Below are 60,948 nucleotides of genomic sequence, written 5' to 3'. Positions count from 1 at the left end.
TCGCTAACGGTTATTTAAAATGATTTCAGGTACAGATTAGTCAGTACAAGAGCGCGCTAGTTGGAGCTTACGATCTAGACTTAGCAACCTTTCTTCATAGTACTTAGTTGTTTGGCCTGTGAGCCTTTATGGATGTTTTATGACGTTTGGATATTTATTTCTAGTTTTCGTCTGTGCATCTAGTTTTGATGGACTAGATGTGGCATGACATCCCTAGACTTTGTTATTAAGCTTCCGTATTACATTTTTACTTATACCAGTTAGACTCTTTTATCTAAATCTCTTAAGTTTTAATTGCTTAAAAGTATGCCTAATTTTTTGGGGTGTTACAATTTTGAATTTTGATGGAGAGGGTTGCTCTGTTTGCTTAAAAGTTTATTATTAAAAATGCCAACTCAGCTGCCACATAAACAGGTAAGCTGCTAAAATTGGTGGTAACCTGCTATCAGGTAGAATTGTATACATTTTGAGTTTTCAGTGCCTAATTACACTTTCTTTTCGTCCAGTGACCTAATTGCATTTTAGGTTATGTTCAGTGGGCAATTTGAACCTTATTCCTTTTTAATAATAGTATTGATTCTTATACACTAGACCACTACCTTGGAAAATGAATGATTTGTCCCCATACATGAACGCCGCCGTGGTGCCGATTTATATTCGCAGGAATGGGAAGCTAACGTCATAGGTATGACCTCACTGGTGACGTCCGACAAGGATATGCCACGTAGCTCCAAGGACGGAAGCAACGTCGTCCTGTGCTCCTGGAAAGCATCTACGAAGCCGGTAATTTTAAATTTTTTTTCTAAAAAAAAAAATATTAAAAAGACGACAAAAACAGCAGAAAATTAAAGGCAATAACAATTAACGATAAATAGAGAGAGAGCCATACACGTACAGTCCCGGGAGATAAGTATAATCATCATAGCGTCTCATCGACGCACTGTCCTGGTGTGCTTGATCGCTCCAGAAATATAATGGAGAATTCTCAATTTCAAAACCCTGATAACGCCGGAGTATTATTCGTCGATGCGCCGGAATACTATCTGTCCGATTATCTCCTGCCGGAAAATATCTCGCCGGCGGCGGAGCAACACTGTTGGCCGAAAACTATGGTGCCGACGGAATCTGTCGGCAGTGGATCTTCCAACCCGATTCCAACCTCTAGTAACATGCAAGTGCTATTTATTTATTTATTTATTTATTTATTTTGGCATATTAATTAATTTAAACTTTTTTTTGGATAGTATATATTTATAATGGTAGTGGATGGTTTTAAGAAAGAAATAAATCAAGATATAAGAAATATATAAATAACGATATTTGAATATATATATATATATATATATATATATATATATATATATATATATAGAGAGAGAGAGAGAGAGAATAGGGTCCCAATGAGAATACTTGCTTAGGTGAGAACGTGTGAACAAATCGTGTGCATCCATCTAATTGTTTAGATTAGATTAAGTGTCTGTGAACGCAAATTAAATTTGTGCAAATGCACTTAATCACGTTTGCACACACTTAATCTAATCTAGATCATTAAAAATATTATATAGATGCACACGATTTGTTCTCACGTTCTTACATAAACAAGTGTTCTTATATGATCCTATATATATATATGCAAAAAATACAACTGTATGTTTGTGTTTGATTAGTTGATAGCATTAATTAGCTTATTGTAGAAAGATGTTTGATAAATTAGTTGTTAGCTATTTATCGAAAAAATTACTTTGAGCAGTTTTTTGAATTTTAGCATTTGGAACAATAAGCTATTACAGAAAACTAATTAATCAAGCATTTATATTAAGTGTTATTCAAGCTAAGTTAAACAATAAATAATGGTCAAATAATTTAAAATTGTTTGAACTATGTTATCAAATAGGGCCAATAATGGGACCAAGAAGAAAGTGCAGCGGGCAAAGTGTAGGATTGCATTTAGAATTAAAACTGAACTAGAGACTCTGGATGATGGATTCAAATGGAGAAAGTACGGCAAGAAGATGGTTAAGACCAGTCCAAATCCCAGGTATTTATTATATATAATAATTTATTCACCTCTAATTAATTTCCACTTTTTACACACACCTATATATGCACCTATCTGATATTCCAGAAAAGAGTATATTAGATATCTCGCGAATATATACCACACAAATTATATAATATTTATTTAAAGCAAAATTAATTTATAATGAGAGAGAACGATCGATCAAATTGTTGATTATATATATTAATTATGAATGAACGAAAATAAGAATAAGGTAACAAATTATGAATAAAAAATATTATTTAACTCCATCATACCTACAATAGAGAGTAATATATAATTGAGAAATTAAATTTAAACAATATACTCGATCAGTATATATGATTTTAAGAACCAGAAGTGTGGCTAATTAATCAGTTTGTGTAATTTTTGTAGAAATATATATTTTATAAGATGAATGATGATATGATGGCCATCATTAATATTACATGCGCATAGCGAAGTGCAAATTAAATATATCTAATTAATATTCATCTTAATCATGATTAACGGTGATCCACTTCAACCTTTTGCTTTTGAAACAACTTCAATTTAACCTTATGGGTAATCGCACTTTTGGTCCCTCAATTAGTGCTCATTCTGCAATGTCATCCTTAGTTCCCAATTTGAACACATTTGGCCCCTCAATTGTTCAACCATTAAGCAGATTTGGTCCTTCTGTCTATATGGACGTTTAACACCGTTTAAAGCATGGGTAAAAGTGGAATTTCACATAGCATTATTTATAATAAGTAGGGGAAATCGCACTTTTGGTCCCTCAATTAGTGCTCAATCTGCAATGTCATCCTTAGTTCCCAATTTGAACACAATTGGTCCCTCAATCATTTGACCATTAAGCAGATTTGGTCCTTCTGTGAGACCATCAGTTTAACTTCGTTTAAATCAGGGGTATAATTGAAATTTCACATGAGTAAGAATTGAAAGTAGTCTAGCCATCAACATAGCTGTGATTTCCGGTGATGATGGTCTGGTAAATGTTGTCACCGATCATCATCAAGTATTTCTTGTTCTTAGCAATGGAGACGTATTCCTCGTACACGCCGGAAATCACGTATACGAAGAAGTAGACGCCGTCGGACAGAGTGTTGTTGGGAGCAGCGACGACGTCGTCATTAATGGTGGCAAAATTTCCACTCCCATCTTAACTCACAACCACAATGTCAGTCACCAGAACCTGGTCATCTTCCTGAGTTTGCAAGAGCTTTCTCCGGCTAACTCGCTCGAAAATCGCCTTCGTCCGTTCCGCCATCTTCAGAAGCAAACGCCCGTTCCGGAACCCAAGCTGTTTCTTGGTCGGACGCCAAGCTGCAGCGCCGGCGCCGGCGGCCTTCTTCTTCCTCGGCACCGGATAAGGATTTGCAGATGGAGAGTCGGCCATAGTCGTAGACATTGGAAGAAGAGTTGTTGCTGGGGAGAACAATTTGGCAGTAAGATGGGTAGGGAGTGGACTTGTAAATGGTGGATGCCGAGACACTTCTCGACGGTGGCGGAGCATCTGCGGCGGTGAAAATAACAACCGGGCAGAGAAATGGGAAAAATTCGCTTATTATATTCAAGGCTACGTGAAATTTCAATTATACTCCTGATTTAAACGGAGTTAAACTGATGGTCTCACAGAAGAACCAAACCTGCTTAATGGTCAAATAATTGAGGGACCAATTGTGTTCAAATTGGAAACTAAGGATGACATTGCAGATTGGGCACTAATTGAGGGACCAAAAGTGCGATTTTCCCTACTTATTATAAATAATGCTATGTGAAATTCCACTTTTACCCATGCTTTAAACGGTGTTAAACGGTCATATAGACAGAAGGACCAAATCTGCTTAATGGTTGAATAATTGAGGGACCAAATGTGTTCAAATTCTGAACTAAGGATGACATTGCTAAATGGGCACTAATTGAGGGACCAAAAGTGAGATTAGCCCTTAACCTTATTTTAATCTTTATATTATTTGATTTACGAGAAAATTAATTTACAATTATTACCTAAAGAATTTCTTTTATATATATATATATATATATATATATATATATATATATATATATATATATTGTGTTTGCGCTAGAGTAAATTGTTGCCTAGTCATAGGAAGAAATGCATACTCTTCAATTCCAAAATAAGTCTTTGAGTTAGAGTCTTATAAATGGACTAATAGATAATGCTACAAATTTCTTCTAAATAATTGACGTTCGTCAATGATTTAATTTAACATTAATCAAAAATCAAAATTATTATCGAGTATTGAAAATCATAATGCCAAAAAAAAGAAAACAATAAATTTAAAATTTTGTTCTAATATAATGGATACAGGTGATAAATGATCGAGATCGTTCAGTGTTCTAATACCTCTAGCAGCCTTTGGCTTTGCATGCCCTACATACACTAACTAGTACCTACCCATCATTAGCCGTAATCACCATAATCACTACAAGCGGAACTTCTACTGCTGCCGTGGGGGGAGCACTAGCGGAGCTTCTACTACTAGTACTGCGTATCAAGTTCCTCCAATTGCCCTCAATTTCAAGAAAGAAAATCGCAGGTCCAAGGTTAGACGCTAAATAGGAGGAACCCAGATTCGCGGCACAATCGGGTAAGAATCCTCTGATTTCTCCTTCAAATGAGAGTGAAGGCGTCGGTGATGCAATTTCTGGAGAGTGAGCAACCGGTGTCAAAGCTCTTGAACTCGGAGGAGGCGTCGTAGAGGTGGTCATCGGTGACGTCAGGGTGGAGGTCGCCGACGTATAAGGACGCCGGAGGCAACGACTTGGAGAAAACGACGGCGTTACTCCAACGAAGCACAGATGAGAGAGAGAGGCGTTTGGGTTTGGGAAAATAAAATAATAAAAATACAAGAGATAAGCTTCCCTTTGGTCAGCTCAGTAATCCCTCTTTGGATTTGTAGTGTGAAAATTATCTCTGTTTTCCGAATTCCGGCATGACATCTGCTCAGGAGGAAAGAAAACCAGCGAAAAGCTTAACTTGGGGAAGAGAAAAGAGTTTTTTTGCGATTTTGGTCCCATGACTATAGTGTCACTAAAAATTTTGATCCACGACTTTTAAAATTTACAGAATTGGTACACGATTATTACTTTCTTAATAAAAATAGTCCTTCCGGCAAACTCTCCGTCAATTGTTCACGGGTAATTTTTTTTCTCCTTTTTCACAAGAGTATAATGATTTTTCATTTACCTAAACTAATAATAATAATAATAATAATAATATTATTATTATTATTATTATTATTATTATTATTATTATTATTTAGGTCATTAGTTTAGGTAAATGAAAAGACCATTATACCCTTGTGAAAAAGGAGAAAAAAAAAATTTTCCGGTGAACAATTGACGGAGAATTCGCCAGAAGGACTATTTTTGCTAAGAAAGTAATAATCGTGGACAAATTCTGCAAGTTTTAAAAGTCGTGGATCAAAGTTGTTAGTGACACTATAGTCGTGGGATCAAAACTGCAAAAAATCGAAGAGAAAACATAGAAAGGCAGAAATATCTTTGGATTACACGGTAAATTGACGAAATTCTTAACGGTGGACTAAAAGTGGAACGCATTTAATAATATGGGGCGCAATGTGATATAAAAAATAAAAAAAAAATAAAAAAAAAAAACTATAAGGAACTACAATTAAAAAGACCCCTATAAAAATAGGACCAAAAATGGAATTCACTCCCCTACCAATATATTAAGTTGATGATGGCCGCAGCCAATTAATCTTTGTACTATACGTCTATACGTTGCATTTATCTTTGGTTCCCTGGTAAAATAAATAAATAAAAAAAATAAAAATAAATTAAAAAAAAAGTAAGAATATCAATTGTATCCAATTATCTTGAGGGACCTAATTTTCTCCCACCATGAATGAGGGGACGAGAATAGATTTTAAGGAATATGAAAATGAAAGGGGGGTTTGGAAATTTTCATTGTCTAATTAACGAGAATAGTTATATATATATATATATATATATATATATATATATATATATATATATACACACATATGAAGGTTCAAGTGCGGCGGTGCGGCGTCACCAATAGTTCATCAAATATACACCATCAACGTTAGGAAAATACACCACAAAAACACACAAGAATTAGGTATGCATCACCAAAAACACAGCATTAGGTGTGAGTAAAAACACCATACAGTGTTCGAAAATACATCATTAGGGGTGGTGAGTTATATGGTTTTTTTTTTTTTTTTTGGGTCTGTTGTGCATTTTTTTGGTGTTTTTTTGCATTTCATTGTGGTGCGTTTCTCTTACACTGTTGGTGCATGTTGTTAACACTGTTGGTGTATTCTGAAATTTCGCCGCATTTGAACTTTCTTCTATATATATATATATATATATATATATATATATATAGAGTAAATACCCAAAATGGTCCCTCGACTATAGCTAAATTTACAAATTGGTCCTTAACTTTCAATTTTAACCAAGAGTAAATACTCAAAATGGTCCCTCGACTATAGCTAAATTCACAAATTGGTCCTCGAGTTTCAATTTCAACCAATTAAGTCCTTAACTTTGTAATTTTGACACGATTTGGTCCTCCATCTATTTGACCGTTTCTTGACCGTGATCGACGATCTCCAGAAGAACCTTCAGCTCTCGTCGGAGCACGTGAAGGCCTCCAGGATGACGTTGCACTGGTTCAGAAACATGTCGTCTTCTTCGCTCTGGTACGAACTCAACTACATTGAATCCAAAGGGAGGATGAAGAAAGGCGGCCGGATTTGGTAGATTGCTTTCGACAGTGGATTCAAATGTAACAGTGCGGTTTGGAAATGCAACTAGAACCTCAAAAAACCGACAATAAACCATGAAATACATATATATCCTCATACTCAGGTGCTACAGGTACTTTTAATATTCTAGTCACATCTGTGGGGATAAAAATATCTGTTAGAATATTTGGATCCCAAGTTCCAGTTTCCTAATCAATCAAACCCTTTACCGGCGCCTAAGCCAAATAGGGGACTTTTTCTGTCTGTATCATTGGATCATGCTCATCTAAGAGCCACGGGTGCTCCCAAATGAGGGTTGTTCCTCCATCTTCAATTCTGCGCCTGACTCCACTACAGACCAGGTCCTGAGCTGCCATAATACTACGCCAACAGAAGCTCGGATTATTTCCTAGATTTGCATTGAAAAAAGTTCCCTTAGGATAATATCTGGCCTTATACACTCTTGAGACCAATGAATTTGGCTTAGTAAGAAAACGTCATGCTTGCTTGCCTAACATTGCTATGTTAAACGCACGTAGTTCCTTAAACCCTAAGCCCCCATGTTTTTTTGGTATGCACAATTTATCCCAGGCTTTCCAGTGAATACCACAGTCATTCCCAGATCCCCACCAGTACCGATTCATGGCTCGTTCAATAGCTATGCAGGTTCCCACAGGCAATAAAAATACACTCATTGAGAAAGTAGGCATAGCATGAGCCACACTTTTCAATAAAACTTCCTTACCAACCTGTGATAACAACTTTTTATTCCATGAACCAATTCTTTGCCTGATCTTATCCTCAATATATGAAAAGACTGCTTTTCTATTTCTTCGTATAAAAGATGGTAGGCCCAAATATTTTCCAAAGTTAGGAGCCTGTACCACCCCCAAAATTTGTGCCACATCATCTCTGTCCTCTCCCCGTGTATTCTTACTATAACATATACTAGACTTATGGAAATTCACCACTTGTCAAGACAACTTCTCATACCGTGTCAAGCATTGCTTAATTACTCCCGCCTCCTGAGTATTAGCTTTAAAAAATAACAGACTGTCATCAGCAAAAAACAAATGAGAAATAGGTGGCGCCCACCTTGCGACCCTGCAACCATGTATTGTTCCACGAATCTGTTCTTGTTGTAGCAATAGAGAAAGCACTTCAGCACAAAGAATGAAGAGATAAGGGGAGAGAGGATCTCCCTGCCTTAAACCGCATGTTGGGGTAATAGGTAGACTACGAGAGCCATCAAACAAAATATTATATGATACCGTATAGCTGGTGCTCTCTTAGCGTATAGCTGGTGCTCTCTTAGAGTTTGTAAGGTTATGCGGAGGTGCCTTTCATGTCCTTCCTTGTTTCGGGAGTAGCCTAGGATGTCGTCAATGAATACAATGACGAAGTCATCCAGGTGGGGTCGGAATACTCGGTTCATGAGGTCCATGAGTATGGCGGGTGCGGGGTGGAGTCGTCCTTGTAGCCGTGCCCCTAGGTACTCTTAGTTGAACCCCCGGTTGTTGCCCATAAGTTCTTTGTGGATCTATCAAAGATCAACCTCGTGTCTTGAAGTAGAACGAGGCTATCTCTACGTGGCGTTCCTCTGGGCATTCTCCTAACCCGAGGATTTTGTTGAAGGTTCGGATTCAGTCTTCGAGGAGTGTGGGATCCTTGACTGTCTTCTTATTGGCGCCATGTTGCTGGTTTTCAGGGTCAATATTTATTGTAATGATGAGTCAGTGTGCTGCACCCTTACCTTGGTGTGGTAAGCGTAGGGAGAGTTCTTTTAGAGAGAGATAAAGTGAGGGGAGGTTATGTGTAGGTTTCACAATCTCACCGCGCGTCCTAAGATTCCTGAATCCCATGTTCCTTAATACCTAGAGTTCAAGCCTAATGTCCTAAAGTCGGGTCTTAAGAGTCTTATCTTAGGGTCAAACTTAGGCTCTGATACCAACTGTAACACCCCGAAATTTTGAAACTTTTAAAACTTATATAATAAAGGTAAATCTTCATTAAATCCCGAAATCAAACATAAGAGTATGGGGTGCTATGCCACACCTGAGCTAGAGAACTCAGGTGCACAGGCTAACTAACTAAAATCCTCAAATAACGTCAATACATAAGCATGGCACGCAGGCCGAAAGGGAAACTAGCTACTCTACGCCTCGAATCTCTAGCGCGCTCTGGGATCTACTCATCTATGCCTGAAAGCCAAATATATCTGTTCAGCGAGAGATGCTGGTAACCCACTCCAACGCGTTGAAATACAATATAGGTATATATTTAGATATAGATATAGGAAAACCATTTTGAAGCAGGAAGATATATACTTAGGAGACTCTAGCTTTAAAATCAGGGATAGACTCAGCAAATAGGGACAAGCACATTAATCAATGATAAACAATTAAGTAGAGATAACATCATAAGGAATACGCATCTAAGGTCACAGATTCAAAAACACATCATCATTCAAGTATCATCCATATCACATAATCATTGATGGCGCCACGTGACCAATCGCATGCCCCGAACATGAGGGTTAATGCCTATAGCATTAACACGGCCCCGCAGCACCCTACCTCAGTACCGCGGTACGAGGGGAGTTGATCGCAACCAACCCTTTGAGAACCGCTGACGAACTCAACGTCGGACCACGATCCAACACACCGTTGACGCGCCCAGTCGGTGGACCGCGATCCCCTTTACAAGGGGGGGCTTACGACCCTACACACCGTTGATGCGCACAATCGGCGGGCCGTAGCGGATCAAGCCCGACACACCGCTGAGCTAAACTCAGTCGGTGGGCAAAGATCCTCGGAGACTACGGTCCTACATACCGATGTCCCACCACTCGGTGGGTCGCAGCCAGTCGTAGCCCTACACACCGCCTGATTACTCAGGTCGGTGGACTACAACCTTCCTCGGCTTGTTGGCCCCATACCGCCTGGCGCATCCCGGTCGGTGGGTCATATCACCGAGGCCCATGTGGACCTTCAGTCCTATACATAATCTTTATATACCTGACAGGTCTCTACCAGCCTGGTTAACAGTTGAGATGGTTCTCAACCCATTCAACTGCCCGTATAGTGGACCTCAATCCTATATCATATCAATATCCCTGACCGATCTTAACCGGCCTGGTTAACAGTTGGGATGGTTCTCAGCCCATTCAACTGCCCGTATAGCCCAATTGGTCTTAACCAAGTTGGGGTCATGCATCACGTAACACACAATAGCACATAATAACACATAATTCACATAGGGAAGGGGGAGACATATAATTAAGCTTACATGTGATCATTCACACACTAAGAATAGTTCTTAAGGGCTCATATAACTTCCACCTAGGTCCACGGGTTACCAATTCAACTAGCATGCAATTCCTAAGACTCGTTTAACCTACGAATGGTACCCGAAATTCCAAACTAGACTCAGGCACGACAAACGGGGTCCGTTGGGACACCATGGGAGACGGGGAACCCGGGGACCCGGGGTGGGGTGTGGACCAGCGGGTAGCCGGTGGGTGGGGGTCACCCGCCGGCTGCCCGCCGGTGGGCGCTGTTCCGGGCAGCGGGTAGCCGGCTGCCCGGTGGCTGCCCGCTGCCGGGCAGCGCCTCTTTGGGCAACGGGTAGGTGGTGGGTTCCCCCACCCCCACCTACCCCCCACTGACTCTTTTCTCATATATTCGTCCCGGGGACCTTTGTGGAACCCGAAACCATGCTTAGACACTTTTAAACGCAAATAACGACTCCACGTAAGCAATTAACGGATCAAAAGCAAGGATCATGTAGGACTTATCCTATTATGACTTCTAAATGTAAACAACACCCGAACATGCGAATTCCCACCCAAATACAAATCGAGAACATCATAATACAAATTCCCAATCCAACCTAGGGCTCTAATCCCACCCAGATCATCAAGAACATATTTAATCTTTAACATCAAGAAAATATCAAGATTCGTCAAGAATCATCATATCATAATCAAGAACTTCTTCTTAACATTAAGATCATCAAGATTATCAAGAAAGCATATAAATCATCTTATCAATCATCAAGAACATAACATAATTATCGTAGAAGAATTCAATCAAGACACAAGAATATAGAGGGAGGCCAAGGAAGGAGATTATAGCGAAGAAAATAGGTTTTGTTGAGACATGGGTTACCTCTTAGCCTTAATTAATTCCTTGGCTATGAAGGGTCTTTCTTTAAGCTTTCTTCTTTCTTGATTTCTCCTAAGGGGATTCTTGGAACTTCTTGTGTGGTGAGAGATTATTGTGGTGAAAGATCTAGGTGCCTTCTATATCCCTATTTATATATTTAAGACTCCTAATTAGGGCCTGAATGGTATGGGTTTACTAATTCTATTCCTTATAGGACTAAGGACTTGTTTTAGGGATAAGGGTCCATAGTGGACCATATTAATTAATTAAAGAGAAGCCTAATCATAATCTGAATAGTAAAAGGCCTACTTCCTTTATTCCTAATAGGCCTAAGACTCTCATTTAGGCAAGGGTCCACGGTTCATGGTGGACCTCATTAATTAATTAAAGGGAAACCTAACCAAATTAAATCATATTTAATTATTATTAACGGGATTAATTAAATAATTAATCCGGGATTGAAGGCCGTAACACGGGGTGTTACACTGGTGCTTTATCCGGGAACATGGCAGATAACGCCACTTTCACCTCTGCCACCTCAAACGGGCGCAAAAACTCATCATTCTGTGTCTGTGTTACTCGGGCAAAACATTCTCAAAAAAAATTTCATCATTCCCAGACTGGCCAGAACTAAAAATATTACGATAATAGTCCAGAATAACAGTTCTCATAGCCTCCCCTTCCACCCAATCCCCTTCATTATTCATAATTTTAGACATAGTATTCTTCTTTTTACGATGAGAAGCATACCTGTGATAGAATGGGTGTTTGCATCTGCACCCTTGGGCTAGTGTTGCTTAGCTCTCTGCCTCCAGTATGTATCCTCCTGGGCCTCAATACGAGTGAGGCACTCTTCCAGTCGCTGGAACTCAACTAATGATGCCTGATCTATGCATCCTCGCAACCGTAGTTGTTTTTTCCGGAGATTCATAGCCTGCTCACCAAATTTATGGAAATGGTCGCATCCCCATCGTTTTAAGTTATTTCCACATAAATCAATACACTCGTGCAACCCCCTATGCCTTTCTTGGTCCCACGTTTTTTCCACCACCCCCTTGCATCCCTCATCATGAAGCCAAGCCATCTCAAAGCGGAACCCTCTTTTTCGTCCATCCCTCCTCCCCCGAGGATTCAGAATCCCAAGGAAAAGAGCAGAATGATCCGACTTTCGGGTTAAAATATTCAAAACACTTGCTTCTCTTACCATATCATGCCACCCCTGAGTAACTAACACCTTATCCAACCTCTCTTCAATCCAGTTCGCCGTCCCTGGCCCTATTTCCCATGTATACGGATAACCCACTATAGGCAACTGAAATAATCCACAATCATCAATCGTTTCTCCAAAGCCACGCAAGAGTGCATCTGGATGTGGGTTCCCTCCTCGTTTCTCATGCTGAAATAGAAGATCATTAAAATCACCTATGAGAACCCAGGGCAGATCGGACCTGTGAGATAATGATTTGATGAGATCCCACGAGTCATTCCGCCTTGTTCGCTGAGGAAAACCATAATATCCTGTCATTCTCCACTTATCAAAACCAGGCATAGTTACCTCCACATATACATGATTGTTTGAGTAACTCAACAACCGAGCCGTATTATTTATTTTCCATAATAATGCCAATCCGCCACCTAATCCAGTATTGTCAACATAAAAAAAACCATCAAAACCAAGTTTGATCCGGAGTCGTTCTGCGTGATCCTGACCAACCTTGGTTTCCATTAAAAATACAAAAAATGGGTTTCTTACGGGACACCATGTCCTCAACTTCTCGAAACTGTTCGTGGATTACCTAAGCCACGACAGTTCCAACTTAAGGTACTCATGATGACGGGCGGGCCTGGGAACCAGCACCCGCCATAAACAAGTTTTTTGACAAATTAACCATAGTAACATCATCATTCGTCTCCTCACGACGTCGTTTAGCGACCGCCTCCACCACCATCTCGGCCTCACAGTGTACCTCTTGTGTTTTTCGTACCACATGCGGCAGATAACCAGATCCACCGTGCCCAACACCAACCTCCGCCACCCCTCCCTCCCCCGGCACAAGCCAACCCTCCCCCACCGCCCTCGGACCACGGCGTGAACCCGCCCTCATCTCCGCCAAAAAAGGATACTCCGCAACCGGGATAGTTGCATTCCTGGCATGTATACAGAACTTATAGAGATGCCCAAGTAGTCCACAATAAAAGCAGAAATTATGGAGACCGCTCATATTTAAACAATACCCAACATGTTGACTTATCTCGCTTAACAAACTTCATACGCCTTTTAAGTGGTTTTTCAACAGGAATAGCCACACGAATACGATAGAATGCTCGCTACAGAACATTCACAAAATGGTCATCCCCCTTAACAAAAGTACCAAGATCATTACCAACCTGCTCAATAATTTTGCCTGATGTATGCCCCATTGGTAATCCATGCACCTGCACCCACATATCCACCGTATCCAAAAACACATCCTCCGGGAGCACACCATCCGCAACTTGGCGACAGACTAGGGTGCATTATCATAGGCCCAAGGACCATCATCTAGTACACGCTCCATGTCCGTTTTATGAAAAAAGACGAATAGGAACAAACGCGGTTGAATCTCTGTTACTTGGACACCCTGCATAGGTTGCCATACGAACGCCAGAACCTCACGCATGAATTCCACCTTTATAAGCTTTCGCGTCATGAAGCGGCCTACCAAGGTCCAAACCTGCTTTCCAGCGACCGTAGCAATGTCCTCCTCATCCAACGCCGGTGAGAAACCAGCCTCCTCCTCCTATAAAATCATATCAGCCCAGCTTTTCGTTACCACATCCACCTCCTCTTGAGCGGACACCGACGCCATCAACCTCCACAGTCCAGCGCTTCTAGCTTCTCCGCACAGCAGTATGTATCCGCAGCAGTAAGTCAGCCAAGAACGCCGTAGAGAAACCAATGAAAACCTAGGAGAAACCTAGTAGATGAAAGAAAACCCTAGAATTCTAGAGAGAGAATTTTCATTATCATTTTCGATTATATCGTTTGCCTAATTGTGTTGTATATCTAATCCTATTTTTAACTTGTTGTAAATCTAGTCCTTTAGTTATTAATCTGGTTGCAAATCTAGTTCATTAATTGCTAACTTAGTTCCAAATCTAGTTCTTTAATTACTAACCTAGTTGCAAATCTAGTACTTTAAATGAATGATTAAATTTGTGACTATGTCAACAATTGAAGGATTAGATTACAACAATTTAATGATTGTGATTACATTTGTAATTTGAGGACAATTAAAGAACCAAAAGTATGATTCTCCTTTATATAAAACTTTAAATAGTAAAAACCAGTGTTGCAAAAATCGCGCCTAGGCACTAGGCGTCGCCTGGCCGCGGTGAGGAAGGCCGGAATCGGCCTCCTCCACGGCCAGGCGGCGGTTTGGCCGTCCAATTTCTCAAAATAATGCTTCTTTTGGTCTTAATTTTAGTTTTTGATGTGTTTAGATGATTTCAACAATATTTTGAACAATTTTATAGCCACTTAAATAAATAGTTTTTAAGAAAAAACTTTGGGAACCTTAGTAAATTTTTATAATTTTTAGTTTTATAAGAAAATTAAAAAAAATTAAAATATAATAATAATAATAATAATAATAATAATAATAATAATTAAGCGAGCGCCTAGGGAGCACCTAACGTATTTTGCAACATTGGTAAAACTAGTAATTTTAATTTATTCACTGAAACAAAAATTTAAAATTCAACCCATATTGATAGAAATTATATTGTGACATTTTGAATAGGAACTATTACAAATGTTCTAGTGGAGGATGCAGTGTGAAGAAGAGGGTGGAAAGGGACAGAGAGGATTCAAGATACATAATTGCAACGTATGAAGGAGTGCACAACCATGAAAGCCCATGTGTGCTTTACTACACTAATGAAATGTATACCACACTACCTATCGAGGCTCATGGATGGGCTTTACAACCTTCCTCCTTACCGTCATCTTCTTTATGATAATTCTTGTGTAATTTTAGTTTTGTTTATCTCTCTCTCTCTCTCTCTCTCTCTCTCTCTCTCTCTCTCTCTCTTTAATCCTTATTATGTAAGTCTAACCATAAACCTAGTTTTAGACTTGGTGTTATTATATATTGACTTATTTTTATGTATATTGTCATCTCTTAAATTGTTAAATATCAAGATATTCATAACTATTTTAACAATATTTTAAATAGTGTCCACTTAAGCATCCGCAAAAAGCTCAATCGCTATTTCCGACCACCTAATGAAGCGGTCATAAATAGCGTCCAAAATTATTAAGTGGTCGGAAAAAGGTCGTTGGTTGGAAGATGCATTGACCTTATTTTAGTGGTCGGAAATATATTTTTTTTTTTTTAAACGAGAAATATATATCATTAAATAATATCTAAGCTCAAAACGTGAGCAATGGAGGGAAACGAGATAGAAAGACAGTCCATACAGTCAGACATCGACAAGGCGTCCCTAGCTAGACAATGAGCAACCTTGTTCGCAGACCGTTTAGCCAACAAAAAGTTTAAGTTTGTGAAACTAGAAGCTATGTATCTAATATCATCAAGTATGAGATCAAAGTATGAAATAGAGTCATAAGAATGATGAATGTCATTAATAGCTTGTAGACAGTCACTCTCCACTTGAATGTTGTCAACATGTTGATCTTTAATTCACTTCAATTCGAGGCCTCCCGAATTCCAATGGCTTATGCCTCTGTTGGTTTATAAGCACTGCACCAAGGTAGATGCCTCGCTGCTATAAGATTGCTTGTAAAATCATGGAGGACAAAACCGAATCCCATCTTGCTATGATCAAGAGTTGCGTCAACGTTAAGCTTGAGGATTCCCGGTGGGGGTCTGGACCAAGCAAGCACTCTCGTGTGAAGACTTGGCAGCAGTATTAATAGTAGCATTAATAGAAGATCATTCAGATAGAAAATTTTGTGCAAAGTGTCAGATAAAGGACGGCGATAAGATGGACTGATTCTAAATATTTTCATTTCTTGCATCCCAAATCTTCTAACAAATAGAGATAATAACACATAAATCATGATCAAATTTGGTTGAGAAAAGAAGCTCGAGTTATTCAGATAGAGTGGAGCTAGAGAAGTATTCAATTCCACCAATGGTGTCCCAACAGTTTCTTGCTAGAGGGCATCTCAAAAATAGATGAAATGGAGATTCCTCCTCATAGGTACACAACTGGCATACATCTGGGACTTGGACATTCTTTGTTTTCAGACGATCATGGGTCAGCAGAGAGGAGGAGCATAGCTGCCAGAAAAATGTTTTAATTTTTGGGGGAAGCTTTAAGTTTCCAGAATTTCGTCCAGATTAGAGTTTGACCAGATTGCATATTTCCCATAAGAGTTTTATAGCAGCTTTTAACCGTATAAATTCCCTTGTCATCCTCAAACCATATAATTTTATCACTTGTTTTTGTACCTAAGAGGGGAATGCTTTTAATCAATATCCGGTCATCATGCTCAAAGAGGGAATTGATAAGAGTTTCATTCCAAGAGGAGGTGTTAGGAATCATTAGATCAGCCACCTTCACAATATTTGTGTGAGTGGAGCTTGGTGGTTGAACATAAGGACATTGATTGTTTGGCAGCCAAGGGTTTCTCTACACATTGATGGATTCCCCATCTCCAACTCTCTATCTACAACATTAAAGGAGGGATTGTTACCCAAATTTGCATCAAAGAAACTGGTATTAGCATAGTACTTTGCTTTGTATGTTCTAGCCAATAAGGAATTAGGGTGGTTGACAAGCCGCCAGGCCTGCTTGCCTATCATAGTAATATTAAATTCCGGTAATCTTCTGAAACCCATACCACCATAACTTTTTGGCACACAAAGTCTTTCCCAACTCTTTCATCTGATTCCTCTAGATCTTTCACCCTCACAACCCAACCAAAAACTGTTCATAATTATTTCAATTTCTAAGCCCAGATCAATAGGAAGAAGAAAACCACTCATAGCAAAGGTTGGAATGGCTTGAATAACATTTTTGAGTAAGATTTCCCTCCCGGCTCGAGAAAATAACCTGAGTCCAGCTTTTAATTCTCCCCACCACTTTGTCTTTAATGACACCAAGAATCTCACGCTTATTACGGCCAATAAGAGAAGGTAGGCCAAGATAATTCCCATTTATATTTCCTTCCCTCATACCCATGATATTACAAAAATCCTCTTTAAGGTTCCCATTTGTGTTTTTGCTAAAAGTAAGGATGGACTTTGAGTAGTTGACAGTTTGACCTGAGGCTAACGCAAATGACTCAATTGCATTCTTAAGAGTGTTGGCCTCAAAGTTGGTGGTTTTATAGAAGATGTAGCAGTCATCATCAAAGAAGAGATTGGTGATTGTGGGTGCACCTCTGGCAATAGCAACACCATGAAGAGTACCCTCTCTATGCAGATTTTGGAGCATTAAGTGAAAGACCTCAAGATTAAGGATAAAGATATAAGGTGACATTGGATCACCTTCTCTAAGACCCCTTTTAGGCAAGACAGTTCCAATGGATCAACCCTCAAGAAGGATAGTGTAATTCACAGGGGAGACCATTTCCCGGATTAGATTCACAATGTGGCTAGAAAAACCCAATTTGGATAATACCAACAGAAGGAAATCCCAGTTAACTCTATCAAAAGCATTACTCATGTCAAGTTTGACACCAACATAACTCACCTTGCCTTGACTCTTTCTCTTGAGTTAGTGGTTAATTTCATAAGCAATCATGATGTTATATGAGATTAAGCGGCCAGCGACAAAAGTAAATTGGGATTCAGACACAACAGTGGAGAGAAGCGGTTTGATACGGTTTTCTAGGATCTTAGAGAGGAGCTTGTAAAGGGTATTGCATAGAGCAATAGGTCTAAGGTCTCCCATGCACTCTAGTTTGCTTTTGTTGGGAATTAACACAATGTGGGTCGAATTAATATTAGCAGGCAGCTGACCGGTTAAAAAAAAAGAAAATCAAAACAGAATGTGAGAAGTTCACTGCAAAGAATGTCCCAAAAATGTTGGAAAACCCCCAGGTTCAGGCCGTCTGGGCCAGGTGATTTCTCAACCTTCATGTCAAATAATGCATCTTTAACCTCTTGGGCGGACACCATTCTACTCATGGTGGTATTTTGCACATTAGTGATAATAGCCTCAATGCAATTAATCACAGAATAAAAATTACCCAAATCAGGACAGAAAAGATTCTGAAAATATTGGGTAATTAAGGAGTCCAGTTGCGTACCTCGTTCAATCTAGGCTCCAGTGTTATCTTTAAGCTTTGTAAGGCGATTGGTATGCGACCTACGCTTGACAGATTTGTAGAAGAAGTTTGAGTTTCTATCCCCGTCTTTAAGCCAAAATTGCTTCGCCCGTTGTCTCCAATAATCGATTTGTTGCTGAAGGACCCGAAGATATTCAAATTGAGCTTCTCTGAATATAGATATGCCGTTGTGGTCGCTCCTGTGCTTTGTTGCCTCCATACGTCTACACCAATAGTCAAGCCGCCGTTGAAAATTACGGGCAAAATGTTTTCCCCAAATCCAAATGGCTTTACCACAGCTACCCACCCAGGCATTGGTTGTGAGTCCTAGACCAACTTTCAACCATAATATCTCTGCAGTGAGCTTCACGTAACCAAATATTTTCAAAACAGAAGCCGGCTCTTGGATTAGGAGTAAGCGGTGGCAGAATCTGTAAATGCAACGGCATATGATCACTCTTCGCAGTTGTTATGGAAACGGCCTTTGCATTCGGGAAGAGGTTGCACCAGGAGTCAGTGACAAGAATCCTATCGAGTTTAGCTTCAACCCAAAGCGGGGTGCCTTTGGAACTCTCCCAGATGAATTGATAACCATTAAAGCCAAAATCCCTTAATCCACTGGATTCAACTACCTCACGGAACCCAGTTATCAGGAGCGTAGGTTGAGGGTTGCCCCCTCGTTTTTCATCCTGGTGAAGTGAAGTATATTGTTGAAGTCTCCTATGACTGCCCAAGGTAGGGGGCTGCTGGTAGATAGGTGCTTAAGGATAGACCAAGATTCATGCCTTCGATTTTTGTCTGGAGTCCCGGCCCATAGAACCCTGTGAATCGCCATTCTGTTTCTTCAGAGTTGAGGGAAATAGTGGTATCGATATGATGCTTGGAGTAAGACATAATAGAGACTGAAGTTCCTTCCTTCCATAAGAGTGTCAAGCCACCGCTGTGTCCATCATTCCTAACGCAAAAGAGTCTGTGATATCCCAATTTAAGCTTAATTGGGTTAAGTTTATTAGGGCATGCAAAAGTTTCAACCAAGAAAACAACATTCGGCTTCTTTGAGTGGACCAAGTCCACTAAGAACTGAACTGTCGATGGATTCCCAAGCCCGCAACAGTTCCAAGACAAGATACTCATTGTTCTGGGCTGGCCTGCAAGACAGGTCCAACCCTTAGCAAGTTTTTTGGACAGAAATCTGGCCCATTAAGATCAATGAAGGTGGAGGTGGGCTCCATGGAAAGCCCAGATGATTCAGTGCGTCTACGTTTGGGATCCAAAATTTCCAGCCCATCAGATACCGTTTGGTTGTCATACTGCTCCATATTAACGTTGTTACTTACTGTGCCGTAGGGCATAGAATGCGTACCAGAATCGGAGGCCACATGTTGGGCTAAAGGACATGACGTACCCTGTGCATCCTTGTGATTCTAACCGGATTGTGCGCATGTACCATCCACGACGTCCTCACTCTGGCAGAACGGATTTGTTGCCGTTTTGCGATCAGACTGCTCCGACAATACCACCCACCTATTCCCTATCACCGGCGACGGTCTCTGGTTGGGGACGTGTAGAGGTGCCGAATTGCTTCTCTGAGGAGGAATTTGGGTCATCAAAGGGTTTCGAACAAAACATCTCAGCGTGCCCGATTAAGCCGCACGTAAAGCAGAAATTGGGCAATCTCTCGTAGCGAAAATTGATCCAGCTCCAATCCCCACCGTTCTTTCTTATGCGCATTTGGCTGACAGGGGTTTCATGATATTGATGCGGACTCTGATGCGGATAAAGGATTTCCACCATCCATTGAATGCTTCTTTGTCAATGGATATGTATTCTCCAATGAAATTCCCAATTGCCCTAGCAGATATTTCCGAGAAGAAACCTAGCGGGAGGTCATGAAGTTGGACCCAGAACTCAGCAGTATCAAGTGGCATGGCAAGCGATGGGATTTCTGGATTGATCCTGGCAAGAACCTACAGATTTTGCTCGAAGGACCAGGGCCCATTGTCAAGGACTCGCTGCATGTCTAACTCGTGGAAAAATTGGAACAAGTAGGTGTTGTTGGATAGCTCCTTAGAAACAACACCTTTTCTTGGGCGCCAAACCGTGCCCATAATATCTCTCAGTTTTGCATAGTTATCGGAAACTATTAATTTTGGATTCTTCCAATGTGCATCTTCCGACGACTAGTGGTCATAAACTATTCGATTTTTTTTGTAAAAAATAAATTTTTTCACAATTAAAAAATAATTATTTTACTGCTTTGTAAATGTAATACGAAATTTTCACCAATAACAATTTGAACACAAGCACTAATTTCAAAACGATTAAACATTACAATAGCAAAATTAATTACATATCATGATTCAAATTCTAATATCCACTTTCAAAAAACTAATTTTCAATTGTAAAATGTTGCTTTACAATTCAAAATACTTCCTACTGTTATATTCACAAGTAACATCACACACACACACAGTTAGAAACTTTGATCTATTACGTTTGCGAAGGAGATCGTGAGTCATCATTTAATCCGATGTCATTTAGCCCAACACCACTACTTTCATGGCTATCGGCTCTCTGCAAATTAGGATCAATTGTTAGGGACAATTGCGGATTTGCACTTAATATAGCAAATTCAGATTCGAGCCTTTGAAGCGCTTCTCCATGATCATCTGGTTCTCTTCCTTTAATTGCTTAATTTGTTCCTCACAAGTTGCATGTGAGAACGATTGTCCAAATTTTGACTTCTTTGGCCTCATAGCCTCAAGGAAGTAGTGTTGGGTGTCTAATCCAAATCCAAAAACGCATCTTCCTTTCTTGAGACCACCAACTGCCTCATACCACACAGTTGCATCTCCAAGCTCAAGTTGAGTTTGTTGTATTTGAGATACATTTTCCTATAATGATAGACAATTTTTTCAAACTCATATATTAACTTCATTTAAACAGGAGCTGCTACATGAAAGCATTATTGAAGAGGAAGAAACATGAAAAAGGGAGTATTATATGCTGATGCAGAATTCAAGAGATTCCTAGAAGAAGGCAGACATAAAATAATGAGATTTACCATCTTTCCTATTTATCCAATGCAACGAATCCCTATTCAACAATAATTTCCAGGTTTTTGAGAACTGGATGCACTTAGTTTTACAAATCACATGATTATATTGAACTTCTTTAAATAAATACACATATAAATATATATAAATGCAATTTTTTTAAAAAAAAGACTAGCAAAATTATGGTGCTTTCAAGTGGTATTCCCAAAATTTTATTCCATACAAATTGTTAAATTTTTAACTTAAATAATTCACAATGCATATTCCCAGCAAGGATAATACTCTGATGGCTAATGCTAAAGATAGTTCAAATAAATATGTTAAAAGCACATTTATATAATCACAATCCAACACAAAACAACCATAGAATGATCATGATCCTAAAAAAAGTGGACATGCACTCCTTCGTGAATATGCATTTTAAAAATGAAGGACCAGTAAATGAATGTGCACTTTCATTTGCATTAGTATCTTACCATTACTTAGGTAGCGCTTTTGCATACAAACTCATCAGTGTTTTTGCATTTATCGGTGGCTTGGAACAGTTGCGCATGTGTCGGCTCCTCTCCTAACTTTTCTTTTTGTCCAAGAATAATAAACCAAGTATTCATATTTGTGCTTAAAATTTAGAACTCTATTTATTTATGAGTAAATACTCAAAATGGTCCCCCGACTATAGCTAAATTCATAAATTGGTCCTCGATTTTTAATTTTAACCAATTAAGTCCTTAACTTTGCAATTTTAACACGATTTGGTCCTCCGTCTATTTAATCGTTTGTTGACTGTGATTTTTGAGGATATATATATGTAATTTCATGGTCCATCGTCAGTTTTTTAAGGTTCCGGTTACATTTCCAGACCGCACTGTTACATTTGAATCCACAGCCGTCTCAAAAAAAACTTCTGTCGCTCCATCCCCGCGCCTTTCTTCATCCTCCCTTTGGATTCAATGTAGTTGAGTTCGTACTAGAGCGAAGAAAACAACATGTTTCCGAACCGATGCAGCGTCATCCTGGAGCCCTCCACGTGCTCCGACGAGAGCTGCAGGTTCTTTTGGATATCGTCGATGACTGCGCGACCGTCGGTGTTGATGCAGGAGTGTTTTAAGGCCTGTTTGAAGTCGGGAATGTAGGGTTTCCATTTGGGATTGAAGATTTTCCGGTCGATAGACTGTGTCACGACAGCGGATGGGGGGGGGGTGATGAAATTACATATATATTCTGAGAGATCACGGTCAAATAGACGGAGGACCAAATCGTGTTAAAATTACAAATTTAAGGACTTAATTGGTTAAAATTAAAAGTCGATGACCAATTTATGAATTTAGCTATAGTTAATGGACCATTTTGAGTATTTACTCTTTATTTATTAATCATGAAATTACTTACCAATCGTCGTCTATGCTCAGTAATAGCCCAATAGGGATTGAGCCTGAAGTATGCAATGATGGTCCCAGAATGTGCGTTGGAGGTGTTGTCATATTCAGGGTAGGTGATCCTACTTCCATATCAGCTGCATTGGCAGTCAGTGATCCCGAGATAGAACGCTCCGAATCACTATAATGCAACTGTCAACGCACAATATTTGGTGGTGGGTTGAAGCCAATCGTTATTCCCTGCACCATGGCACGCATAGCACTGTGCGCCCCGCGCCTCCCAAAACGACGTCGTTTTGGTAAGTTATGCAGGGAGTTGACGCGATTATGTGTATTTGTTTATAAATTATGTGTATTTGTTTATACAATTATGTGTATTTGTTGATACAATTATGTACATTTTTTATACAATCATGTACATCATTGTTATACAATTATGTACATCCGAAACAGGAAATTTATGTGCATTATGTTAAGAGTTGATGTTTATTATGTTAAAAGTTTATGTATATTATGTATTATGTTAGATTGTATATATTATCTTTTTAAAAATAAGTATGGGTATTTTGTTATACAATTATGTACATTCATGTATACAATTAGGTGTATTCTAGTATAAAATTATGTACATTTTTTAACATGATATTTAAAAAAAAAATAAAAAAATTAACCGCCAACACAGGATAGCGAAATTTCAAAGAAAAAAAATCTGAAACGACGTCGTTTTGCATCAGGGCAGACAATGCAATGCGCGCCCTGGTGCAAGATATAAATTGCCGATTGAAGCTTGGGACATGATTTGGTTGTGGAATTTCTTCGGGGATAGCAACTGATGGAGGTTGGGACATCAATCTTTTACTCTTTTGCTTTGAGTTACGTTGCTACATTTTGTGGTTAAATTCCTACTAAATTGAAGTGAATTAAAATTGATAAGTTCATGTGGGCAAAATTGCAGCAAAACACAACAATCTAGGAACATTTTCAGAATTGGTCACAAACACCTCTTGAATGAGCCATATGAGACACTAGTTCCACCTTTAAGTTAGTGTTGTTGTCAATATGTTAACACCTCTGTATATTTAAAAACTGCTTATTAACACAGAAACAAGAAAGTTTAGACCAATTCTCCTTGATTATTAAAACTTTAATTAAAAATGCTTAACAAAAAAACTCTAATACCAATGCTATATATACAAGGGCTTTAATTAAGAAACAAGAAGATACAACTGCTTAACACAGAAACTAGACAAAAGTTCTTTCCTTGATTTTTAAAACTTTATTATTCAAGAATCTCTAAAACATATCAAGATCCAACTGAAAGTCTAATACAAATTTTCATACATCCTATGGCTGTGCAAATGCAAGTACAAAACATGTCTGAGACAAATATACAGTAGGAGAAATGGAATGAGCAAACACTCCTTTTCAAATTCAGGGAGATAAGTGGAGAAACCCACCACAAATTCCAGTACAAAACATCAGAAATTAGAAATGAAAACATGTTTCAAGGTCAATTAGCTGTATATGGATATGCAATCAGTAACTAAAGGAACATCTCTGTGGGGTAGTACAAAACATAAAAATATAAAACACTAGATACATGGCTAAAAACGGACCTGCAACTCTTCTTGCTGATGAAGTTTTCTCTTTTCTGGTATCTCAAGTACTGTCAAATACTCAAATGCTTTCAACACAAAAATAAATAAAAATTAGATTTCTAAGACAAATCATCACCAATTTCAAAAAAAAAAAAAAAAAAAAAAAAAAAAAAAAAAAATTAAAAAAATCACCAAACTCCTTCCCCACCCTCAAAGAAAACCTATAAAACCAAGTATACTACAAGTATAGAACTTACTTCAATAGCTTGTTGATGTTCTACCGCAGACTGGAGTAAAGGAGGAAGGCGCAGTGCCGTCTTGGCCTGCGTTGCTGCCGGTGCCGGAAGGCTTACACTCGAGAAGGGAATCGTGAAGGAGGAAGGCCGAAGATTTTAGGGCGAAGGGAAGAGTGAAGGGATTACTGCATTTGGGGGGAGGAGTGAATTGAAGGAGGGATATCAAAAAATAAAGGCACAAGTGTCAAATAGCCTCATCTATTACTTCGAAGTGCTCAATTCTCTCAATGAACAAAAATATAGTGTAATCAGCTCCATTTACTTTTTAAATTTGTTCATTAACCTCTTTTGCAGGTTACCACCTCATTTGTGATGACGTGTCCCGGTTACGCTTAGGTGGCTTGTTTACATGGCACCAAAAAAAAAAAAAAAAAAAAAACTCATCAAGCCTGAAATTTATTCCTAAATCCCCAATTTGTGGCAGTAGTTCTGCACATCAATTCACAAATTTCCAGTGACGAATTGGTTCTGGCGGACAGCACTCCGGCCTTTTCGGCGGTGGCAACTTCATCTCAGAAGTAAGGCATTTCTTGGACAGCAAAGCGCAAATTTAATCATAAATGCATTCTAGAATTCCTGCTTAGAAATAAAAAAAAAAAATTGATCATAAATAAAAGAGAGAGAAAATGTTTGCCTGAGATCTGTTCGTTGTGGCCTCTATTCGCAGGATTCTGTAATGATCGCGGATGAAGCTAAGGGAATTGGGTAGTGGGACGACATCGTGTGATAGCAGGCCGTTAGAGCCGTTGTAGAGAAGGAGTGTGTAGCACCCCGTGTTACGACCCCTAAAACCAATTAAATCATTTAATTAATCACCTAAGAAAAAGAATTAAATCACAACAATTAATTAGGGAGGCCCACCATAGTCCATGGGCCCTTATCCCTAAACCCAATCCTTAGTTCCAAAAGGAATAGAATTAGCAAGCCTATAATATTAGTTCCTAATTAGGACTCCTAAATATTTAAATAGGGGACTTAAGAGGCACCTAGGACCCCCCACCGGAATAAACGACTCACCACCCCAAAGAGCTCCAAGAATTCCCTTAGAAGAAATCAAGAAAGCAAGAAAGCTTAAAGAAAGACCCTTCATAGCCAAGGAATTAATTAAGGCTAAGAGGTAACCCATGTCTCAACAAAACCTATTTTCATAGTTATGATTTCCCCCGTAGGTTTTCCCCATATTATTGTGTATTGATGATTTGTGATGTTATTATTGATGATTGATGGGATAATTCCATGGGTGATCTTGACATCGGGAGATTCTTGATAACCATGGTGTTCTTAACGATTATGTGGAGTTCTTAATGATTATATGGTGTTATTGATAATTGTATGGCGTGCTTGATGCTTATGTGTTATTTGTACCGAATCTTGTAATTAGAAGGCGAACCGTATTCTTGTTGATAAAAAGGTAATTAGAACCCTAGGTTGATGTTCTTGTTGGCGTTCTTGATGCTTATGTGACATTCCTACCGAATCTTGTAATTAGAGGACGAATCGTATTCTTGTTGGATTAAAAATAATTAGAACTCTAGGTTATATCGTGGAATTCGTATGGTATTATTCTTGGTATATTGGGTGGGATTTCGCATGATTGGGTGTTTATTATGTCTAGAAAAGCATGATAGGTTATGTGCCGTTTAATTCTTGATTTTGATCCATTAAATTGTCTACGTGTGTTATCAATTGCGTTTGAAAGTGTCTAAGCATGGTCTCGGGTTCCACGAAGGTTCCCGGGGCGTTTTTGGTGTTAATGAGTCAGTGGGGGGTAGGTGGGGGTAGAGGACCCGCCACCTACCCGCGGTCAAAAGGGGGCAGTTCCGGCAGCGGGCAACTGCCCGCCGGCGACCCGCTGCCCGGAACAGTGTTACCGGCGGGCAGCCGGCGGGTGGCCCCCCCACCCACCGGCTACCCGCTGGAAATTCCCACACTTGGGACCCCGACTTTCCCGTTTGATGTTTCCCCGACCCCCGTGGTGTCCCAACGGACTCCGTCTATCGTGCCTATGCCTAGTTTGATGTTTCGGGTACCGTTCGTAGGTTGTATGAGTCTTATATATTGCATGCTAGTTGAATTGGTATCCCGCTGACCTAGGTGAAAGGAGTATGAACCCCTTAGGACCATGCTTAGTATGTGAAGGATCACACATAGGTTTTGTTATACGTTTTCTCCCCCTTCCCAATGTGTTAATGTGGGTTGCATGTGCTTGCTATGTGTTATGTGTGCATGTCACCCCGATTTGGTTGAGATCAATCGGGCTATACGGGCAGTCGGGTGGGCTGAGAACCATACCGGCTGTTAACCAGGTTGGTAGAGACCGGTTAGGTATATAAATATTATATAGGACTAAGTTCCACTCTACGGGCAGTCGGATGGGCTGAGAACCATACCGGCTGTTAACCAGGCTGGTAAAGACCGGTCAGGTATATAAATATTATATAGGACAAAGGTCCACTATACGGGCAGTTGAATGGGTTGAGAACCATCCCAACTGTTAACCAGGCTGGTAGAGACCGGTCAGGTATATAAATATTATATAGAACTGCGGTTCATTAGTCGGTTGCGATCGACTCCTCCGTAATGTGAGACGGGGCAGGGTGCTGCGGGGCCGTGTGTATGGGCATGCGATTGGTCCTGTGGCGCCAACAAAGTGTGCTATGTGATGAGATATGGATGAGTTGTGTTTATGATTATATTGGGGGATGTGACTATGGGATCTATGCTGGGGATTGCTTATGTTGGGTTATGATTATTAATTGTGCTCAGCTTTATCTGTCTTGCCTGTTGTGGATTGTATACGCTTGTTATAACTGTTGCTTGTGTCTAGCCTTATCTGTCAAGTCATTCCCGGTTTTAAAAGCTAGAGTCTCGTAGGATATATCTTCATGCTTTAAAATGGTTTTCGTATATCTATATATATCTCTATATGTATTGTATTTCAACGCGTTGGAGTGGGTTACCAGCATCTCTCGCTGAACAGATATATTTGGCTTTCAGGCACAGACGAGTAGTTCACTGGAGCGCGCTAGAAGCTTGGACGTAGCTTAGATAGTTTTTCCCTTTCGGCCTACGTGCCATGATTTAGTACTGATACTATTTGAGGATATTAGTCAGTTAGCCTGTGCACCTGAGTTCTCTAGCTCAGGTGTGGCATAGCACCCCATACTCTTGTACTGTGTTTTGGGATTCAACGAGATTTTACCTTTATTTTATAAGTTTTTAATATCCTGAAAATCTGGGGTGTTACAGAGTGAAACACTGTCCTTTGAGTAAGTGGTTAGTTAGCCGTTATGAAGCAATCGAACGGTGTCGTTTAGTCAATCCTTAGCCATTGTATAAAGGAGAATAATTCAATTGTAATGGGTATGTTTTTTGATGAATGATAACCGAATTCTGTTCTCTCTCACTCTATCTCTTCTCACCTCTCTTCCTTTCTTTTCTGTTCTCTACAAACCCTAAGCTCTATTACATCTGGTATCAGAGCCCAATGGAGGCACGAATGACTCATCTGGAAACATTGATGGCGGATTTGAGCAGTCAAATGGAGGAGCACAAAATAGCGACACATGAACTAATGGAACGATTCGTTGCACATGTGGATGGTAAAATGTCCGGTTGGAAGAATGAGATAATTGAGACTCTTCGTCTCAGTCGTCCTCCTCCACCATTAATGGAGGCCACTCCGGGAGGCTCATCAGTGAATGGTGTCGGACAAGTGCCCCCGGCGAGCTCCCAACAAGGGCAGAGGCTTGGTAAGGCACCAGTAGCTGCCTTGCAAGCGTTGGATCTAGAAAAGGATGGAGTTGAAGGTGGGGATTCTGGCGGCGAGGAGCGGGCGGAATTCAATATGGATTGGATTTCGAGAAGGAGCCGATTGACCAGACAAGGCATGGAACCTCCATTGATGAGGTACAGGTATGATTTCCCTCCGTTCGATTACGATCAGCCTAGATTGTGGATCAACCGTTGTGAGAGATTTTACTTAATGTCTCACATTCCTAAGATTGAAATAGTGCATGTTCTGTATGTGAACTTGACAGGGAAAGTAGGCCTGTGGTTTGAGAGCAACTTAATTGGACTAGAAGTCCCTTTTCAGTGGGTTCAGTTTGCAGAAGCTATTTGCAAAAGGTTTGGGGGGGATAGTGCTGTAGTAATGGAGGATTTTGCCAATTTGAGGCAGACTGGGGGGGGTGGGGGTCATTGAGTTCACAGATAAATTTGAGGAGTTCAAAAGCTTACTAATCCAAAAGCACACTACCCTAACAAATTCATACTTCCTAGAAGCCTATATGGCTAGACTCAAACCTAATTTGAGGTGCTTTGTAAAAACCACCCAACCTAAATCCTTGGCTGATGCAGTGTGGCTGGCTAAACAGTTTGAGAAGGGATTCAAAGCTCATGAGCCATTTAAACCTACCTACAGCTTCTCCACCAAACCCTCACAATCCACTCACCATTCCCAAACCTATAAACCCTACAATCCTAAGCCTGCAACCTCTCCCGGATCATCAGGTTCCAATTCCCTAAACAGTTCTGCTAGAGGGCCTGAAGGGTCCCAAAGTAAGTCTCAATTGAGGGAAAAAAATAAATGTTTTAAGTGCCTTGAAGCTTGGCACCCGGGGCATAGATGTAGAGGATCTACCCTCAACATCATTGAAGAAGGTGAGTTCCATGATGCTCCTGATGGATTGAATCAGGAAAGGCAGGAACAAGAAAACAATGATGATAACCAAGCTGAAGTTTCCCTTTATGCCATGATGGGAGGAGAAGGTTTGAATACTATCAAATTGTTAGGTTCTATTCACAAACAGCAAGTGGTAATCCTGGTGGACAGTGGGAGTACCCATAGTTTCTTGGACCCTAAACTACTCACCCAACTCAGGATTGAATCAGAGAAGGCTCAGCCTCTTAGTGTCACTGTGGCCAATGGAGAGCAGATGCTATGTGACTCTATTTGCATAGGCTTGAAGTGGCATATTCAAGGGGAAATGTTTGAAAAAGATTTCAGACTGATAAGATTGGGGGGCTGTGACATGGTCCTTGGTATGGACTGGATAGATCAGTTTGCCCTTATCCAACTCCATACCAGGCCTCCTGGAATTTCATTCTACAAGGAAGGCAGAAAAGTGTTACTAAATGGCCTGTCTAGGAAGGGCTGTAAACTGCAGGTAGTCACCAAAAAGGATCTTAGGAAGTGGCAAAAGTGTGGGGTTCAAGGGTTTCTAGTACAATGTGGAGGCCTACTCAGTGAAGTTAAGGAACATATGTATCATGCCATTAGTGTCCAAACAGAACTCCAGGAATTGAGTGATTTGATTCAGGAATTTCAGGACTTGTTTGAAGAGCCAAAAACATTACCCCCAAGGAGGATGTATGATCATGCAATTCCCTTGATACCTGGAGCCCAACCAGTGAACATCAGGCCCTATAGGTATTCCTTTGATCAAAAGAATACTATAGAAGAATTGGTGGAAGAAATGCTTAAATCAGGGGTAATTACAGAAAGTGTGTCACCATTTGCATCTCCTGTATTGCTTGTTCCTAAGAAAGATGGCACTTGGAGATTCTGCATTGACTATAGGGCACTCAATAATATCACTGTAAAGAATAAATTCCCCATTCCATTGGTGGAGGACCTCTTTTCTGAGCTGGCTGGTTCTAAGTATTTTACAAAATTGGATTTGAGGGCAGGATACCATCAAGTCAGGATGAAGGATGGTGAGGAGTATAAGACTGCATTTAGAACTCATCAAGGATTATATGAGTTCAGAGTTATGCCTTTTGGCTTTACTAATGCCCCAACAACCTTCCAAGCTTTGATGAACCATGTATTTAAGCCCTTGTTGAGGAAGTTTGTTCTGTTTTTTTTTTTTTTTTTGATGATATCCTGGTATATAGCCCTGATCTGCAAGCACATTGGGAACATCTTAAAGAGGTTTTGACTATCATGAGGCAACATAAGTTGTTTGCAAAGCTCAGCAAATGTTCATTTGCAAAAGGAGAAGTGGAATACCTAGGCCATATTATCTCTAACAAAGGGTTACACACTGATCCCTCTAAGCTGCAAGCAGTAGCTGAATGGCCTAAACCAGTAACTATCAAGGGATTAAGAGGCTTCTTGGGGTTGACTGGCTATTACAGAAGATTCATCAAGGGATATGGGGTGATTAGCAGACCATTAACTGGGATGTTAAAAAAAAACTCATTTCAGTGGAATGAAGAAGTTGAGCTTGCATTTGAAAAGTTGAAGCAAGCCCTATGCTCAGCACATGTATTGGCCTTGCCTGATTTTCAAAAACTCTTCATCATAGAGGCAGATGCATGTCATAAAGGAATGGGAGCAATCATAATCCAGGAAGAGAAGCCTATAGCTTATTACAGCAAGGCTTTTGGGGACAAGCATTTGGGATTGTCCATCTATGAAAAAGAATATATGTCTATTCTCAATGCTGTGGAAAGATGGAGATCATACTTACTGGGCAGACACTTTATCATAAGGACTGGCCACCATAGCCTCAAGTTCCTATTAGAGCAGAAAATTATCACTGCCACACATCAAAGGGGATTGTCCAAACTATTGGGCCTTCATTACACCATCCAATATAAGAAAGGCATAGATAATTGTGTTGCAGATGCCTTATCTAGAAGGGAAACCAATCAAGTGCCTGAGCTGAATTCTATCCTCACTATTAGACCACAATGGATTGAAGAGGTGATTAACAACTATGAAGGGGATGAATGGGCTCAGAACAAGTTAACAGCTGCACTTATTAGTCCAGAAAGTGATCCTGATGTGGCAGTAGTAGAAGGACTGATAAGGTATAAACACAAGATTTACATTGGTTGCAAAGGGGAACTGAGGGGTAACTTGATACTACAGATGCATGACTCCCCCTTAGGAGGTCACTCTGGTCAGCAGGGAACATACCAAAGGCTTAAGTCATTATTCTACTGGAAGGGAATGAGGCAGGAAGTGGAAGGATGGATTAAAAAGTGTGACATTTGCCAGAAATGCAAAGCTGAAAATGTACCATCTCCTGGACTACTGCAGCCATTAGCTATTCCTAACCAAGCTTGGAAGGGAATCTCAATGGATTTCATAGAGGGGTTGCCTAAATCTTTAGGGAAGGAAGTAATCCTGGTTGTGGTGGGCAGGCTTACAAAATACAGCCATTTCATTGCCTTAGCTCACCCTTATTCAGCTGAGGGTGTGGCCTTGGTTTTCATGGAGAACATCTACAAATTACATGGGTTGCCTGAGGACATTGTAACTGACAGCGATAAGGTGTTCCTTAGCAAATTTTGGCAGTCAATCTTTAAGCAGCTGCAAATACACCTAAGCAGGTCCACTACCTATCATCCCCAATCAGATGGCCAAACTGAAAGAGTCAATAGATGCCTTGAAACATATCTAAGATGCATGGTGTTTAACAAGCCAAAGAATTGGGCCAAGTGGTTGCACATGGCAGAATACTGGTACAACACTAATTTCCATTCCTCACTACAGTGTACACCATTCCAAGCTCTCTATGGCTACCAACCACCTATGTTAGCCCTAGGAGTTGGGCAGAAAAGGGAAGAGGAAGGGTGGATAGCTAAAAGGGAAGCCCTTCTAGCAATACTCAAGGATAACCTAAGGTTGGCTCAGCAGAGAATGAAACAGCAGGCAGACAAGAGAAGAAGTGAAAGAGTATTGCAAGTGGTGGATTGGGTTTATTTGAAAATTCAACCCTATAGACAAACTACAGTGGCTGTGAGAACTAACATCAAGCTCTCATCTAAGTACTACGGGCCCTATCAGGTGATTGCAAAAGTGGGGCCAATTGCTTATATATTGGCACTGTAACACCCCCCCCCCCCCAAAACATGCTATATAAAAAGCCTTAACACATGCAGATATCACAACAAAGCACTAGTACAGCGGAAGATAAAAGGTAACTGAATAAACGAAAATCCAAAACATGGGGTGTCACGCCACGTTTACCAACAACGATAAACGCTACGACAAAGTCTGCTTGGTTCACAACTATCCCAAAACCTCACGAGTCTATCACTACATCGGCTCACAGGCCGTAAAGCAAGGAAAGGTACTATACTATCGGGCACTAGACTCCGCTCTCGTCTAGACATCACCTGTAGGAACACAAATAAACATGGGACGACGCCCGGTCAGCGAATAATGCTAGTAACCCACCAATACATGTTAAGTATCATACATAGATAGGATATATATACAAATTCATTTCGAAACGGGATACATATATAACAGTGTAAAACCAAGAGTAAACACCAACTCAAGACTCATCACTCTCAAAGATAACACGGGAACACATCCCAGGACCACCAAAGGACAACAACAACTCAAGGATAAAGACAAGACTGATGGCAACTCATGCTTAGGCACACATGCCTTTGTGACTACACACGTTACAAGAAGAGAACACACAACCACGGCTACACAAGCCCTCGTGACATCACACATCACGAGTTGATATGCCTTCCTTATGCCCTGTTCCAACCTTATGGCTACCCCCAACCTTATATCTAGTTCCAACCTTTACCTCTAGGACCCCTGTACACCAAGTCCAACCTTATTCCTCCGAGGACTGTCGTCCCCTCTCCAACAGATCTCCAACAGAACCACCGATTTCATAGTACACGAGGGTACCGTTCACACACATGGCAACACATGCCTCTCCCAAAATCACGTGAACCTTACACAAAGGCCACAAACTCCATAATCGCATACGGCCACCACGAGGACCGCTGCAATACCTTGGTGACTAGTGTCCCATACCACTAATCGTGCAATCCAGGTAAAGCCACACACGCATCACACCTCAACAGGAATCAATCAACGGATCACAACGAAGATATGAAACATACTCAATCAAGGAGTGGGTCACAGCCCGGCACAACAACGATGCATAACACAAGTTATCATCAACCAATCGGAAGGTACAAACAACCCACACGCTAGCATTTAGGCACCGAACTAGCATGCTCATCAAACGGATAAACCAAAGGTAGTTCCGAGGAACACTCAAGACACATCACGGTTCAACGAAACACAATGTTGAACACTTAGCATGATTCAAGACACCAAAGTCCTACATGGATACCTACCATATAGTTCTAGATATACGAAACATCAAGAAGACACTCAAATAGTTCCACAAAAGAACATCGGGAAGTCAAAAGACCAAATACGAGTCAAAAGAATCACGGGGAACAAATCCCCAAACAACTCCACTTGTGTACCCGCGGGTGGACCCACGGGTAGGCCCCTACCCGCGGTTCCGCCCGCGGGTACAGGCCTCCCACCTTGTGTACCCCGCGGGTGGGCCTCCTACCCGCCGTTCCGCCCGCGGGTACAACCTGTACCACAACATCACACTTCGCGAAATTCAGCTCCAAACACAAATTCAAGTCCAAAACATGTCAAATCTCACCCAATACAACAAAATGACTTGAATCATAGGAAATGCCAAGCAATGGCACACAAGAACCCTAAACACAAGCTCTAGATATGCATTTTTTCACAAGGTCATGCATCAACACTCACATTTCATAGCAAAACACAAGTAGAATCTAAGAAATCACATATAGGTAAGCAAAATAGATTTTGTAGAGCATGGATTACCTCTTGTAGACTAAAAGACTTCACTTTACACCTCAACAAGCTCTTCACAAGGCTCACTTTCCAAACCCACTTCAAGAACAAACCAAAAGATCATAAAGATCCCACCTTTAAGAAAAAGACACCTAAATGGAACCAACAACACAAGATAGACTTAGATCTTACCCTTCTAGATGCCCAAATAGGTGAAAGGTTGAATCTTGGAAGCAACTCTTGAAGTCTTGGCAAGGTCTCAACTTAGCTTGGAGGAAAAGTTACTCACCTTTCTAGAGAGAAGGTAGAGCTAAATTTTAGAAAGTGTAAGGGGTAGAATGAAAATGTCTACTAGGTTAGGTTACAATACTAACACTAGGTGAAAGGTCAAGAATGCCCTTACTAACATTAGAAAGTGTAAGGAACAAGGGAATCTCCCTTCAAAGCTCAAGGTACAACTTGACTTCGGAGTTGACTAGTCAAATACTAGTCCTCAAGTATTAAATTTCAGGATTTTTGGAATTAATTCCTCAATTGAATAGGATTAATTACTCAATTAATCCCTTAATTGGATTTGGATTTCGGGGTGTCACAGTCACTGCCAGCAGGTGCACAAATTCATCCTGTATTCCATGTTTCACAGCTGAAGAAGAAGGTTCGTTGGGGATCAAATTGTGGCTCAGCATGAGCCTCCATTAGTAGGACAGGATGGGGAGGTGTTTGCTCAACCAATTGCAGTGCTAAACAAAAGGTTGATTAAGAGGAATAACAAGGCAGTGACACAGATCTTGGTTCAGTGGGCTATCTTACCTGAGGAGGTTGCGACTTGGGAAGACTACTACCACGTTACCAAGCAATTTCCCACATTTGATCCTTGGGGACAAGGATCCTTTGAAGGAGGGAGTAATGTAATGATCGCGGATGAAGCTAAGGGAATTGGGTTGTAACACCCCCGATTTTCCATACCAATTTAAACCTTAAACATGCAAATAATTCTAACCATAAAAGCATACACAACGGAAGACTTAGGCATGAAATAGATGGAAAACGTAGAGCGTTATGCCACGCTCACACAACGGTGAACGCACAGGCGTAAACATCTGCAACATAATCAATCAATCCAAAAGCAAAGTCAACAACATAAAGTCTAGGGTTTAATCAAAGGCACGCAGGCCCAAACCATCACAAGGGAAAGGGATCTACACTAAGTATCTCTAGACCGCGCTCTCGTCTACTCAGCACCTGAAAGAAACACATAGATATATGGGACGACGCCCGGTCAGCGAATGATGCTGGTAACCCACCAATACATGTGAAATATCATATGTAGATAGTTTATATATACAAAATCATTTGCGAAACGGGATATAGTATATATCAATTTCAAAGCCAAGATAGAAGTCAAACACAAGACTCTTTGCACTCAAAATAACGATAAGGGAACACATCCCAAGACATCCAGAAGTATAACGACACACAAGAACGGCTCAAGGCGTAATCTACCATCACACAGTAGATTATCACCCGACATGCATAACACAAGAGAATAAGGACACAACCATTGACAACACATGCCTTTGTGACAACACATGTCACAAATGGAGAAATACACAACAACAGCTACACAAGCCTTCGTGACATCACCCATCACGAATTGATATGCCTTCCTTATGCCCGATTCCAACCTTATGGCTACCCCCAACCTTATAGCTAGTTCCAACCTGTACCTCCAGGACCCCTGTACACTAAGTCCAACCTTATTCCCCCGAGGACTGTCGTCCCCAATCCGACAATCTCCAACAATACAACCGATTTCATAGTACACGAGGGTACCAATCACACATGGCAACACATGCCTTGGTAACACATGTTACCCTTTAACAAATACGTGAACCTTACACAAAGGTCACAAACTCCATAATCGCGTCATGGCCACCACGAGGACCACTGCCGTACCTTGGTGACTAATGTCCCATACCATTAATCGTGCATTTCAGGTACAGTCACACACACCACACCACAATAGGAATCAATCAACGGATCACAACGAAGATATGAAACCATACTCAACAAGGAAAGGATCACAATCCGACTCCAACGATGATTAACACAAGTCATCATCCACAATAGGAAAGGACAAACAACGCACACGCTAGCATTTAAACACCGAACTAGCATGCTTATCAAACGGGTAAACCAAACATAGTTCCGAAGAACACACAAGACTCATCATGGTTCAACGAATCACAAGGTTGAACACTTAGCACGATTCAAGACACCAAAACCTACATGGAATCCTACCATATAGTTCTAGACATACGAAACATCAAGAAGACACTCAAATAGTTCCACAAAAGAACATTGGGAAGTCAAAAGACCAAATACCGAGTCAAAAGAATCACGGGGAACAAATCCCCGCCCAAGCCACATATGTACCCCGCGGGTACCTCACCCACATCACCATGTACCCCGCGGGTGGGGCAGCGGGTAGAGCTCTACCCGCCGTTCCGCCCGCGGGTACACACCTGTACCAAAAATATTCTTTCGGGGATTTTCAACTCCAAGCTCAAATTCAAGTCCAAAACATGCCAAATCTCACCAAATACAACAAAAAATGACTTGAATCAAAGGAATAGCCAAGCAATGGCATACATGAACCCTAATAACAAGCTCTAGATATGCATTTTCACAAGACAATGCATCAACACTCACATTTCATAGCAAAATCACATGTAGAATCCAAGAAATCATCATATAGGTAAGCAAAATAGATTTTGTAGAGCATGGGTTACCTCTTGAAGACTCAACTTTCACTTTAACCACTTCACAAGGCTCCTAACAAGGTCCCCTCTCTACACCCACTTCAAGATTATACCAAAAGATCATAAAGATTTCATCTTTAAGAAAAGACACCTTAGAAAATACTAAAAACACAAAAGGAACATAGATCTTACCCTCCTAGATGCTCAAGAGTAGGAAAGGTGGAATCTTGGAGACAACCTTTGAAGATTTTGTAAAGCTTCAACTTGGCTTGGAAAAAAAGCTATCTAACTTTTAGAGAGAAGGAGGAGCTCAAGTTTAGAAAGTGTAAGGGAAAGAACGAAGGGTGTCTTCTAGGTTAGCTTGCAATACTAACATGAGGTGAAATGTCTTTATTACCCTTACTAAAATAAAGAAGTGTAAGGGAGCAAGGGTACTATCCTCAAAGCTTTAGGTACAACACTTGACTTTGGATTGACTAGTCAATTACTAGTCCCCGACTATTGAATTTTCAAGAATTTAAGGAATTAAATTACCAATTGGATTATGATTAATTACTTAATTAATCCCTTAATTGAATTTGGATTATGGGGTGTCACATGGGTAGTGGGACGACGTCGTGTGATAGCAGGCCGTTAGAGCCGTTGCAGAGAAGGAGTGAAACGCTGTCGTTTGAGTAAGTGGTTAGTTAGCCGTTATGAAGCAATCGAACGGTGTCGCTTAGTCGATCCTTAGCCGTTGTATAAAGGAGAATAATTCGAATGTAATGGGTATGTTTTTTGATGAATGAAAACCTAATTCTGTTCTCTCTCACTCTATCTCTTCTCACCTCTCTTCCTGCACATCAACCTGCACATTGCCAAAAATATACACAACAAAGTATTTTAGAAGCAAACAAAAATATAAATTTAACTGATGAATTCAATCTTGTAGAAACACAATACTTGCAAATAAAAGGGCAAAAGTATGTTTAGTGCCTTTTTTGGATGAATAAAACAAAATGTGATAAAAAAAAGTTTCAATGATAGAAGTGCACATTAAAAATTTAAAAATAAGAAGGTAGTGGTTAACAGATCAAGCTTCTAATGGCAAATGGTTACAGTTTACAAGTAGAAATGTGCTCAATATGAGACTTGAAATCATATTCTCACCCGTCTCCTTAACCGTCTCAGTGTTCTCACCAACATATCTAGGTCACGATGAATTCCAACCCAACCACCATTGACAAATATTTATATTCACATATATTAACATGATTTTCAAAGTAATGATTATGCAAATGAAAAAGAAAGAAGCAATCAAATATCCACTACATTCTGTCCAAAATCCCTTTAGTGAATACTATAAAAACAATTACAAAAATGACAAATCTATTATCTACTTCACCAAAAAAGATAATACTATACTTTTCCCTTGCAATTCTTACTTAGTTTACAATTCTTAGCCATTCGGATCTCTAACCAATTAAAAGAACGAACATATACGATTTTAGAAAGAGTTGAATTGTGAGAAATAAATATTATATTCTTTCTCATTACCGCTTGGCAATTTAAATTAACCTATTAAAAATGAAAACTGGTTTGCATTTCTTTTTGTCCTATATGAGGATATATTATTTGCATACAGTAGCTAGCAGAAGAAATTTTGAACAGATCAAGAGCAGCAGACTCGTACAATTAAGCTCACAAACTTTTAGCCTTATATGATACAATAGTATGTATATCAAAAACATACAAGAGAAGAGAAGCATATAGTCAATATATAGTAGTTCAGTTCTCTTGATGGAGACTGCATCCTTTTCAACCTTTATTTTTATTTCATACAAACACATAGAGACAATGTTTATTTTGATGACATAGGGTATCCCTAGCAATTTCCTTCTATCAATGGTAACATTGCACAACCCACATGAATCAAGTGGTTCAGATTAATTAAGACTCAAGGAAACAATCTGGCTCCTTTAAGTATACTGCCAGAGAGATGACTCTCATAAACTATTTAATTACTTAATTATTATCAATAACTGGTTGGAGTAGAAAAAAAATGTATTCTCCTTCAACTCCCCTTAAAATAAAGTATTATGTTCAAGTGGTTCGCAAATAAGCTAGAACAACCTCTTCATTAAAAAATAAATAACTTAAATATTCATCATGGCAAAGGAGGGTTATGAATTCATAGTGCCACCCACAATCACTACAAGTTCAGTTATTAAGAGAGCAACAAAAGGACATAAAATACAAAGAATCATAGGTTGTATGCCCCAAACAGAATGCACTGAGAACCAAACCACTAAGTCAACTCCAGCATTATCTCAAACTTCAAACTGAGTGAATTATATACACAGATAGACACCACAACATCAGTTAGTAGTGCTTGTTAGGGGACACCAATTGAGGTCTGAGGAGCCCATTTAATTTGTGTTTCAAATTTTCTTTCTCAAGTCTTGTTTATATTAGGCATTTCAAAAGGCTTGTTCAAGCATCAATATTCAAATCCACAACCCAATAATGTACACAACAACATTCTTAGTTCCAGAATAAAAGCTTTTATCATCAAGGCAACACAACCCAAAATTCTTAAAAAGTGTGCTTCATCCCCCAAGTTTCACACTTTTCAACAGATTATAACTCAATCACCAGCACATCAATAAGGCAAAAACTACAATGATAGTTTAGCGTCAAGATATGAATTTAAAAAAAAAATTATCATCAATTCAACCACAAAATTACTGAGTGAAGCAATTCAATTCAATTAAATATATACTGTACTGCTATTTTTTTTAACTCAACCACAAAATTAAACAATAGGCAGGGAAATATAGACTGAACTATGCAATTGTATTTGAACTGAAATCAGCTGGGGGAATATGTTAAAGAATTACCGGTTAGAAATGGAGGAGGAGGCGACGGGGACGGAGTTTTGGTGCACGACCACGGCTGCACGGAGATGGTGACGGCTGCACGGCGACGGCGACGGCAGCACGGAGACGGTGACAGCTGCACGGTGATGATGACGCTTGCACGGCGACGGCGGTGTTCTGCGATGGCGTTCAGCGATGGCCGATGAGGAGTTCAGCGTCTAGGAAATGCGATGGAGTGTTTGCTATTTGGTGTGTTCTAGAGATTTTTGCATTTAGGGTTATAAAGATTTATTTTATTTTATTTTAACTCTAATTTCATAGTCAAAAAGCCGGCGTTTAAGTACAAGAAAAATAAAATTTAATAAAACTATTGCAACGGAATTTAGGCGGTCGTCATTTCCGTCGCCATATTTAGTTCATAATCTAAAATTTAATTCATTTAAGGACGGAATTAAATCGGTCGCAAATTCCGTCGCCATTTCGCGACGGAACACAAATCGGTCGCCTTTTCCGTCGCAACATGGACGATGTAAATTACTTCCGTCGCAAATTCAGTCGTGAATATTTGCCGCCAATATTTCGCGGACTTTATTTTATATTTGCGCCAAGATTCACGACGGAATTTAATTCCGCCGCCGTTTCCGTCGTCATTTTGCAACGGAATGTATTCGGTCGCAATTTCGGTCGCTAAATGGCGACGAAATATAGTCCGTCGCGATTTCCCGTCGCGATTCGCGATTTTTCTTGTAGTGGAAGCAATCGAACGGTGTCGTTTAGTCTATCCTTAGCCGTTATATAAAGGAGAATAATTCTATTGTAATGGGTATGTTTTTTGATGAATGATAGCCAAATTCTGTTCTCTCTCACTCTATCTCTTCCTCTCTTTTCTGTTCTCTACAAACCCTAAGCTCTATTACTGATTCACAATCTACTTCACTGGAATCGTTGCTATTGATGGACGGCAAGGTGATCGATCCACCGACGTAGTCGATCGGACGTTTTAGAGTTCAATCGCCGATCGCTCAAAGAGTTCGGGAAGGAGGCCCATCGGCAATCAGTGATCAACATAAACCATCGGCATCCCTGAGCAGATTCCTGACTCGTCGTTGTTGACTCCGATCGTGTAGGGCCGCCATCGCCAATTTCCAAACAGCGTCGCCGTCGATCGTTGTCTCCAAGCACAGATCCGCCGTCGAGCAGCGCTGATCGTTGTCTCCGAGCCGCGTTTCCATCGCCAAAGCAAATATTAGCGATATTTTCGCGAAGGGTTTCAGATGTAGATTGGAGGGTTCTGTTGCTGATTCTTCTCCCTCTATCTCTTCTAGTCTACGCTTCTCTCTCCACCATTTCCTCTGCTTTCATCGGCGGGGCGACCTTCGTCACCACCCCCTGAGGTCCATTTTCACTGTCGCCAACTCGCTCGAAAATCTGACCGCTATCTCCGCCGCACCACTGTCGGCCAAGGTGGTTCCACTCCGGTTTAAGAACGAGGCAAAGGCAAATGCTATAGTGGCGCTTCCGCCACGGTCCCTCTCCGGCGAGCTCCGTGACCTTCCATGAATCTTCCGAAGGAATCGCCAACCAACGATGACTCTAACAAAGATTTAGGAACTAAATTTCACCTCAGCACACACTCTTATTTGAATATTAATAAAATAAAATTACAAGTCACCAATATGGACTGGCAACCCGAAGGTAACCTGTAAAAAAAAAAAAAAGGCTAATCGAACAAATTTAAAAAGTAAGTGTGGCTGATTACATATTTTAATTGGTGGGGGAATTGAGCACTTCGAATTAGTAGATTGACCTATTTGACACTTGTGCCGAAAATAAAACAAAAGGACAAGGATCAAATAAGCCCCTCAAACTATACTGATTTGTGTAATTAGGCCCTTCAACTTTAAAAAGTTTCAATTACAATTTCAAATTTACATAAAAAAAATGCAATTAGCACTATTTGTAGGTTGTGTTCAAGTTAAAAGGTCAACTATTTGATGATTGAATTTAGAGAGCTGATGTGACTTTCGCATATATTTTTAAAAATAATATATTATATTAACTTTAATTTTTAATTAGTAATAATAATCATAAAATTTTACATTTTATTTTTGAGAAGATTTTTTTTTAATTTTTAATTTATGATTATTATTATTAATTAAAAAGTAAGGTTAATATAATATATTATTTTTAAAAAATATGTGGAAGCCAATCAACTCGCCAAATGAGCTTGAAAAATGTAGGAATGTAGCGGAATAATGCGGAAACGAACAATCGTAAATTGAGAATTATAAAAGTTAAATAATAGCAAAAATATATAAATGACAAAATAAAGAATAAAAGAATATATATATATATACACACACGTACAAGCTACTGCGCCTTCACCAATATTCAAACCTATCACCTCCCACATAAGGGAGCAACTTGGCATCATTGGACGACAAGGTCCTTAGTATTGATATTGATGATTGAGTGAGTTACAAAAGCAACAACTCTAATCTATTTATACACTAGGAAATAAAGATAAATGAGGAAAGCAAAATGCGGAGAGCAAATCTCGGATTATTACGTGCAGAGTGGACGACCTGAACATGCAATGTGGACGCTATGTGCTGCATGGTGACAACATACCCAACATGGTATGTGGTCTTGAAGGATTTTGAGCCACATATATTTATGTCTTAACAATCTCTACCTTAGAGCAAATCCACTATGGGAATTCATAACTGGAACAGCCGACTAAACTCAAGCACTGCTTGAACTTAGTAATATGAAGAGGCTTGGTGAGCATATCTGCTGGATTCTCCAATGTATGAATCATCTGAATGGCTATATCTCCCGCAGTTACAACCTCTAGGATAAAATGGTATTTGGCATCAATGTGTTTGGTTTTGGCATGATATGTATCATTCTTCGTGAGATGGATAACACTTTGACTATCTGAGAACACAACGGTCTGACCTTGTGAAACACCAAGTTCCATAACCAAACCTCGTAGCCAAGTGGCTTCTTTGGCACCCTCTGTTGCTGCAATATATTCCGCCTCAGTCGTAGATAACACATCAATAGACTGAAGCGTAGCTTTCCAACTGATAGCACAATTACAAAGGGTGAAAATATAACTGGAAAATGATCGACGTCTGTCAAGATCACCACCATAATCAGAATCTACAAAGCCCACAATGTCAGTAGATGCAAAAGAATTTCGATCAAAAACCAAGCCCAAAGACGAAGTACCCTTTAGGTACCATAGAATCCATTTAACATCGTTCCAATGTTTCTTACCAGGGTTATGCATGTAACGGCTCACAACACTTACATCATAAGCCAAATCAGGTCTAATGCATACCATAACATACATAAGGCTTCCAACAGCACTAGAGTAAGGAACTTTTGTCATATAAGCCACATCAACATCAGACTTAGGGTATGAATCAGAGGATAACTTAAAATGTGCACCAAGTGGAGTAGACATAGGCTTACAATTAGACATATTGAATCGATCAAGCACCTTCTCAACATACTTTTTCTGGGATATATAAAGTTTACCAACTTGACGATCCCTGTGTATCTCCATGCCAAGAATCTTCTTCGCTGAGGTCTTTCATCTCAAACTCATTGCTTAGTTGAGACTTCAAGTCATCAACAAGAGACATATCAGGGGAAGCAATGAGCATATCATCAACATAAAGAAGCAGATAGACAAAAGACCCATTAGAAAATTCTTTAAAATAGACACAAATGTCATATTGGCTTCTTGAGAATCCTTGCCCTATCATACATGCATCAAACCGCTTATACCATTCCCTTGGAGCTTGCTTTAGCCCATAAAGAGACTTCTTCAAACGGCATACACAATGTTCCTTCCCAAGAACTTCAAACCCCTCAAGTTGGTACATGTAAAGCTCTTCATCAAGCTCCCCATGTAGCAAAGCAATCTTTACATCAAGTTGCTCCAACTCCAAATCAAAAAGAGCAACAAAAGTAAGTAGAACACGTATAGAGGTATGACGAACAAATGGAGAAAAAATCTCATTAAAGTCAATACCTTCACGTTGATCGAAACCTCGAACAACTAACCGTGCTTTCTCAACCCAGGGATGCCTTCTTTCTCTTTGTAAATCCACTTACAACTCAATGGGCGTTTACCTTTCGGCAACTCTACCAGCTCCTATGTCTCATTCTTATGGAGACTTTCCATCTCCTCTTGCATAGCAATCCACCACTTGGACGAGTTGGCACAGGAAATAGCCTTAGAATAGCAGGATGGATCACTTTCAACCTCCTGTGCAACTGAAAGAGCATAAGAAACCAAGTGGGTTTCATCGTCACTAGCATACCTAGCAGGTTTTTAATTGTCCTCCTAGGCCGATCTTGGGCAATAGAGTACTCTCGTTGTGGCTCGATGAGAGGTGCAATACTTGTAGATGCATCATCTTTAGTATTACCATCAGCAGTAGTACTCTACGTCTCACTTGTACTGGTAACTTTTCCAGAAAAAAGTAGTGCATTTTCATCAAAAGTGATATCTCGACTCAGAATGATTTTTTGATAATCAGGAGACCATAGACGATACCCTTTTGACTCAGAAACATAACCAAGGAAAATGCATTTGACAACTCTCGGGTTCAATTTACCCCTACTGGAATGAGCATATGCAGGACATCCAAAAACTCTTAAGATAGAGTAGTCAACAGGATTACCTGACCAAACTTCCTCTGGAATTTTGAAATCAAGGGATGAATTGGAGATCTATTCACCAAATAGCAAGCAGCAGAAACGACTTCTACCCAAAATTCACGCCGTTTCCATAACCCAGCATTAGAGAGCATACAACGAGCTCTCTCCAACAGATTCTTGTTCATACGTTCGGCAACACCATTCTATTGGGGTTTACCAGGCAAGGTCTTGTGCCTGGCGATTCCATTTGCCGCACAGAAATCATTGAAATCTGACTCACAGAACTCCAAGGCATTGTTTGTCCTGAGCTTCTTGACTCTTTTTCCTGTCTGAGTCTCAACAAGTATTTTCCACTTTTTGAAAAAGAAAATGCTTGATTTTTTTTTTCACGAAATAGACCCAGACTTTACGAGAAAAGTCATCAATAATAGACATAAAATATCTACAACCTCTCATAGACTGGAATTTAGTTGGTCCCCATAAATCAGAATGTATATATTCCAATACATCTTTGGTGTGGTGTGTAGCAGTAGAGAAACTAAGCATCTTTTGTTTCCAAAAACACAATGCTCACAAAATTGTAATTTACCCGTACCTGAACTACCAAGGAGGCATTTCTTGCTTAGGAAATGCATGCCTTTCTCACTCATATGCCCCAAACGCATATGTCATAGTTGAGTGAGATCTGCATCAGACATCGATGAGGATACCGCTACTAAACCTATTACAGTACTGCCATGCAACACGTACAAGCTTCCAGAACGAGAAGCTTTCACGAGAACAAGAGAGCCTTTTATAACCTTCAAAACTCCACCTTCAGCTGTGTACTTACACAACAGAGATTCCAAGGTGCCCAAGGATATCAGATTACATTTCAAATCAGGAATATACAAAACATTGGTAAGAGTCCTGACAACCTTATCATGAGTTTTAATCTGCACACTTCCAGTTCCACTAACCTTGCATTGGGTATCATTACCCAGCAAGACAACTTCAATGTAACACCCCGTGTTACGGCCTCTAACCCAAACTAATTATTTAATTACTTACCCTTAAAAGAGAATTAAATACCCTTAATTAATTAGGAAGGGTCCACCATAGACCATGGACCCTTATCCCTGAACCAAACCCTTAGTCCAATAAGAAATAGAATTAGTAAACCAATACCATTTAGATCCCAATTAGGACTCTTAGATATATAAGGACATAGGAGGAACCTAGAATTCACACCACAATAGCTTTCACCACACAAGAATTCCCCTAGGAGAAATCAAGAAGAGGAGATCTTAGAGAAAGAACCTTTATAGCCAAGGATTCTAATTAAGGCTAAGAGGTAACCCCTGTCTCAACAAAACCTATTTTCATTGCTATAATCTTCTTCTTTGGCTCCTTTTGATATACAATTCTATGCTTGTGTGTTGATAAATCTTTTATGATGATTATGATATAATCTTGATGTTGATGAGATGATCTCATGTGTTGATCTTGAAAATCTTGATGAATATGAGAAGATCTTGATAATTGCGTGTCGTTCTTGATAAATCTTGATGTTCTTGATTTTAAAGATAAAGTATGATTTTGTGATTTAAATATGATTAGAGCCCTAGGTTAAATCGTGAATTTCGTATTGTGATATTCTTGGTATATTTGGGTGGGATTTCACATGATCGGGTGTTAATTATGTTTAGAAGTCATGTTAGGATGTATTTAAATATTATTCTTGGTTTTGATCCATTATTTGACTACGTGGGTCGTCCTTTGCGTTTAAAAGTGTCTAAACATTGTTTCGGGTTCCACGAAAGATCCCGCGACCAAAGTATTGCAAAAGAGTCAGTGGGGGGTAGGGGAACCCGCCACCTACCCGCTGCCCCTAAGGGTGTCGCCGGCAGCCGGCGGGCAGGCGACTGCCCGCTGGGCACTCGCTGCCCAACAGTTCGCCGCCGGGTCCACCCGCTGGAAATTCCCAATGTGGGATGGTGGTTTCCCCGTCTGATGTTTCCCCGACCCCCGAGGTGTCCCAACGGACCCCGTTTGTCGTGCCTGAGTCTAGTTTGATGTTTTAAGTACCATTCGTAGGATAAAAGAGTCTTGTGTATTGCATACTAGTTGAATTGGTATCCCGTTGGCCTAGGTGAAAGACGTATGAACCCCTTAGGAATATTCCTAGTATGTGGATGACCACGCATAAGTTTATTTATACGTTTTCTCCCCCTTCCCAATGTGCTAATGTGGGTGGCATGTGCTTGCTATGTGTTATTTGTGCATGATACCCCAATTTGGTTGCGATCAAAATTGGCTATACGGGCAGTAGGATGTGTTGAGAACCATCGGCTGTTAACCAAGCCGGTTGCGATCGGTCAAGTATATAAATATTATATAGGGTTGCGGTCCACCGTTTGGTTGCGATCAAACGTTATACATGAGCTGCGGTTCATAATCTGGTTGCGATCAAAAATACACTTTTTGGGTTGCGCTCCACCGTTTGGTTGCGATCAAACGTTATGATGAGCTGCGGTTCATCGTTTGGTTGCGATCAACCCCTTCGTGCAGCGGTAAAAGGCAGGGTGCTGCGAGGCCGTGTTAGCGCTATATGCGCTGAACCTCATGTATGGGCATGCGATTGGTCATGTGGCGCCACCAAAGTGTGCTTATGTGTTGAGATAATGATTGAATAATGATATGAATGATGTGAAATGATCTTGTGACCTTAGGATATATGCTAGTATCTTTATATGCATGGTTATATCTGTTGAATATGTTTGTCCCTACTTGTTGAGTCTATTCTCGATTTTAAAGCTAGAGTTTCCTAAGTATATATCTTCCGGCTTCAAAATGGTTTTCCTATATCTATATATATACATACCTATATTGTATTTTAACGCGTTGGAGTGGGTTACCAGCATTATTCGCTGAACAGATATATTTGGCTTTCACGCACAGATGATTAGCTCCGGAGCGCGCTAGAGGACCCGAGGCTTAGATAGTTAGTTTCCTATTCGACCTGCGTGCCATAATGATGTAATGACGTTGTTTGATGATAGTTAGATAGTTTAGCCTGTGCATCTGAGTTCTCCATCTCAGATGTGGCATAGCACCCTAGACACTTATGCTTAGTATGCTCTGTTTTGGGATTTAATAAATATTACCTTTAATTCATAAAGCTTGAAAGTTGAAAATTTTAGGGGTGTTACAGCCATCAGAGCCTAAGCTTGAGCCTAGGATAAGACTCTTAAGACAAGACTTTTGGAAATTAAGCTTGAACTCTAGGTATTTAGGAACATAGGACTCAGGAATCTTAGGACGCGCGGTGAAATTGTGAGCCTACCTATCATTACATAACTTCCCCCTCACTATATTCTACACTTAATTTAAAGAACTCCCCTATGCTTATCGCATCAAGGTAAGGGTGCAACACACTTACTCATCGTTACAATAAACATTGGCCCTGTAGACCATCGACATGGCACCAAACAGAAGGCAATCAAGGACCCCCGAACCCACTACTCACGATCCTCTGGCTCAGACTCTACAACAACTAACTCAGGTCGCCCAGACACTAAGCGACGTAGCCCTCGGTAACAACAACTGACCGCCACCACCGCCAAACGGGAACTCGGATGTCACTCGACAAGTCTCAAACCATCGGCCACCCATCTTCTCAGGGGAAAAGGACCCCACAATCCTCGAAGAATGGATTCGAACCTTCGACAAAATCCTCGGGTTAGTGGAATGCCCAGAGGAGCACCGCGTAGAAATAGCCTCATTCTACTTCGGACACGAGGCCGACCTTTGATGGATCCACGAGGGACCCACTTACAAACAAGAACCGGGATTCAACTGGAAAGCCTAAAGACACGACTACGAGAACGGTTCTATCACGCACACGTAAGGGCGACCTTGTACGAGGAATTCCTTCACTTAAAACAAGGGATGGCCACTGTCATGGAGTACCACAAACGGTTCCTCAAATTGGCCCATTTCGCACCCGAATTGGTACCTACATAGACGACCAAGATAGAAAAGTTTGTGTCGGCCTCAATTTCGAAGCCTGAAAAGCCTTAATCGTGAGCGGACCCCGAACCCTCAACGAAGCTTACACAAGTGCCGCCAACCTCTATCGAATCCAACTACTACAACGGGGAGTCCAGGAACAGTTTCGAAAAAGGAACACGGGAGGTGGAGCACCACCTGTAAAAAGGACAAGAAACAACACTAACACAAGGCCAAGCAACCCAGCTGGCCAAGGGCCACCCCTGAGGAACAACGAAACTAATGCAAGGCCCTTCCTTTGCCGAAGATGTAACAAGGACCATAGAGGCAAGGACTACCTAGGGAACCCCTGGCGATGCATCAACTTCGGGGGAGAAGGACACAAGTCCTTCCAGTGCACTCAACCCCCAAACTCGCGCCCTACAATCATGGGCCAACACGGGGGCGCAAACAATCAAGGGAACTACGGTGCTCCAGGAAAAGTATTCGTCATGAGCCGCACTCAGGCCGATCTTGAAAACGATGGCACCTTCGACGAAGAAAACGTGGCCCCAGGAGACGAGGACCCCGCAAATCAATCGGAAGAAAACCAGGGAATTAAAAGAATTCTGCTTGGGATGATCAGTGAACCCCTGTAAACCACCCTCGTAGTAAAACCACTTGTTTAGTTTAGTTACTTAGAAATTATCAGGAATAAAGGACAAAGTCAATTAAATTAGCATGAAAAGAGGGACTAAAACATTCCCCATGAACCCAAGAGTCGCAAAATCAACACACAATGGAGGCAAAAGTTCAGCAAGGAGGACCGGTCAAACCTCTTACCACTTTGGGTCAAAAGGAAGATAAGAAAAGATCCCATGAATGCACAACAAAGAAAACTAATGCCACTAATGGGAATGGAACCTTAGACCTCTAACTTATAAGACCAAAAATTTAACTACTAGCCTATAAGTGTTTCTTGAAACTTTATGGGAGCACTCCCTTCTTAAACCCCTCTAAATTCCTAAAACCCACAAAACCCCCAAATCAAAAACCCTTCTTCTTCCTCCTCCCTCTCACTCTCTCTCTCTCTCTCTCTCCACGGCACCACCCAAGCACACCATAACCTGTTGGTCCCAAAAGAGGTAAGGTGAAAGTCTAGAGGGGGGGGGGGGGTGAATAGACTTTCAAACTTTTTCGCACAGCACAACAATTGCTAAACCAGAGATAAACCAAAACTCTTAACTAGATTGTTAGAGTATGGTGCACAGCGGAATTAAATAAAGATAAAGTGTGTGTGAGATTGTGTGAGCAGTATATCTCGTGTAGAGCAATTAAGTAAAGAGCAGTAAGTAAAGAAAGCAGTAAAGAACACAAGACAATTATAGTGGTTCGCGAGGTGGTGTAATCCTCCTACTCCACTTGCTCTTCTCTCCAAGAGCAATTCACTATATCTACCACTTCTTGGCTCCAAGATACAATGAATTTCCGTGATCTAGTGCTTTGATCACAAAGCCTGCACTAATCACGCCCAGTGACACAACACTGCTGCTTTGGGTTTCACGTCGCCGCGCTACTATCCCAGGATTTCACGACTCTACGTTACTTTCCCCTCGTCTTCCACACTCCGGTAGAAACGTATCCCGTGATCTAGTGCTTTGATCACAAAGCCCGCACTAATCACGCCCAGTGCCTCCGACACTGCTGCTTCGGATCTCACAACTCCGTGTGACAATCCAGGATTTGACAGCTCCGTGCTACTTTCCTCCCTTCTCTTGTTTTGCTCTAAAATAAGTGCTGTCTTGCTTCCAACTCCGAGACTCTGTAGATGATCTTCAATGATGCGCAAGTCTCTTTGATGAAGATAAACACTCTGGAATGATTTCTCTTGAACGCTCTGAGTGTTTTCTCTCTTTGAGTATATCAAGTAAAGCACTTGATATTTATGCTCTGTTTAGCTCTGTTTAAGAACTCTCAGAATATTTTTCTCTTGAAGCTCTCTGAGTTCTTTTTCTTTTCTCACTTCTCACTTGAAGATTTTTGGTATGCTCTGTACCAAATGAGATTTTTGCTCTATTGCTCTATTCGTTCCCCTGCATCTTCAAGTCTTAATATCTTCATCATTTTATAGCTGGTAATGAGAATCTGCCCGTTGGAAAGAGACCATCTCATTTTTGAAATCTTGTATCTTTTTGTCAGAGATCTTATCTTATCTTCTGCAAAGTTGTCAGAAAGGATAAGCTAGCCGTTTGAGAGAGCTTCAACTCCATGTAAATGAGCTCCCAAACTTCATCTGATATTCCTCTGATTTTACGTTGAGTGGGAATATCTGGGTGTAGAACGGCTTCTCTGATCAGCTCTGAAGTGGTCCTTGTATCTTTGGGATTTAAAAATATTCTTCAATTTAATCCCATACTAGTTAGACTAGTATTTTTCCTTGTGAGAAATTCTTTACTGTAAGTTCATCTTCATCTTCTTCATTCTCACGTCAGAGAGTGGCTTTGAACTTCCTCCCAATTTGGCTTTGAACTTCCTCCCAATTTGAATTTCTCCTTTGTAATTGACACCCAATTTAAATTTGAATTTCTCCATTGTAATTGGCTCCCAATTGACTTTGCCTTGGGATTGGCTCCCAAACTTCTCCTGGTGCTTCAATTACTTCCAATATTTCTTCTCCTGGTGCTTCAATTACTTCCAATTTTGAAATATTGACTTTGACTTCGAAATTGGCTCCCAGACTTCTCCTGGTATTGAATTTCATCTCAATTCAATTTGATCTCCATGGGCTCCCAGAATTCTCCTGGTATTGAATTTCATCTCAATTCAATTTGATCTCCATGTCTTCTTTGAATTGGTCCCCAATTTGAAATTGCATCACATACTACAGCCTCAATTGGCTCCCAACTTGAATTGATTCCATGTGAAACTTGCTCCCAATTTCAATTGATTTCAATTTCTCTGAAACTAGCTCCCATACTACAACCTCAATTGGCTCCCAATTTCAATTCTACATTGGCTCCCAACTTGAATTGATTGCACCCTCAATTGGCTCCCAATTTCAATTCTAATTTCAATTCTACATTGGCTCCCAAGTGCAATTGCTTCTCAATTGCCACCCAAGTGAAATTGCTTCCCAAATTGTTGATGGTGAGTTTCAAACTTGAGCTATTTCGTATAACATATCAAACATCTTCCACTTCATCCGTACAGCTTATTAGTTAAATCTCCAATCATCTTTGATGTACTCCTTTCTTTCCATAGATGCTTGATCTCCAAGTCAAATTCATGCAATCTTCCAATCTTAATTTTCTTCACGAAAATTCTTCTGGCATATTTCTTTGAGCAACATTGACGTGAATATTATATCATTCATCTTCTTCTTCAATTTGTCATTTTCTTCAGACAAATTCTTGATTTTAGGCTTTATATCTTCTTCTTCTATTTTCATGCATCTTCCTCTGTTTTTCTCTTTTGCAATTTAAATAATTTCCCGATCATGGTCTAAGACTCTATTAGACCTATAAAATAAAATTGGGGGATCTACAAATACATATTTGGCATATCAAAACCATTACACTTTATTCCTAACATAACCCGTCCAGCCAACAGCCGCCACCAAGCAAACCACCATCGACCGCCCACGCGACCGGCCTCCACCGCCAGGAAGCCAACCGCGACGAGCCCACTGCCACGCACCGGGCGTCGCACGCCCACTGCCGCACGCCTCCCACTCCGCCTAGGCCGTCGCTCCCTCACCGTCAACCCCGAGCCACTGCCGAAACCAAAGCCGCACCACCGCCTCGTCACCGGAAAAGCCTCGCCGGAGCCTCACCAGAAAAGCATCACCAGAAAAACACCACCTTGGAAAATCTCGCAATGCCGAAAAAGCCCGTTGGGATCCGAACCCCAGAGCGGAACGACGCCGACTATACGGTAATCGGAGGTAAAGCCCTCGAACCCGACCAATTCTCTCCGGAGTTGGTCGATATGCTTAATTTCCAAGGGCTTTTGGATACCTATCTCATAATCAAAGGAGATACGTACCCCGAGTTGGTGAAAGAATTCTATCACCACTTGGTAGCCGTCAAATGGGGTGACAAGTTGGAAATCACCACCAAGGTCCAGGGCAAAGAAATAGTGTTCTCCGAAAGCCGCTTGGCCAAACTCCTGAAACTGACCACCACGGGTGTGTCAGACTACGACCGGAAGGCATGGATTGGTACCAAAGCAACGGGGTACAAGGATTACCTCGGGTACCTACTAAGAAGGGAAGATGGCTTCACCTCGGCCACCCGGCCAAACAGGAAATGGCTAACCACTGAACAGAAGTTGCTAGTCATGATTGTAACTGACAGCTTGTTGCCCACGAACAACAAGAGCAAAGACGTGGGGAGCTTAGAGTGCACCTTTGCCTACTTTCCGAAACACAAGGTCAAGTTCAATCTACCCGCCCTTATGTTAAAACACATGGAATTTTTCAAGTTTAGCAACCGGCTTAGTCTACCCTACGGGATGATCCTAAGTTGGATCATGGAAAAGAAAGGGGTAGACCTAAGCCACACGGAAATCAAACCCGTAAGCGGGATGATTTTCAATGCCCAGAACCTCCGCCGCAACGACATCTACCATATCGGAGAGGGATAATACATCACCCTCGAGGAGGTTTGCCTAAAGCCTACGGAGGAACGGTGAGAGTTGGTTGATCAGTTAGAAATCTCCAACAAGAAACTAAGGCGGGCAATGCAAGAATGTGGGGAACAAGAAGAACAAGAGGAACAGGAGGAAGATAGCGAGCCTAACGCACCTGCACCTGCACAAGAGAGGGGGAATCCGGGAGGCCAAGATGAAGGAACCGTCAACGAGCGCATCCTCGCGCAACTCACCCGGCAAAACCAAATCATGGATGAAGGGTTTTCATCCCTAATCCACGCAACACACGCATTAGATCGGAGAGTGGTAGCAATAGAGGCCATATTGGGCACACACGGGGCATCTAGCTCGGGAGCAGGAAACCAAGGTAGACCCAAACTTCCCAAACACCACCTCACCAAGCTCCACTCTACCCCCAGCAAAACGACACGTGGAGCCGCATTTCCTAAACAGGAGGCTAAAATACGTGGCGTCCAGTGGTGAAAGAATGGATCCACACACCGGTTTCGGGTCGAAGCCTCTTGTAAGGGGGGGGGGGGGAGGGTGTAACACCCCGTGTTACGGCCTCTAACCCAAACTAATTATTTAATTACTTACCCTTAAAAGAGAATTAAATTCCCTTAATTAATTAGGAAGGGTCCACCATAGACCACGGACCCTTATCGCTGAACCAAACCCTTAGTCCTATAAGAAATAGAATTAGTAAATCCATACCATTCAGATCCTAATTAGGACTCTTAGATATATATAAGGACATAGGAGCCACCTAGAATTCACACCACAATAGCTTTCACAACACAAGAATTTCCAAGAATTCCCCTAGGAGAAATCAAGAAGAGGAGATCTTAGAGAAAGAACATTTATAGCCAAGGATTCTAATTAAGGCTAAGAGGTAACCCCTGTCTCAACAAAACCTATTTTCATTGAAATAATCTTCTTCTTTGGCTCCTTTTGATATACAATTCTATGCTTGTGTCTTGATAAATCTTTTATGAGGATTATGATATAATCTTGATGTTGATTAGATGATCTCATGTGTTGATCTTGATAATCTTGATGATTATGAGAAGAACTTGATAATTGCGTGTCATTCTTGATAAATCTTGATGTTCTTGATTTTAAAGATAAAGTATGATTTTGTGATTTAAATATGATTAGAGCCCTAGGTTAAATCGTGAGTTTCGTATTGTGATATTCTTGGTATATTTGGGTGGGATTTTGCATGATCGGGTGTTAATTATGTTTAGAAGTCATGTTAGGATGTATTTAAATGTGATTCTTGGTTTTGATCCATTATTTGACTACGTGGGGTCGTCGTTTGCGTTTAAAAGTGTCTAAACATGATTTCGGGTTCCACGAAAGATCCTGGGACCAAAGTATTGCAAAAGAGTTAGTGCGGGTAGGTGGGGGTAGGGGAACCCGCCACCTACCCGCTGCCCCTTAGGGTGTCGCCGGCAGCGGGCAGGCGACTGCCCGCCGGGCACCCGCTGCCCAGCAGTTCGCCGCCGGCGGGTAGCCGGCTGGTGGTCCTCCACCCCCCGGCCACCCACTGGAAATTCCCAATGCGGGATGGTGGCCTGGTTTCCCCGTCTGATGTTCCCCGACACCCGAGGTGTCCCAACGGACCCCGTTTGTTCTGCCTGAGTCTAGTTTGATGTTTCGGGTACCATTCGTAGGATAAAAGAGTCTTGTGTATTATATGCTAGTTGAATTGGTATCCCGTTGGCCTAGGTGAAAGATGTATGAACCCATTAGGGATATTCCTAGTATGTGGATGACCACGCATAAGTTTATTTATACGTTTTCTCCCCCTTCCCAATGTGCTAATGTGGGTTGCATGTGCTTGCTATGTGTTATGTGTGCATGATACCCCAATTTGGTTGCGATCAAATTGGCTATACGGGAGGTTGGATGGGTTGAGAAACATCGGCTGTTAACCAGGCCGGTTGCGATTGGTCAGGTATATAAATATTATATAGGGCTGCGGTCCACCGTTTGGTTGCGATCAAACGTTATACATGAGCTGCGGTTCATAATCTGGTTGCGATCTGAAATACAATTTTTGGGCTGCGGTCCACCGTTTGGTTGCAATCAAACGTTATGATGAGCTGCAGTTCATCGGTTGGTTGCGATCAACCCCTTCGTGCTGCGGTACGAGGCAGGGTGCTGCGGACCCGTGTTAGCGCTATATGCGCTGACCCTCATGTATGGGCATGCGATTGGTCCTGTGGCGCCACCAAAGTGTGCTTATGTGTTGAGATAATGATTGAATAATGATATGAATGATGTGAAATGATCTTGTGACCTTAGGATATATGCTAGTATCTTTATATGCATGATTATATCTGTTGAATATGCTTGTCCCTACTTGTTGAGTCTATTCTCGGTTTTAAAGCTAGAGTCTCCTAAGTATATATCTTCCGGCTTCAAAATGGTTTTCCTATATATATATATATATATATATATATATATATATATATATATATATATATATATATATATATATATATATATATATATATATATATATATATATATATATATATATATATATATATATATATATATATATATAGACTTGCGTTCAAATGAGGACAGGTATATTATAGAGGACTGTGAGGACGGATGTAGTGTGTGCCATTAGCCTGTATGTTGTGTGCATGGCCGAATGTAGTCGTGTGCCACAGTTTGTATGTCGTGTGCATACATTTGTTAATTAATAGAGCCTGGGTTCGAAACCTGATGCTTACATGTATTCTTGTGTGTCATTATGTATTAAATTGTGTGCCTGATAGTAATTTGTTGTGTGCCCATTATTTGTCCTCACAATCCTCTATATATTGTTGTCCTCATTTGACCTCAACCCTATATATATATATATATATATATATATATATATATATATATATATATATATATATATATATATATATATATATATATATATATATATATATACATACCTATATTGTATTTTAACGCGTTGGAGTGGGTTACCAGCATTATTCGCTGAACAGATATATTTTGCTTTCAGGCACAGATGATTAGCTCCGGAGCGCGCTAGAGGACCCGAGGCTTAGATAGTTAGTTTCCTATTCGTCCTGCGTGCCATAATGATGTAATGACGTTGTTTGAGGATAGTTATATAGTTTAGCCTGTGCATCTGCGTTCTCCAGCTCAGATGTGGCATAGCACCCCAGAAACTTATGCTTAGTATGCTCTGTTTTGGAATTTAATAATAATATTATCTTTAATTCATAAAGCTTGAAAGTTTAAAAATTTAGGCGTGTTACATTCACCATCAACCGGTTCTAGAGAGACGAACTAGTCTTTGTGAGGACACATGTGGAATGTACAACCAGAATCCAGAATCCACTCGGCTTCGCTCCGTTTGCAACCGGAGCTAACAAATAACATAACATCGCCTTCTAAACCACTTTCAACAACACTAGCTTTAGCAGACTTCTTTTCTCTCTCTTGCTTGTTTTTCAGCTTGAAGCATTCAGTCACATCATGACCATGCTTCTTGCAGTACTTACAGGATATGTTGGACTTACCTCATCATGAGTTTTAATCTGCACTCTTCCAATTCCACTAACCTTGCATTGGGTATCATTACCTAGCAAGACAACTTCACCATCAACCGGTTCCAGAGAGACGAACTAGTCTTTGTGAGGACACATGTGGAATGTACAACCAGAATCCAGAATCCACTCGGCTTCGCTCCGTTTGCAACCGGAGCTAACAAATAACATAACATCGCCTTCTGAACTACTTTCAACAACACTAGCTTTAGCAAACTTCTTTTCTCTCTCTTGCTTGTTTTTCAGCTTCAAGCATTCAGTCACATCATGACCATGCTTCTTGCAGTACTTACAGGATTTGTTGGACTTACGTCCTTTGGACTTGGATCTAGATTTTTTTATTGCTACTCTCGGTTTCAAGTGAGCGAACCCTTATAGTCAAGCCTTCACCTTTGTCCTTAGACTTAATTTGTAAGTCAAACATTTCTTTGGACAATAGGTTTGACTTAACACTGTCGAAAGTAAGGGTATCACTACTATTACCATACAACGTAAGTTCTTTGAAATGCTTGTATGATTTATGGAGAGAAACAAGCAATAAAATAGCACGATCCTCATCTTCAATTACAACATCAATATTCTTCAAGTCCAATAAAATAGAATTGAATTCATCCAAGTGAGATTTAATAGATGTACCTTCCGTCATACGGTTTGTGTACAAACGCTCCTTTAGACGCAGCGTGTTCGCCAGAGATTTGGCCATGTAAAGCGAATCCAGCTCGAACCATAAATCTGACGCAGTTGTCTCACTTACTACCTCACGTAAAACCTCTTTAGACATGCACAAAAGAATGGTTGAACGTGCCAGGTCATCCAAATCTTCCTAATCTTCATCTGTAATTGTAGCCGGTTTCTTCTTCTTCTTCCCAGCTAGCGCTTTCTTCAAACCATTCTGGGTTAGAATGGCTTCCATCTGAACCTTCTAGATAGAAAAGTTAATTTTCTCGTCGAACTTCTCGATATCGAACTTGGTAACAATCGACATCTTTAAAAATAATTTTCAATTAAACCGTTGTAATACCACTTGTTAGGAATATAGCAGAATAATGCAGAAATTCTCAATCGTAAATTGAGAATTTTAGAAGTTAAATAATAGAGAAAAAATATAAATGACAAAATAAAGAATAAAAGAATAATTGAATATGTATGTATATATATATATATATATATATATATATATATATATATATATATAGACACACACACGTGAAAGAAAGGAGAGGAGAGAGTTGATGAATAATGAATTGATATTGATGATTGAGTGAGTTACAAAAGCAACAACTCTAATCTATTTATACACTAAGAAATAGAGATAAATGAGGAAAGTAAAATGCGGAGAGCGAATCTCGAATTATTACATGCAGAGCGGATGACCTGAACATGCTTGTTGGTTTAATTGTAACTTTTAAAAATTTAAGGGTCTAATTGACTTTTTAGGTAAAATTTAAGGGCTTATTTGACTATTTTCTTAATTAATTAAATACACAGAAATTAAAATCAAGTTATATATATATATATATATATATATATATATATTTATTTATTTATTTATTTATTTATTTATTTATTGTAAATTAGGTTACGAAAAACTTTAATTATGTACGTGAATGTAAATTTCTTTGATAGACAATGTGTAATGGTGAAGAGATAAATTTCTTATATTTATAAAATACTTTTAATTTGATTTCAAAAAGGATAAAACACAATTAAATAAATTTGATAAATTCTCAGTTATTTGGGAAAAATAATCTTACCCCCTTAGTGAGATTTACTTAATTTCCTTGACATCATGGAATGTGATTCCATTAATCTGAACTTTTCCAAGCCAAAGTTTGCACCAAATGCGGGAATGATTTTTCAAGAAAGTTCAAACTATCCTCGCTACCAAACACCCTCTTATATTGTATAATGTATACAGAATTACAGTTGGCATATGGTCTATCATGGTTAAGCATATTGAGTGGGCAATCATTATTGGGTGGACTATGGTCACACAACTGTTTTGACTGCAAATGAAAAAGTACATTATTTGAATATTAAAAGTACATTATTTTTTAATAATAGCAAATAATGTACATTGAATACACAAATAACATTATGTTGTGCGCACGTGTCCACCTTGCAAGGTGGGCACAGTTCCACAATGGCGTCGTTTTCGGGGGCGTCGTTTTCAACGAAAACGACGCCGTTCTAATTAAAAAAATTGGTTTTCACTTGCCGTTAACGGCGTTTCTCTCTTTGCAATTGCACAGTTTAGAAATTATGAATCTACTGTATTTAAATTATGAATTTACAATATAGAATTATGAATCTACAGTATTAGGTTTGTGAACATGTAATAGAGCTATATGTTCATAATTTTATAAATATATGTTCATAATTATAGAGCTATATGTTCATAATTTTCGATGTTCATATATCCAATTGTTGAATTTTGTATTCACAAATCACAGAACTATATGTTCATAATTTGATAACAATACATTTTAAAAATTATGAATCTACAGTACATATATTATGAATCTGCAGTACAGATATTATGAATCTGCAGTATAGAAATTGTGAATCTACTGTATAAAAATTATGAATGTACTGTATTTAAATTAAGAATCTATGGTTTAGAAATTATGAATCTACAGTATAGATTTTATGAATTTACAGTATAGACATTATAAATCTACAGTATAAAAATTATGAGTCTACATGCAAGGTGGGCACAGTTCCACAGCATAACGCTTCGTAGGGCGGCGCAAATTATGCCCTGGAAACGTGTTCACCATGAATGGTGAACACGGGTCCAAACGGTGTCGTTTTTACGGGAAACTTTTTTTTATTTATTTTTATATTTAATGTGCTGTTAACGACGCGCGTTTGTTCAGATTATGAATTTTCTGTTATGAGATTATGAATGTACTGTAAATTCATAATATCATAATAGAAAATTCATAATCGCATAAAAGAAAAACATTAATTAAATTATGAATTTTCTGTTATGAGATTATGAATTTACAGTTATGTAATTTTGAATTTTCTGTAAATTCATAATCTCATAACAGAAAATTCATAATTTCATAACAGAAAATTCATAATTTCATAACAGAAAATTCATAATTTCATAACAGAAAATTTATAATCTCATAAAAGAAAATTTATAATTTCATAACAGAAAATTCATAATCTCATAAAAGAAAATTCATAATTTCATAACTGCACATTCATAAATCCATGCCTGCACATTCATAATTTATGAATGTTGAAGAAACTTGCGCGAAGAGGAAGTGAAACCGCGAAATGTGAAAATGAAGAAGAAAAGTCATGCGGTTAATTAAGAAAAAAAAAAAAAAAGATAACGGTGCATCGTTACTGTTGGGAGATGGTGAACACGGTTCCATGGCATAACGATTGGTAGGGCGGGCGCAAATTATGTTGTGGACTCGTATCCACAATGAGTCCAAAACGACATCGTTTTAAGGGAAAACGCGGCCTTCCAGTTAAAAAAAGAAAAATTGATTTTGTCTCGCCGTTAACGGCGTTAACGGCATTATTCGTTTGTGGCATTATGAATGTACAGTTATGGAATTATGAATGTACATTTATGGAATTATGAACACAGAGCTCTGACATTATGAACTTACAATTATGAACATATAGTGATAAAATTATGAACATAAAGCTCTAAAATTGTGAACATAGAGTTTCAAAAATTATGAATTTACAGTTATTGAATTATGAATGTACAGTTACGGAATTATGAATGTACAGTTATGCAATTATGAATGTACAGTTATGAAATTATAAACACAGAACTCTGACATTATGAACTTACAATTATGAACATATAGTGATAAAATAATGAACATATACTCTTATAACAAAGTCTGAATTTTTTTTTTAAAAAAAAAGAAAAAGTGGAAGATAACAGTGCCACTAACGGCACCGTTACCGTGTCCAACATGCATACTGGACAATGGGTCCATGGCATAAACAAATTATGCCATGGAAACGTGTCCACCATGAATGGTGAACACGGATCCAAACAGCGCCGTTTTTACGTTAAAAAAAAAAATTGCGAATGTGGTGTTAACAGCGCGCGTTTGGTCAGATTATGAATTTTCTGTTATAAGATTATGAATGTACTGTAAATTCATAATCTCATAACAGAAAATTCATAATCGCATAAAAGAAAAACATTTATTAAATTATGAATTTTCTGTTATGAGATTATGAATTTACTGTAAATTCATAATCTCATAATAG

The 60,948-nt window shown here is 39.9% G+C and overlaps 1 protein-coding gene and 2 long non-coding RNA genes across 3 annotated transcripts; 1 reads left to right on the top strand and 2 right to left on the bottom strand.

Annotated features, from left to right (window-relative positions):
• Nucleotides 1-886: 886 nt before the first annotated feature.
• On the top strand, nucleotides 887-15,118 carry LOC109160620 (probable WRKY transcription factor 51). The gene is made up of 3 exons (XM_019308895.1): nucleotides 887-1,171; nucleotides 1,895-2,038; nucleotides 14,750-15,118. Exons 1-3 carry the CDS (start codon nucleotides 975-977, stop codon nucleotides 14,964-14,966), a joined length of 558 nt encoding a protein of 185 aa, XP_019164440.1. The 5' UTR covers nucleotides 887-974; the 3' UTR covers nucleotides 14,967-15,118.
• A 20,176-nt stretch (nucleotides 15,119-35,294) lies between these two features.
• Nucleotides 35,295-37,179, bottom strand: LOC109160601. The gene is made up of 3 exons (XR_002050788.1): nucleotides 37,143-37,179; nucleotides 36,981-37,049; nucleotides 35,295-35,430 (listed from the first exon to the last, which is right to left on the bottom strand). It is a non-coding gene; the product is annotated as an uncharacterized LOC109160601 (long non-coding RNA).
• Nucleotides 37,180-37,536: 357 nt separating this feature from the next.
• Nucleotides 37,537-57,723, bottom strand: LOC109160600. Its single transcript, XR_002050787.1, has 3 exons — nucleotides 57,713-57,723; nucleotides 39,830-40,050; nucleotides 37,537-37,797 (listed from the first exon to the last, which is right to left on the bottom strand). It is a non-coding gene; the product is annotated as an uncharacterized LOC109160600 (long non-coding RNA).
• Nucleotides 57,724-60,948: the final 3,225 nt, after the last annotated feature.

The sequence above is a fragment of the Ipomoea nil genome, unplaced genomic scaffold (genome assembly GCF_001879475.1).
Source record: "Ipomoea nil cultivar Tokyo-kokei standard unplaced genomic scaffold, Asagao_1.1 scaffold2854, whole genome shotgun sequence".
Lineage (NCBI taxonomy): Eukaryota > Viridiplantae > Streptophyta > Magnoliopsida > Solanales > Convolvulaceae > Ipomoea > Ipomoea nil.
This window is presented reverse-complemented; position numbering and strand designations above follow the sequence as displayed.

Bases quoted from the DNA above. Each gene is read 5' to 3' on its own strand.
- LOC109160620 (XM_019308895.1), top strand. From the start codon at position 975: ATGGAGAATTCTCAATTTCAAAACCCTGATAACGCCGGAGTATTATTC. The intron at 1,172-1,894 runs GCAAGTGCTATT...GTTATCAAATAG, and splicing joins ATTCCAACCTCTAGTAACAT to GGCCAATAATGGGACCAAGA. The intron at 2,039-14,749 runs GTATTTATTATA...CATTTTGAATAG, and splicing joins AAGACCAGTCCAAATCCCAG to GAACTATTACAAATGTTCTA.